This window comes from Trachemys scripta, chromosome 3 (genome assembly GCF_013100865.1).
Source record: "Trachemys scripta elegans isolate TJP31775 chromosome 3, CAS_Tse_1.0, whole genome shotgun sequence".
In the NCBI taxonomy this organism is placed as follows: domain Eukaryota; kingdom Metazoa; phylum Chordata; order Testudines; family Emydidae; genus Trachemys; species Trachemys scripta.
This window is the reverse complement of record NC_048300.1, coordinates 102,575,225-102,646,781: the sequence shown is the minus strand read 5'-3', so window position 1 is coordinate 102,646,781 and position 71,557 is coordinate 102,575,225. Positions and strand designations below refer to the sequence as shown.

The window sequence follows — 71,557 nt, the reverse complement described above, 5'->3', positions numbered from 1 at the left end:
GCAGCGGAGCGAGACCTCCGCACTGCCTCTCTGTGTGCCCGGGGCAGGGGCAGGGCTGCGTTCTGCAGACTCCTGCTGGCCGGGCGGCGGGCCCCGTGGGCTGGCGCCACCGCGCCGGGAGCTCAGCTGTGTGCTGCCCCAGGGCCCAGGGAAGAAAGGTGAGTGGCGCCGGCTTGCCACGGTCCCCCTCATATAGGGTGACCAGACGTCCTGACCAATGTAAGGTCGGGATGCGGGACAAGTCCCCTAAAATCGGGACTGTCCCGATAATATCGGGACGTCTGGTCACCCTACCTGTATCCCACTGCATAGTGAGGCAACGGGAGTTTAGCACCTCCAGAGACACATGGCTTGATGTAAACAGATGTAAGATGCACTTTGCACGTTCATTTGAACTTTGTCATTGATTTGCAAGTATTGTTTATTGGGTTTGGTTTTCTAGCAATCTTGAGTGTTTCTCAGCTTTGGTGAGTGAAAGTATAAAACTCAGGCAGCTAGCTCACTGTTCCAATAAATGAGTCTTTAGAATTTCATATGAATGTCTTTGCTGCATATCCTCATTGAGAATGGTCCCTCCTTTTAACAAAATATTAATCCCTTTTCCCACTCTGCCCTTTCCCAAAGCCCTATTCCATCCAACCTATTTCAGTGGAGTTAAGTTTCCTGTGGTATTTGAAACACATTTTGTGACTTGCACAGCATGCTCAGTAGGGAGCAGAGAATTTAAAGGCAAATTCTAATATGCAGCACACCTCTTACCTGATGGCAGAATTTGACTTTTGGGAATAATTCATAGGTTTGTAATAGGTTAAACCCAGAAGGAACTATTAGATCACCTAGTGTTGCCTCCTGTATATCACAGGCTCTTAAATTTCATCCAATTATGATTGTAGTGAACCCAATAACTTGTGTTTTGGCTAAAGTATATCTCCTAGAAAGGCATCTGGTCTTGGTTTGAGAATATCAAGAGATGGAGGATCCACTCTTTCCTTTGACAGGTTTCAGAGTAGCAGCCGTGTTAGTCTGTATCCACAAAAAGAACAGGAGTACTTGTGCCACCTTAGAGACTAACAAATGTAGTAGAGCATAAGCTTTCGTGGGCTACAGCCCACTTCTTCGGGTGCATAGAATGGAACATATATTGAGGAGATATATATACACACATACAGAGAGCATAAACAGGTGGGAGTTGTCTTACCAACTCTGAGAGGCCAATTAAGTAAGTGGGGAAAAAAAACTTTTGAAGTGATAATCAAGATAGCCCAGTACAGACAGTTTGATAAGAAGTGTGAGAATACTTACAAGGGGAGATAGATTCAATGTTTGTAATGGCTCAGCCATTCCCAGTCCTTATTCAATCCTAAGTTGATTGTATCTAGTTTGCATATCAATTCCAGCTCAGCAGTCTCTTGTTGGAGTCTGTTTTTGAAGTTTTTCTGTTGTCAGATAGCCACCCGCAGGTCTGTCATTGAATGACCAGACAGGTTAAAGTGTCTCCCACTGGTTTTTGAGTATTATGATTCCTGATGTCAGATTTGTGTTCATTAATTCTTTTGCGTAGAGACTGTCCGGTTTGGCCAATGTACATGGCAGAGCACATGATGGCATATATCACATTGGTAGATGTGCAGGTGAACAAGCCCCTGAAGGTATGGCTGATGTGATTAGGTCCTATGATGATGTCACTTGAATAGATATGTGGACAGAGTTGGCATCGGGCTTTGTTACAAGGATAGGTTCCTGGGTCAATGTTTTTGTTCAGTGATGTTTGATTGCTGGTGAGTATTTGCTTTAGGTTGGGGGGTTGTCTGTAAGCGAGGACAGGTCTGTCTCCCAAGATCTGTGAGAGTGAGGGATCCTCTTTCAGGATAGGTTGTAGAGCTTTGATGATGCGCTGGAGAGGTTTTAGTTGGGGGCTGAAGGTGACAGCTAGTGGTGTTCTGTTATTTTCTTTGTTGGGCCTGTCTTGTAGGAGGTTATTTCTGGGTACTCGTCTGGCTCTGTCAATCTGTTTTTTCACTTCAGCGGGTGGGTATTGTAGTTTTAAGAATGCTTGATAGAGATCTTGTAGGTGCTTGTCTCTGTTTGAGGGATTGGAGCAAATGCAGTTATATCTTAGAGCTTGGCTGTAGACAATGGATCGTGTGGTGTGTCCTGGATGAAAGCTGGAGGCATGTAGGTAAGTGTAGCGGTCAGTAGGTTTCCGGTATAGAGTGGTATTTATGTGACCATCGCTTATTAGCACAGTAGTGTCCAGGAAATGGACCGCTTGTGTGGATTGATCTAGGTTGAGGTTGATGGTGGGATGGAAATTATTGAAATCATGGTGGAATTCCTCAAGGGCTTCTTTTCCATGGGTCCAGATGATGAAGATGTCATCAATGTAGCGCAAGTAGAGTAGGGGCGTTAGGGGACGAGAACTAAGGAAGCATTGTTAACATTTTTATGGCTGACTTAGAACAACGCTTCCTTAGCTCTCGTCCCCTAACGCCCCTACTCTTCTTGCGCTACATTGATGACATCTTCATCATCTGTTTTTTTTTTCACTTACTTAATTGGCCTCTCAGAGTTGGTAAGACAACTCCCACCTTTCATGCTCTCTGTATGTGTATATATATCTCCTCAATATATGTTTCATTCTATGCATCTGAAGAAGTGGGCTGTAGCCCACGAAAGCTTATGCTCTAATAAATTTGTTAGTCTCTAAGGTGCCACAAGTACTCCTGTTCCTTTCTTTGATAGTTTGTTCCAATGGTTGACCACCCTCACAATGTGCCTAATTTCTAATTAGAATTTGCTTGGCTTCATCTTCCAGCCATTGCTTCTTGTTTTTCCTTTCTCTGTTCAATTAAAGAGCCCTTTAGTCCCCCGTATTTTCTCCTGGTGAAGGTACTTACGCACTCTAATCAAATTTGCTCTAAATCTTCTTGATAAACTCAACAGCTTGAGTTCTTCAAGGATCTCACTGTAAGCCATTTTATCCAGCCCTGAAATCATTTTTGTGTCTTTTTTCTGCACCCTTGCCAATTTTTCAAAGTCATTTTTAAAACATGGGCACCAAATTGGACACACAATTCTAGTATCAGTCTCACCAATGCCATATATAGAGGTAAAATGTCACCCACACCCCTACTCATTTCTCCCCTGTTTATATATCCAAGGATTGCTTTAGTCCTTTTTGCCACAGCATTGCAGTAGGAGCTCATGTTGAGTTTAGGGGTCTACTATGACTACTACATCAGTCACTGCTTTCCAGGCTACCCCTCACCGCCCCTTTCTATAGAGCTGGCCTGCAGTAGTTGTTCCTAGATATATAACTCCATTTGAATGTATTAAAACACATTTGCTTTGAATGGGCCCAGTTTACCAAGCACTCCAGATCGTTCTATGTGACTGTAATACCCTTGTTGTATGCAGTGTTGTTGTAGCTGGGTTGGTCCCATGATATTCAGGAGATAAGGTGGGTGAGGTGTTGTTTTTTATTGGACCCTGACAGAGACAAGCTTTCGAACAGCAGAGCTGTTCAGGTCTGGGAGTACCTTTCCCCGATTTGAAGAAGAGTTCTGTGTAAGCTCAAAAGCTTCTCTCTTTCACCAACAGAAGTTGGTCCAATAAAAGACATTACCTCACTGACCTTGTCCTATCCTTATCGTTATTTACCATTCTGCCAATCTTTATGTCTTCCACAAATTTTAACAGCAGTGAGAGAGGCTGTAGGTGCAATCTGCATCCTGCATAAACATTCACAAAAGTTGCAGACACCCACTTTCTGCCCTACGGTATCCCACATCGCAGTGCTTTGTACAGCTTAGCTTTAAGCTGTTTGCTGTAATTTTAATTATATTTTAGCCACTAGTTTAGTTGCACAAATGGATTTTTACTGTTCACAAGGGCAATGCATGCAGGAAGAGATGTGATTTTTTTTCCAGGAAAGTCAAATTTGGGACTTTCAGACTTAATCTCGCCCTTTACTTTTATTTTAAAAACAAGTACAAGGAGGAAGAGCATTTGTTACTTTCATCAACGGCATTTAGAGATAAATTGACAGACCTGCTTGGGATACATACACTTTGTATTTCACTAAGTAAACCATAAGGTGCCGTTTAGAGCAGTGGTTTTCAAACTTTTTTTCTGGGGACCCAGTTGAAGAAAATTGTTGATGTCCGTGACCCACCGGAGCTAGGGATGAGGGTTTGGAGTGTGGGAGGGGCTCAGGGCTGGGGCCGGGAATGAGGGGTTGTGGGGGGTCAGCGCTGGAGCAAGGGGTTGGGGTGCAGGAGGGGGTCAGGGCTCTGGGCTGAGGGTGCAGGCTCTGGGGTGGGGCTGGGGATGAGGGGTTGGGGATGCAGGAAGGGGTTTCAGGTTTGGGGGGCTCAGGGCTGGCGCAGGGCATTGTGGCATGGGCACGGACTTACCTCCAGCGGCTCCTGGTCAGTGGCGCAGCCAGGGTGCACTGCAGACCATGCTGCGCCTCGGAAGTGGCCAGCAGTAGGTCTGGCTCCTAGGCAGAAGCGTGCGACTCTCGCCTGCAGGCACCACTCTCCCCTCCCCAGTTCCACTGGCTGGTTGCTAGCAAATGGGAGTGCGGAGCTGGTGCTCGGGGCAGGGGCAGCGTGCGGAGCCCCGTGGCCCCCCTGCCTAGAAGCTGGACTCGCTGCTGGCCGCTTCCGGGGCACAGCATGGTAATAGAACAGGTAGGCACTAGCCTGCCTTAGCTGGGCAGCACCGCTGACGGGACTTTAAACGTCCTGGTAGGTGGTGCTGACCAGAGCAAGGTGACCCAGCACCTGATATGCCACGACCCAGTAGTGGGTCGCGACCCATGGTTTGAAAAACACTGGTTTAGAGGACCCCACCTCAGGACAGTCTGCAGATTCCTGGAGTCGAATTTCACATTTGGAATAGTTATAGACAGCGTCACCACTTCTGATGTACCTGTAAATGTAAAAATAGGTTGAAACTTCCCCCTTTGTCCAGGATTCTTGATGTGTTTCTAGTATATTTTTTTTTTAATTATTCCCTGATATTTGATATAATTTGAAGAGTGTTTAACCTCTGGCAGCTAACTTCATGATATACAATCTCCTACGACTAAGGGTCTGATCCTTCTCCTGTTAAAGTTAGTGGAAAGATCCTGATTGACTTCAATGGGGAATGGATCAGTTGCTAAATAGTAGACTAGATAGACAGTGAGAGAATGATGAAATCTACAAAAGGATGTTTAAAAAACCCAGGATGACATTCTACAAAATAGTGTCTCAACAAAGGGTTAAAACACTATGTACAACTACCAATAGCTACAGTAATATGAGAAGTACTGTGCATTTCTATAATACCTAAGCTCAAGCTCAATGCTGTTTACAAACATAAATGAATTAAATCTCAGAAACCTCTTGGATGAGGAAAGTACATTTGACTTGCATCTGAAGAAGTGAGGTTCTTACCCACAAAAGCTTATGCTCCCAGTACTTCTGTTAGTCTCAAAGGTGCCACAGGACCCTCTGTTGCTTTTGAAAGTACATTTAGTATCCCAATATTACAGATAGGGAAACTGAGGTACAGAGTGGTTAGTTGCTTGCCCAAGCTTACCCAGCAAGCTGGGAGAGTACTGAGAACAGAGTCCTGAACTCCTACTCTCACACTCATGCTTTAACCAGAATGGGCCTGATGCTGTTCTCGTCTACAGATGTAAATTTGGATTAGGACCACTGAAGTCAGTGGTCAGGATCCGGACCATTGTCATCATATAGTATATTTTCTTAAAGTAAAACAAATACAGATTATTTTGTACTAAAGCTCCTTTTCAGTGACCTAGGGATAGATACCTAGGGACAGGACTCTGAAAAAATCAGATTCATATAGTCAAGGTCTAGAGACCTAGGAATAACTATACTAGAATCTAAGCAAACTGTTATTTTTCTTTAGGTATTAAGAGATTAGATCGAAATCCACTTAATTTAATGAGAGTCTTTGCATTGATTTCAGTGGGTTTTCGATGAGGTCCTAAAATGGGATGACTATACCAACTGATAATGCATCATCATGTTAGTATTTCACTTTCCTAGCTCATGCTGCTATTCAACTTGACCAGCAATTTCAGAGACAAAAGAAGTAGTAAAATGATTCCAAGAATGTAATGGATAGAGAAGCCTGCAGAGAAATTATTTTGTAAATCATTTGGGTATATTTAACAATTATAAACAGATCATTTAAGATCACATGCTATATTGGTACAACTCGTAGGACCTGATTCTGATCTCATGCTGATTTTATTGACGTTTTTCTGAATTTACAATGGAGTATGCAAGATCAGATTTGGGTAAATAGTCCCCTGCTTTAGGACTACTGAAGTCAGTAAAGCCACATCAGGTTAAATATGGCCCCGCATATTATGTTGTTTTGGTTTGGTTACTATATATTGATTTCTAGGTTTTTATTTTGTCATCTTCAAGAAAATAATATTTTTTAAAATGACAAAAATTTTAAGGTGAGAGAACCACATTTGCTTATCTCTCAGTTCCAAACTGTGAGCAGTAAAAAACAGGGCATTTTGACTGATGTCCTGGTATCACTGTTTCATAATGAAACTGCCTGATAGTCTGTGAGTGTCCATAGCAGGTTTAAATTGACTTTTTGTTAATGTTTTGATGATTAGAATAGAATTTATTTCAACTTCGCCATTTAGAGCAGGAACTACTATAGACTTCATATTTACCCTGGTGTAATATAAGAAGGATCCTGTTTGGTTAATTTTCTAGTTTCACCTATTGTTAAACTGGTGGATAATCAACATCTGCGTTTAGAAAAAAAATACAGTTGAAAATAGGTATGTGTGTGTGTGTCAGTGTGTACACACATACAATAGATTTTATAAAGTATATTGTTGCTTCTTCTCCTGACACCACTATCACCTGTCCACTGAGCTCATGTGGGGGCCTTACACGTTGGCTTCCCAGTGGAGAAGAAATCTGAGACACAGTGTTTAGGTATCAGGGGGTAGCCGTGTTAGTCTGTATCTACAAAAACAACAAAGAGTCTGGTGGCACCTTAAAGACTAACAGATTTATTTGGGCATAAGCTTTCGTGAGTAAAAACCTCACTTCTTCGGATGCATAGAGTGAAAGCTACAGATGCAGGCATTATATACTGACACATGGAGAGCAGGGAGTTACTTCACAAGTGGAGAACCAGTGTTGACAAGGCCAATTCAATCAGGGTGGATGTAGTCCACTCCCAATAATAGATGAGGAGGTGTCAATTCCAGGAGAGGAAAAGCTGCTTCTGTAGTGAGCCAGCCACTCCCAATCCCTATTCAAGCCCAGATTAATGGTGTTGAATTTGCAAATGAATTTTAGTTCTGCTGTTTCTCTTTGAAGTCTGTTTCTGAAGTTTTTTTGTTCAATGATAGTGACTTTTAAATCTGTAATAGAATGACCAGGGAGATTGAAGTGTTCACTTACTGGCTTATGTATGTTACCATTCCTGATGTCCGATTTGTGTCCATTTATTCTTTTGCGGAGGGACTGTCCGGTTTGGCCAATGTACATGGCAGAGGGGCATTGCTGGCACATGATGGCATATATGACATTAGTGGATGTGCAGGTGAATGAGCCCCTGATGGTGTGGCTGATGTGGTTGGGTCCTCTGATGCTGTTGCCAGAGTAGATATGGGGACAGAGTAGGCAACGAGGTTTGCTACAGGGATAGGTTCCTGGGTTGGTGTTTCTGTGGTGTGGTGTGTAGTTGCTGGTGAGTATTTGCTTCAGGTTGGGGGGTTGTCTGTAAGCGAGGACTGGCCTGCCTCCCAAGGTCTGTGAGAGTGAGGGATCATTTTCCAGGATAGGTTGTAGATCGTGGATAATGCGCTGGAGAGGTTTTAGCTGGGGGCTGTATGTGATGGCCAGTGGTGTTCTGTTATTGTCCTTGTTGGGCCTGTCCTGTAGTAGGTGATTTCTGGGTACCCGTCTTGCTCTGTCAATCTGTTTCCTCACTTCCCCAGGTGGGTATTGTAGTTTTACGAATGCTTGATAAAGATCTTGGATGGAAGCTGGAGGCAATGTAGCGCAAGTAGAGGAGGGGCACTAGGGGACGAGAGCAAGCCTGGTGGCTGAGCTTTGTGACTTTGTCCTCACCCACAACCACTTCAGATTTGGGGACAACTTATACCTTCAAGTCAGTGGCACTGCTATGGGTACCCGCATGGCCCCACAGTATGCCAACATTTTTATGGCTGACTTAGAACAACGCTTCCTCAGCTCTCGTCCCCTAGTGCCCCTCCTCTACTTGCGCTACATTGATGACATCTTCATCATATGGACCCACGGAAAGGAGGCCCTTGAAGAATTCCACCTGGACTTCAACAATTTCCACCCCACCATCAACCTCAGCCTGGACCAGTCCACACAAGAGATCCACTTCCTGGACACTACAGTACAAATAAGTGATGGTCACATAAACACCACCCTATACCGGAAACCTACTGACCGCTATACGTACCTACATGCCTCCAGCTTCCATCCAAGACACATCATACGATCCATTGTCTACAACCAAGCCCTAAGATACAACTGAATTTGCTCCAACCCCTCAGACAGAGACAAACACCTACAAGATCTTTATCAAGCATTCGTAAAACTACAATACCCACCTGGGGAAGTGAGGAAACAGATTGACAGAGCAAGACGGGTACCCAGAAATCACCTACTACAGGACAGGCCCAACAAGGACAATAACAGAACACCACTGGCCATCACATACAGCCCCCAGCTAAAACCTCTCCAGCGCATTATCCACGATCTACAACCTATCCTGGAAAATGATCCCTCACTCTCACAGACCTTGGGAGGCAGGCCAGTCCTCGCTTACAGACAACCCCCCAACCTGAAGCAAATACTCACCAGCAACTACACACCACACCACAGAAACACCAACCCAGGAACCTATCCCTGTAGCAAACCTCGTTGCCTACTCTGTCCCCATATCTACTCTGGCAACAGCATCAGAGGACCCAACCACATCAGCCACACCATCAGGGGCTCATTCACCTGCACATCCACTAATGTCATATATGCCATCATGTGCCAGCAATGCCCCTCTGCCATGTACATTGGCCAAACCGGACAGTCCCTCCGCAAAAGAATAAATGGACACAAATCGGACATCAGGAATGGTAACATACACAAGCCAGTAAGTGAACACTTCAATCTCCCTGGTCATTCTATCACAGATTTAAAAGTCACTGTCATTGAACAAAAAAACTTCAGGAACAGACTTCAAAGAGAAACAACAGAACTGAAATTCATTTGCAAATTCAACACCATTAATCTGGGCTTGAATAGGGATTGGGAGTGGCTGGCTCACTACAGAAGCAGCTTTTCCTCTCCTGGAATTGACACCTCCTCATCTATTATTGGGAGTGGACTACATCCACCCTGATTGAATTGGCCTTGTCAACACTGGTTCTCCACTTGTGAAGTAACTCCCTGCTCTCCATGTGTCAGTATATAATGCCTGCATCTGTAGCTTTCACTCTATGCATCCGAAGAAGTGAGGTTTTTACTCACGAAAGCTTATGCCCAAATAAATCTGTTAGTCTTTAAGGTGCCACCAGACTCTTTAGTGTTTAGGTACATTCTAAGTGTAACTTGCTTTGTTTACACACATACATCAAGTCCTGGAGCAGAAATACCAGCAATCCCTTCTTGCAGAAATCTCAGCCCAACACCAATGCCTAGTTCCCAGGTGCCAGCTCTGCCTCAAGAATGGACTCTAATGAGAGACCAAGTAAGAGAGTACTCTCCTGCTGCACATGCCACCCCCTCTACCCAGATCAATGTATTGTTCTTAGTTTTCGATTAAGTTTCCAGACTAAGAACCTGCTTTTACACTAAGGGTATATCTTCACTACCTGCCAGATCGGCGGGCAGCGATCGATCCAGCGGGGATCGATTATCATGTCTAGACCCCCGAGCGCTCTCCCGTCGACTCCTGTACTCCAGCTCGGCAAGAGGCGCAGGCAGAGTTGACGGGGGAGCGGCAGCAGTCGATTCACCGTGGAGAAGACACCACGGTAAATTGATCTAAATACGTCGACTTCAGCTACGTTATTCACATAGCTGAAGTTGCGTAACTTACATCGATCCCCCCACCCCCTCCGGCCAAGTAGACCAGGGCAAAGAAATGAACTTGGAGGACTGTGTGATAGCACCACCTGGTGATGCCATCATTAGAATACTAAATGTTATATGTGAGAATGTTAAGCTTTCAGGGCTAGGCACAATGTAAGTGCATTTAGGTTAAGGTTTTAGGTCTCTTTCAAAGTGATTCCTGGTGTTGTAGTTCCATCACCTGGGTGAGACAGGGCCCTAACTTGAAGTGAGCTAGCTGAGCCCCATTTTGACCAATTGTAATGCATCCCTGTTAAATTTGAGGCATCTTTTGTTACAAAACTTTCCAGCTGAAGCAGAACTGGTGCAGTTTTACAATGCAGAATTAAAAGGGGGATTTTTGGAGGATTCTCCTTAGTTCTAATTACCTTTTTTGGGTCTCTGGTTATAACAGAGGTGTGGAAGGGCAGATAGTTATTAATACTACTAGACTGAGTGGAGCAAGAGACATCAAAGGGCTGTCCCATTCACACACCCCTTGTGCTGTCAAAGCATCAGTATCATCTTTGGCAATGTGAGATTATCTAATACATTTGTAAACTTTGTAGATTGATGAAAATGGTTGGCATGCTGCAAAAGGCCTCCTGGTGACAGCAGTAAACACGGTTGTCTCTCGTATTCAGAACTGTTCCTCAGTTTGAAAACAAAAATAAATACATATGTGTGAAGCCCATTGTTGTCATGCAATGGATTCCATTAAATCCCCTTCTCCACATTTTCCTTTCCACATTTGCTGCCAACCACAGGTGCCTAAAAAACCCAGAATCAGGTCCCAAAAAGTTATGAGATTTTTTTTTTTAACTCCTAGTTTTTAGCCAATCAGTGTTGGGTTCTCTGTATTTCCCCTCTTGTTTTAGAGCAGTGGTCTTCAACCTTTTTACGCCCAAGATCACTTTTAGAATTTAAGGGCAAACCAAGATCTACCCCACCCCTTCCCCTTCCCCGTGGCCCCATCCCACTCACTCCACATACCCCTGTCACTCGCTCTCTTCCATCCTCACTCACTTTCACCAGGCTGGGGTAGGGGTTGGGGTTCGGGAGGGGGTGGAGGCTCTGGGCTGGGGCCAAAGGGGTTCACAGTGTGGGAGGGGGCTCTGGGCTGAGCCTGGGGCAGGGGTTTGGGGTGCAGGAGGGAGTACAGGGTGCTGGCTCTGGGAGGGGACTCAGGGCTGGGGCTTGGTGTGTGGCCCCCTGCCTGGCCAGCGGCTCCCAGTCGGCGGCGCAGCGTGGCTGCCACTAAGGCAGGCTCCCTGCCTACCTCGGCCCCATGCCACTCCTGGAAAGGGCCAACGCGCCCCTGGTGGGGGGGTGGTTCAGTGCACTGCCTCTCTCTGCAAGCACCGTCCCTGCAGCTCCCATTGGCCACAGCTCCCCATTCCCAGCCAATGGGAGCTGCAGGGGCGGTGCTTACAGGCAGGAGCAGTGTCCGAGGGAGCCCCCGGGGCCGCGGGACTGCGCTGGCCACTTCCAGGAGCGGCGTGGGGCCGGGGCAGGCAGGGAGCTTGTCTTAATGGCAGCCACACTGCACAGCCAGAGATCGCGTTCAACCGGTTGGTGACCACTGTTTTAGAGCATTTATGGGGGTCACCTGTTTGAGCTTTTCTCTGCTATCATGAGGGCTAGAGACTTTTTTTAAATAAAGCAGAGATTCTGACATAATCGTATGTCTCCAGTAGCCGAGCTTTAAGAGAACCACCAAATATGATGAGTCTTACAATAAAATTGCAAGACATTGCAGTTCTATGTAGAATTAAGTTATCACACTGCTTCTGTGGGAAAGCAAATGACAAAAAATCTCTGAACATGAATTCCACCCAATGCTGTAAATTTTCTGAAAGATGAATACAGGTACCACTCCTGTCTCTCGACATCTGTGCACAAACATTATTGGTTTGTATCCTGCTTTCTTTGTGGCAAACTCTCCCTCTCATTTTTTTTAAAGCAATTTTGACAGCTGCATTTCTTTGCTCAAAGCATAGTGTGAGACAACAGTGAGCCCCACTGAAAAACCTCTATTTGCAATGAATAGCCCCGCTATATGGAACTCCTGCTCCATGGAACATCTGCGTGCAACTTTAAGGAACTGATAGCTGTGATGCAAAAAACCATAGTATCACCTCACAACACAAGATGAGACCATAGGAACAGTTACCAGCTGAGATAAAGTTGTGCATGTAAATAAACCCCAAGTCCATGCCTCATAAGAATAGATATATGGGAGGTGTGGACAGGATTGACCAGATGCTAGACCATATGATAAACACTAAGGATCATGGCAGAGTATAAAAACAGAGCATTTATACGGTACAGCTGGCTATGCATAATCTCTTAATTTATAAAGCTGGAGCATCTGGTCTGTTGCTGTCACTCTATCAGAGTTTTCAGAGCCTTATTCTTAAGTCCTCTTTTTAAATAATGCAGCACTGGCTGACAGTGAAAACAAGGAGGAGTTGTTGTCTTATACAATGAGATGAGATGCACTGTTGCTGAACTTTATATGAGTATTAGGGTGACACATAGAAAGGAAATGTCCTTTATTGTTCCTTTCCTGGTTTTGTCCTTAACATTAGAGGAGTGCTTATGAAGATCAATTTGTATAAAATCCTAAGAGTCAAAATATTTATTTCACATCACCAAGATGCTCAGTTGCATTGCTGAGTTAAAGGGGTTTGGACAAATAGTCAGCCAAGATGTTTGAAACAGGACATGCCTAACACTCCGAATATTCCATAAAATTCAAAGAGCTGTGCCAAACAGGCTTGTAGCTTGGGGGTACAATGCTAACCGTTTTTTTGTAATGCTACCTCATCCCATCCACAAACCTCATTTAGATGCCTCGAGACGAGGAGCCATTTCACTGATATTCCCTGAAACAGAGGATGTTTGTAAATTTTCCCAGAATTATTTCGAGGTAGAGATTTTAACAATTTGTAGAAACTGAAGTAATTCATGGTGTAGAAATACCTAAGATTACAAAATCAGAGGGGTCCATGCAGCAAGCAGATCAGGTGCAGATGTAGTGGTGGTAGATGGATCCAAACTAACACTGACATTGCGGGCATTCTCCCTACACCCACATATAGGAAAGGGCGGCCACAGCACACAAGCCAGTAACCCTGCGGTGCATTTGCAGTACTGGCCAAGAAGAAGAAGCAGTTGTACTTCCAGTCCATAGTCTGGGGTAATCATCCTGAAGACAAAAGCAGAAGGACTTGATGCAGGGGCATAAGGCACTAAGGCCTGGCCTACACTAAAAGGTTAGGTGCAAGCCATAACATAACACTGGTCTACAATTTTTGAGAAGTCGTCTGCTTCAGAGATGAAATGTGAGATTTATTATGTATTTTGATGTGCTGAATTCAAATATGACAAAACAACTGATTGGCTACTGTTTCTAAGATATTTAAGTTTTTACATTTTATGTCTATGTATATTGTGTAGATAGTAGAGTTTTAATCATAAATTGTAAACCTAGGTCTTTTCATGTATTTATGGTTGCTTTACATGATAATATTTCACCTGTCCTGTTTATGTAACACTTTAAAAATCAGCAAAAGGGTTATATAAATAAAAGTTTTTTGCCTTTTGTTTCATAATAAATATTATGTACATAGTTTAGTCCTATTCAGTGTCTACTCGGCACTTCTTGGCTTGTCTCTTGTATTCATTAAATGGAGCATGTCTTGTCACTGTCCAGCAATAGTCTGCAAGCATTGATGGGCTCCATTTGCCCTGATAGCGTTTCTCCATTGTTGCAATGTCCTGGTGAAATCACTCGCCGTGCTCGTCGCTCACTGCTCCGCAGTTTGGTGAAAAAAAATCTAGATGAGAGTGCAGAAAATGTATCTTTAGTGACATGTTGCAACCAAGGCTTTTGTATGCCTTGAGGAGGTTTTCCACCAATAACCTGTAGTTGTCTGCCTTCTTGTTTCCGAGAAAATTTATTGCCACTAACTGGAAGGCTTTCCATGCCGTCTTTTCCTTGCCACGCAGTGCATGGTCAAATGCATCATCTCGAAAAAGTTCACGAATCTGAGGACCAACAAAGACACCTTCCTTTATCTTAGCTTCACTTAACCTTGGAAATTTTCCATGGAGGTACTTGAAAGCTGCTTGTGTTTTGTCAATGGCCTTGACCAAGTTCTTCATCAGACCCAGCTTGATGTGTAAGGGTGGTAACAAAATCTTCCTTGATTCAACAAGTGGTGGATGCTGAACACTTTTCCTCCCAGGCTCCAATGACTGTCAGAGTAGCCAATCTTTCTTGATGTAGTGGGAATCTCTTGCACGATTATCCCATTCGCAGAGAAAACAGCAGTACTTTGTGTATCCAGTCTGCAGACCAAGCAAGAGAGCAACAACCTTCAAATCGCCACAAAGCTGCCACTGATGTTGGTCATAGTTTATGCACCTCAAAAGTTGTTTCATGTTGTCATAGGTTTCCTTCATATGGACTGCATGACCAACTGGAATTGATGGCAAAACATTGCCATTAGGCAGTAAAACAGCTTTACTCATCTTCGATGAATCAATGAACAGTCTCCACTCATCTGGATCGTGAACAATGTTGAGGGTTGCCATCACACCATCGATGTTGTTACAGGCTACAAGATCACCTTCCATGAAGAAGAATGGGACAAGATCCTTTTGATGGTCACGGAACATGGAAACCCTAACATCACCTGCCAGGAGATTCCACTGCTGTAGTCTGGAGCCCAACAGCTCTGCCTTATTCTTGGGTAGTTCCAAATCCCTGGCAAGGTCATTCAGTTCATCTTGTGTTGTGAGATGTGGTTCAGAGGAGGAGGATGGGAGAAAATGTGGGTCCTGTGACATTGATGGTTCAGGACCAGAAGTTTCATCCTCTTCCTCTTCCTCATCTGACTCAAGTGAGAATGATTCTGGTGAATCAGGAACCGGCAGTCCTTCTCCGTGGGGTACTGGGCGTATAGCTGATGGAATGTTTGGATAATGCACAATCCCCTTTTTTCTTCTTTGACACATCTTTCCCAACTGGAGGCACCATGCAGAAGTAACAATTGCTGGTATGATCTGTTGGCTCTCTCCAAATCATTGGCACTGCAAAAGGCATAGATTTCCTTTTCCTGTTCAACCACTGGCGAAGATTTGTTGCACAAGTGTTGCAGCATATGTGTGGGTTCCACCTCTTGTCCTGATCTCCAATTTTGCAGCCAAAATAAAGGTGATAGGCTTTCTTAACCATAGTGGTTATACTGTGCTTTTGTGATGCAAAAGTCACTTCACCACAAACATAGCAGAAGTTATCTGCACTGTTCACACAAGTATGAGGCATCTCTGCTCACTTTGGCTAAACAAAAATGTGTCCCTTTGCAAAATCAACCACTGACAAATAAGAGAGCACGACACTGTATGATTTCTAGAGCTGAGGCAATTTGTTCAGCAGAGTGATGTAAGCTTCATTATGATTGCATCATCCATGACTTCTAGGAATAACATGATGCAATTCATATCATGTATGATGCAATACCAGCTTCAGATTGCATCATTCATTATTTTGCCTAAAAAGCAAGTAGTGTCCAAACCCAGTCATAGATTTATTCATAGATCCAGTCAAAGATGTATTTTAGTCATTTCTGGTTTAAATTGAGATCCCTTCCCTTTATAACTCACTTATCCTCCGCCATTCCCAAGTCAAGGGTCGTATATACTGACCCAATAGCATATCTTGAAAACTAGAGCCAATCACCAATTTTAAGCATCATTTTCGTTCTCAGTGACCCAGAATTAGTAGAGTTTGACTACATTTATTTCAGAAGCATTTTGGCTGTAGAGCAGTGAGAATCCGCAACCGTTTTGCTACTCCAGCCATGATGAGCAGGCCCCCCCCCAGCTCATGGGTGACTGCACTTTTAATGAAGTTTATGGCAGGCTCATGTCAGGCTCTAGACTAGACGCGATAAATCGATCCCCGCTGGATTGATTGCTGCCCGCTGATCCGGCGGGCAGTGGAGATATACTCTTAGTGTAAGAGCAAGTTCTTAGTCTGGAAACTTAATAGAAAACTAAGAACAATACATCGATCTGGGTGGAAGGGGCTGCATGTGCAGCAGGAGAGTGCTAGATGTTTCTTACATGCCAAATCTTTCCTTCCCTTATATAAAAATATAGGTATATTTCACATCTGCTGCCAACATGAAGGCCACCAGGATAGCCTTTTCACCAAGTTCCATCAGTCATTTTCACCTCAATGGCAGAGACAAACTCTTGGCCATTTCAGCTTCAAGAGCAACTGACCAGATTGTTGCCAGTGGTTGGGTTCAGTAGAAACACCCTCACAATGGGAATGTACCACTTCAGCTGCTCCATGTTAAGCAGCAGGACAAGATGAGCAATGTAGATATTCATAACCAAACCCACCAGCCACCTCCATCCACAGTGTCATGGCTTTGGCAGCTTTCTTGTTATTGGCACATTATTAGGATGGAAGCCCAAGGAATACAAGTCGGCAATCACGTGGGCGCTAAAAGCTTTGGTGATGCCGCAAGATCACCAATGACAGACAAACTGAATATCCAGCCAGACTGTATTAAGGACCTAGCTAGAGGCAGATCCGAGTGATGCTCTATCTCGAAGGAGGCCCATATCCCTTTGGGATTTGCCTTAATGATGGTATTAATTTGTACTGAACAGATCCCATAGTGGGAACAGATCCCCATAGTGCTAAAGGCCATAGGCCCCTATGCATGCATATTGATAGATAGATAGGATCCTGTGTTTGATATCTTTCTCCAAAGAGCATACAGTCTTAAAAATTACACTAGGACCTAAAGTGTTCAGGCCTGAGTAGAAATCGAGTAAGGATTTTGGATATGGCCCTAATAAGAAGTTGGAAATATCAGGTTCAACAAAATTTAAAGTTTTTCTAACATTAAAATCGCGTTAGCAAACTAGAAATGAAGAGGTTTGGCCAGCAATACTTACACTGTAACCAAGAGTCACTTCCTTAACTATAAGGCAGGTTTACTGAAAGCTGGAACAGTATTATTATTAAAAAAAAATATTATAAAACGGCCTTGCTATGGAAACATTTTATTCCTGAACTATGGCTCCTTTATTTTTTCCCATGACTCACAGCTGGAAATGTGTTCTTTGGCGTGACTTTCGCTGTTTAGAAGGAGGAGAAAGAGAATGCTGGAGGGCAGAGAATGAATGCCTCTGGAACAACTGACACAGAGCTGAAAGCGTGGAGAATTTCACTGTCTGAGAAGTTAGACATGGAGAGCAGGAAAGCTGCCAATGAGTGAGAGTGTGCAGTGCAGGATGAGATGCTTCAGATTATGAGGGACCAATCAGACATGTTGAGGCATCTGGTTGAACTGCAGGAACAGAAGCAGGAAGGTAGAGTCCCTTTGTAGACCATGGTGGACAGCCAGCCATCATCGCCTGGCACAGAATCACCCTTCCCCAAGTGTTCCATGAGGCGTGGGCGAAAAGTCCATTATCCCTTTCACTTAACTCAGGGGGAGGGTACAAGGAACAGAAGGCGCCCATTCACAGACTTTTGATGGTCTGGAATGTGGTGTTATGTTACACAGCTGAAAATGTTTCTCTCCAATTTTACAACCCCTTTTCCCCAAGGTTATTTTTTTTTCTGTTTTCCTTCTTTACTGATGTTTGTTAAATAAAGTAAATGGATTTGAGCAATAAATGTTCTTTATTGAGTAGAAGCAGTGGGCTTGGCGGGGGGTTGGCTTTACAGGGACAATGATACAAGCCAGGTGAAGGTTTGGGAAAGCACAAGACAGACAAGCCACTCACATTACTGTGATTCATTATTGAAATGGTTTTTCAAAGCCTCGCGGATACGCAGCACCTCTTGCTGTGCTCTTCTTATTGCCCTGGTGTCTGGCTGCTCAAAAATGGCTGCCTTGCGATCTGTCTCAACTGCCCACCCTTATGGAAAATTTCCCCCCCTTTTTTTCCACAGATATTATGGAGCACACAGCAGGCAGCTATAACCATCGGGATGTTCTCCTCACTAAAGTCCAACTTGGTTAGTAGACTTCTCCAGAGCCCTTTCAATCGACCAAAGGCACATTCAACCACTATTCTGCACTTGTTGAGCCTATAGTTGAACCGTTCCTTACTGCTGTCCAGCCGGCCAGTGTATGGCTTCATGAGCCATGGGAGCAAGGGGTAGGCTAGGTCCCCCAGGATAATTATAGGCATCTCAGCGTCGTCAATGTTCATTCTGTGGTCTGGAAAGAAAGTCCTGGATTGCAGCTTTTTGAACAGACCTGAGTTCCTAAAGATGTGTACGTCATGAACCTTTCCTGACCATGCTATGTTGATGTCGGTGAAATGTCCCCTGTGATCCACCAGTGCTTGCAGCACCATTGAAAAGTATCCCTTTCGGTTTAAGTACTGTATGGCAAGGTGGTCTGGTGCCAAGATGGGGATATGCATGTCATCTATCACCCCACCTCAATTAGGGAACCCCTTCGTGGCAAAACCATCCACTATGTCCTGCACATTTCCCAGACTCACTACCCTTCGTAGCAGAAGTTGATTAATGGCCCTGCACACTTGGAGCACAGCAGCTCCCACGGTTGATTAACCTGCTGCAAATTGATTCCCCACTGACCGATAACTGTCTGGCATTGCAAGCTTCCAAATAGTGATCGCCACTCGCTTCTCCGCTGTCAGAGCAGCTCTCATTATGGTGTTGCTGAACTGCAGGGCAGGGGAAAGCTCTGCACAAAGTTCCTGGAAGGCAGCCTTCCGCATTTGAAAGTTCTGCAGCCACTGCTCGTCATCCCTGCAAAACGATGCAGTTCCACCAATCAGTGCTTGTTTCATGGGACCAGAAACAGCACTCCCTCTCTCAACAGAGTGCAGCTGCTCTGTGACTGCCAGCAGCAACTGTGAATTGTTTTTTTCAATGGCTTGCAGTAGGGCTGCTTGCAGGACATTGCTATGTTCCATGCAGTGGACCCTACTTCGGCTCTAGAAATACGGCAGGAGAAGGCATGAGGTTTGAGATGCTCACAGCAAGAGTGCACAATTGAGCAGGCTCCATGCTTCTGGGGTTATGGCGTACGCACGGCGGTTTTAAAGCGCGAAAACCACTGGGTTGTTTGCCGTTCATATGAAGGAGGGAGGACAGTGCATTATGGGATGCCAACGCAATGCTCCCATTCTCCCTTGTGGCAATGTTTTGGTCCCATGAGGCTGTGCACAAACTTCCCAAAACACACTGTGGCAAGTTGCACTTTGGGATTGCTACCCACAATGCACTGCTTCGTGCATCAATGCAGGCACTGCTAGTGAAGACGCACTCCATCGAGACAATGAGCACGATGTGGCCATGCGCAATCGACTTAATTAATTCGGCAGCTCGAGGTTGAATTAGATAAAGTTGACTTAATTTTGTAGTGTAGATGAGCCGTAAGTAAAGAGCATTTTACCAAAACTTTTTGGGGGACATCTTAAAGCAGTGTGCAAGATTCACTTAGTTGGTTCCAGGAACTGCATACTGCATGTCCCTGCATGAGCCTGACTCACTGCATCTGCCACATAGTGCGTCATGGGACTGTATCATTATCATTGTTTGGGGGTAGAGGGAATATGCCGCCAGCAATTTTACCAAACACTGTCCCAGTAAAAGTGCTTTTTAGAGTGGAGATGGAAGGAAATGTACATTACAAATGGAAGGCGAACTTTGCCTTTTGCAGGGCATTACAGGGTTGGTGACCATAAATAATGGCATTCTCAGACTGGAAGAAGTCCTTGCAAATATCTGACTTTTCACAGAACTACAAGTCACTTCCCTTCTCCACTCAACCGCACCTAAAGGGCATTGAGTGAGATTTAAGGCTGGAAATCTTTTTCCCTGCTGAGCATGAAGATCAATAGAAACTGATTTATTAGACTGAGAGGAAGCAAGTCTTGTGGATGGTGATTCAGATGTTGGTTTACCATGAGTCTCACCCACCTTTACAAACATCCTCTTCGTCCTACCTAGCTGTCATTGATAGAGTGAGGGGGCGGTTCCTTTATGACTTTTGGATTAGATCACATTTCAGTGGGTTTGGTCACTTAGGGCAGGTCTTCACTACGGGGGGGGGGGGTCAATGTAAGATACGCAAATTCAGCTACGCGAATAGCGTAGCTGAATTCAAAGTATCGGAGCTGAATTACCCCTCTGTGAGGACAGCGGAAAAATCGACCTCCGCAGCTCCCCGTCAACGGTGCTTACTCCCACCTCCGCTGGTGGAGTAAGAGCGTTGATTCGGGGATCGATTGTCGCGTCCCAACGAGGTGCGATAATTCGATTCCCGAGAGATCGATTTCTACCCGCCGATTCACGCGGGTAGTGTAGACCTAGCCTTAGCTCCTACCCAGTCCTAGGTTGGCTTTGCTAACACAAACGCTATGTGGGATCGACCCGCTGAGATCAAGCCATCAGCAGTCGATTTAGCGGGTCTAGTGAAGACCTGCCAAATCGACAGCAGATCGCTCTCCAGTCGACCCTTGTACTCTACCCCCAATGAGAAGAGTAAGGTAAGTTGATGGGAGAGTTTCTCCTGTCGACCCCCTGTGGTGTAGACCCCATGGTAACTCGACCTAAGGTACGTCGACTCCAGCTGTGTTATTCACATGGCTAGAGTTGTGTAGCATAGGTTGACTTACCGTCGTAGTGTAGACATAGCCAAAGTTACACCTGAGCTTTGAAGGCAGAACACTGCCTTGGTGTGGATGAGATAGTGGGGGGCGGGGGGGGTAAGAGAAAGGGAGACTGTGTGGCTATCCCTATGCTGCACACCAGTGTTGGCAGTGTGTAGTGTATGTGGAGGTACATGCTGCCGTGAAAAGCAAGCTGCATCCACACTGCTGTGGGTACCTCCACATGCTGTCAGTGAAAGACTCCAGCAGTGGGAAAAGGCTTCAGCAGCTCCCCACTGCTGGAACCTTTCATTGTGCAGAAGAAAGGCTTGAACGGGGGGATGGGGGAGGAAGTGGGGAAACCACCCCCCTGCCAGAGCCTTTTCCTGTGGAAGGGGAAGCCTCAGGCAGTGGGACACAACATTGCTAAAAATAGTAGTGTAAAGAGGGAGGCACTGCTTGGGTGAGTAAAGAGCCATGAAAGGTACCTACTCGGGTACATACCCACATTCTGCAGGTGTGTCTTTGCTTGCTGGCTATACTGCTATTTATGCCCGTACTGGGGCGGGGGGTAGTATGCTACATGCTGCCAAAAAAAGCATGAAGTGTAGACGTACCCAGTGTGTTTTTAAAACAGCACACATTTTCTCTAGAGGTTGTATTTTGTTCTTTACATTGTTCTGGTAGGATGCAGCTGTTTACTCCTGGGGGAATTCTGCGCCATTGCGCAATGCAGAATTTCATATTTTCCCCCGCAGAACTGGGGCTGCAGAGCTGCTGGCAGCCATTAGGGGCTGCTGGATTTCGCAGAGTCCAGCTCTCCAGCTCACAGTGAGCAGAGCTCCCAGCCCGGCGGGGATGGAGACCGCACATTCTGGCTGCCTGGCTTGATCCTCATCTGCCCAGGGACGGGAGAGGGCCTGGGAGACCCAGCTGTGGCAAAGGGTGAGGAAGGGCCACAGTGCACCGCATCCCTGGTTGGACAGTGAAGAAGCTGGTGGGAGTAAAGCCTCTGAGGGGAGGAAGGTATGGGTGTCTGGGCTGGGGTGTGCCCCATGGCTGGTCTGGGGGGGGGAGGGGATGCGTGGGCTCTGGGGGTCCCCTGCAGCTGGGCTCGGGGGGGGGCATGGGCATGCCCTGTGGCTTAGGCTCTTGGGGGAGGGGGTTGCATGGGCTCTGGGGGTGCCCTGTGGCTGGGCTTTGGAGGGAAGGGGGTGTGTTGGCTCTGGGGGTGGCCCAAGGCTGGGCTCTGGGGATGCCCTGTGGTTGGGTTCTGAGGGGATGGGTGTGCAAGTGTGTGGGCTCTGGGGTGTCCTGTGGCTGTGCTCTGGGGGGAGAAGGTGCATGGGTTCTGGGGGTGCCCCATGGCTGGGCTCTGGGGGGGGTGCCCTGCGGCTGGGGGCAGGGATGCAGGTGTCTGGGCTCTGGAGGGTGCCTTGTGGCTAGGTTCTGGGGGAAATTGGGGTGTGGGTGTCTGGGCTCTGGGGGACCCCATGCAGCCCTCTCCAGCACCTACCAACTGCACTTGGGTTGTCATAGGGGTTTCTTTAACTCCCTGTTCCTGGGGGGAATCTGTTGTTGTTGTTGTCTGTATTGTTGACAAGTAATTTGAAGTAAATTAGCAAAATATTTGAAACTGGTGTGATAGTGTTATTTTAACAAATGAAATATGCACAATTTTTAAGCGTAGCATTCCCCCAGGAGTAGCAACTCCACTGCACCCTTCTTTTGGTGGTGTGTAGTGCACGTGTAATCCCCCTAGCCCCGATAATAAACAACAGTGTAGAAGTTGAGGCATGGCTTAGGCAAGTACAGACCCACCTAAAGGATGCGAGGATACGCCTGGGTAGGTACCCTACCTGGCTCTCTACTCACCCAAGCTGTGTCTCTGTCTACACTGCTATGTTTAGCCGAATAATGTCCTGCTGCCTCCCACCCCTGGAGCCCTTCCCTGCTGCAGGGAAAGACTCCAGCAGTGGGAAATGTCTATGATAGAGGGGAAGGGCTCTGGAAGGGGGGTTGTGATGGGTTCCCCCAGGGTGCCACCTGGAACTGGGATACCACTGAGCCCAACTGACCCACCAACCTGGCTCCCTTTACATGTAGCTACATACAGTCTTTGTTCACCAGGTATTTCCAAGAGTCTCCTTTGGGTGGGGAGTCAGTAAAGAACCATGATGATGTCACTCCCCTGCCTTATATAGCTTTTGCATAGGGCGGGAACCCTTTGTCTCCAAGGTTGGATCCCATGCTCAGTCAGTGGAAAAACACTGGTATTCCAAGATGGAGTCCAGTACCAGGTGATTTGGTCACATGCCCCTGTAGTGTCATAGTAGCCATGACTCAGAAGCTGTTTAGTGTCTTTAGGAAGACCTCCCGGTAGGAGATTAGCCTCTTCTAAGACCTGTTGTTTTCACTAATGGCCCTTCCCAGCCAGCCATCTAGACTGAGTGCATTCTGCCTACTGGGCGCTCTCCAGATGTAAACGTATTTGTAATACAGATACACAGTCAATATTCCTAACTTCAGATACAAAAATGATACATGCATACAAATAGGATAATCAGATTCAGTAAATCATAACCTTTTAAATGATATCTCACGTGACCTATCTTATATAAAATACATCATAGTTATGCTATAATCACATCATAATAATATTACTGTGACGAAGATGGGGTGTAACGTCACAGGGGTTTCCCTGCTGTCTCCCATAATTCAGAGCCTTTCCTCCCTACAGTGAACAGCTCTGGCAGTGGGGAGCTGCTGAAGCCTTTCCCCGCTTCCAGAGCCTGTCACTGCAGCATGTAACTATCTACACGTTGCTGCTTGTGATGTGTAGTGTAGATACAGAAATAAAGAATTTAAACTTTTTTATTATTCCAAGACTCAAAAAGAAAAACAAATTCTAGAAATGATCCTCCTGCATATTTTCAACCATCAGAAGATTTCAAACATATAAAAAAGTCTCCAATGAAATGATTTATGCGGTACATGGCAAGAATGTATAAGTTGTAAACATTTTAAGATGTGATAAGTAAAGATTTTATTTCCCGTGCTACATTAATTTGATTTGGTGAAGCATCAGAGTCCATTAGTTATTTTAAAGGTATTTGAATGTGGACTTGCAAATGTTCAAAAATACAGGAGTCCACTTGACCACTAGAGCCGGTAGAGAAGTCAGCATTGAGTGTATCCTCTTCCACTGTTATCTGTAATGCTGGGAGTAAAAAAAGAATGGAAAAGTCACCAGAGCACTGTTAGCCAAATACACAACAACCCTTATGATACTGAGCTAACCCTTTTTGCAATGTGTTCAGTTATCCCTAGCCTATGTTTGCCAGAAGCTGGGAGTAGATGACACGGGATGGATCACTTGACGATTGCCTGTTCTGTTCGTTCCCTCTGGGGCACCTGGCATTGGCCACTGTTAGAAGACTAGACTGGACTAGATGGACCATTGGTCTGACCCCAGTATGGCCGTTCTTATCCACATAATAATATAACAATTCAAGGGGAAGAGTAAGTTGCTAAAAGATAATAGCAACACGGACCAAGATCCTGCATTCCTTCGTATGCAGAACTTCCCCCCGAACAGGAGTTCTGAGACTGCAAGTGCCGTAAGATGCCAGCCTGGAACAGCTGGAGCTTTTCAGATAGAAGCAGCTACTCCATCACTGAAAGCAAATTCTTCAGTACCATATCTGCCTCTGTAGAAAATGCCACTGACTGAATTTTCTGAGAAGACATCACTCTGCAGTCTAACATGAAAGTGACAAGAAGGATAGTCCTGGGGTTAAGGCACTGCCATGGCACTTAGAGTGTGTGTGTTCAATTCCTGGCACTTTCACACCTTTCCTGTGTGACCTTGAGCAAGTCATGTAAGGCAGGATCCAAAGCCAATTGATAAAAGTGACTTGAGCGCACTTTGGATCAGGCCTTGAATCTCTCTGCCACAGCTCCTGTCAAATGGGATTAATAGGAATTCCCTGTCGCTAACATTTGTGAAGCACTGACATGCTGTGGTGGGAGGCCATATAAATGGATAAAACAGATTTATTGCTGTGGCTTTTCAGATGAAGTAACTGAGTTTGTTCTCCACTTTAGATTGGGCAAAGGAAAATTTGATAGTTGATGCCTATAAAGCACATGGCTTGGAAATATAACAAATGAGAACATAAAGTATGTAGTGTTCCATCAGAGGACCCAGACACTAACTACTGTTAGAAGTTTGGGTGGAGCTTTGTAAATCCCTGAACAACAAACAATTTTTATAGCCCCTCATTGTGCCAGAGCTTTACAATCACTAAGGGCATGTCTACACTTGCCATTTAAAGTGCAAAAAAACCCAGTTACTCACTTCCCATAACTGTTGTTCTTTGAGCTGTGTTGTTCATGTCTATTCCAATCAGGTGTGTGCACGATGGTCGGAAGATTTTTCCCTTAGCAGCATCTGTCAGGTTGGCCTGGGCACCCCCTGGAGTTGTGCTTTCATGGCGCTCAATATAGAGCCCTGCCAACCCGCCACCCTTTCAGTTCCTTCTTGCCGGCTACTCCGACAGAGTGGTAGGAGGGTGGGTATTGGAATGGACATGAACAACACATCTCAAAGAACAGTTACAAGAAGTGAATAACCGTTTTTCCTTCTTCAAGTGCTTGTTCATGTCCAATCAGGTGACTCCCAAGCCAAGTTCAGGAGGTGGGATCGGAGCTGTCCACTGACTGGAGTACTGCTCTTCCGAAGGCTGCATCGTCTCTGGCCTGCTGGGTAATTGCATAAAGTGCAGCAAAAGTGTGTATGGAGACCACTCCGCTCTGCAGATTTCATGGGTGGGAACCTGAGCCATGCTGTCGATGAAGCCTGCGCCCTGGTAGAGAGCACAGTGGTCAGCAGTGCAGGAACACCTGTCAGGTTGTAGAACTCACGGACACAGGACATGATCCATGATGAGATGCGTTGGGATGAAACCGGCTGACTTTTCATCCTGTCCGCCACTGCCACAAATAGCTGAACTTACTTTCTGAACGGTTTCGTTCTCTCAGTGTAAAAGGCCAGAGCCCTGTGGACATCCAGAGAGTGGAGTCTCTGCTCCCTGCCGCTGGAATTGAGGTTTAGGGTAGAAAACCGCGAGGAAGATGTCCTGGTTGATGTGAAACTGCGAGACGACCTTTGGGAGGAAAGCAGCCTGAGCTGAACCTTGTCCTTATAGAACATGGTGTAGGGAGGGTCTGATGTCAAGGCCCTGAGCTCAGACAACCTCCTGGCTGAGGTTATTGCTACCAGGAACGTGACCTTGTAAGAAAGATAGAGCAGGGAGTATGTTGCTAAATGCTCAAAGGGGGGCCCCCCATGAGCCTTGAAAGGACTAAGTTGAGGTCCCAGGCAAGGACCGGCTGACGGACGTGAGGGTATAACCTGTCGAGCCCCTTCAGGAATCAGCTGACCATGGGGTTAGACCAAGGGCCCTGCACGCCCGGGTGGAAGGCCGAGATGGCAGCTAGGTGCACCCGTATAGAAGACAACGAGAGACCCTCCTGCTTCAGATGGAGGAGGTAGTCCAGAATGTGAGGCACTGAAGCCAGCGTTGGGGGCAAATGGCGCTGTGCCGACCAGACTGAGAATCTCTTCCACTTGGCAAGGTACATGGCTCTTGTAGAGGGTTTCCTACTGCCAAGGAGGACCTGTCTGAGCTGGTCTGAACAGGAAAGCTCCAACTGATTTAACCACGGAGCTTCCACGCCATAAGATGGAGCGACTGGAGTTTCGGGTGTTGGTGACATCCGTGATCTTGTGTGAGAAGGTCCGGGGAGAGCGGCAAGATAATCAGGGCTCCCAAGGACAAGTCTAGGAGGGAAGTGTACCAGTGCTGATGGGGCCAGGCCGGTGCTATCAGTATGCCTGTGCTCGATCTGTGCAGATCTTGAGCAGCACCTTGTGAACGAGCGGTATGGGTGGAAAGGCGTATAGGAGAGAACCTTCCCAGTGGAGGAGGAATGCATCCGAGCTGGAGCCTGGGCTGTGTGGAAGGAGCAGAACTGCTGGCACTTACTGTTGCACTACATGGCAAAGAGGTCTATCAGGGGAAATCTCCATCTCTGGAAGATTGAAATTGCGACGTCCGGGTAAAGGGACTACTCGTGGCTGTGGAACAACCTACGGAGGTGTTCCACCAGCTCATTCTGAATCCTGGGGAGGTACGACGCCTGCAGGTGAATTGAATGTTCTACACAGAAGTCCCACAGCATGAGGGCTTCGTGGCACAGGGGAGAGGAGCTTGCACCCCTCCCCCTGTTTGTTGATATAGAACATTGTTGTCGTATTGTCCGTCATGACTGATACACATTGTCCGATTGTTTGACATGGTAGGCGCACTGCTCTCAGCTCTCTGACATTGATGTGGAGACCCAGATCTGCTTGCGACCAGAGGCCTTGAGTTCTGGAGGTAAGAAGGAACTGAAGGGGTGGCAGGTCGCCAGGGCTCTATATTGAGCGCCATGAAGGCGCAACTCCAGTGGGTGTCCAGGCCGGCCCGATGGATGCTGCTAGGGGAAAAAATCTTCTGGCCATCGTGCATGTGCGCACGCACACCTGATTGGAATAGACATGAACAAGCACTCAAAGAGGAATGTCCCTTTTTTGCGCAAAAACCGTGGGAGCGTCTACACTTGTTAATGACTTTTTGCGGCGAAACCCAGAAGTTTCACCGCAAAAAGAAAACCACCTTTATGAGAGGCGTACAGTTCTTTCCACTGTTCTTTTTGCGTTGATGTGAAAGTGAAGACGCGTCCTTCCTGTGTAAACACCTTTTGGTCTCCGGAGGATATCCCCCAGTTCCACAAGTGACCACTCTGGCCAGCGCTTCTGCTGCTCTGACACCAGGTAAACGGACGTCCACCCCGCCCCCGTAAGGCCCCGGGAAGTTTGAAACTCCCTTTCCTGTGGCAAGTACTCATCTGCCCAGGTGACGATGGCTGCTCCACATAGCAAACGATCCTCAGCTTGGAGCACTGCTGAGCTACTGGACCTGATCAGTTTTTGGGGAGAGGAGGCTGTGCAGTGCCAGCTGCGTTCCAGCCGTAGGAATTTCAATACCTGCAAGCAGATTGCACGCAGCTTGCAGGAGAAGGGGCATAACAGGGACACACTGGAGTGGAGAGTGAAGGTGAAGGAGCTGAGGAACGCACACCACAAGGTGAGCGAGGCCAACTGTTGGTCTGGAGCTGTGCCCCAAAGCTGCTATTTTTACAGTGAGTTGGATGCAATCCTAAGTGGTGACCACACTTCCATTGCAAAGAGCCCAGTGGATACTTCTGCATGTCTGGAGTCAGTGGAAAGTGGTCCTAGCCAGGAGAAGGAGGTCATATATGAAGAGGAGGAGGCTGAGGAAGCTATGGAGCCCATTGCTGCGTGCACTCAGGACCCCTTCTCCGCTCTGGAGGTGTCTACCCAGTGTGAGCAACCACCGTCTGCTGAGGCAGAGGCAGAAGAGCAGAGCTCTGGTAAGTTGCTTTGCTTTGACAATGCATAAAGCAGGTTGTGGGCACAGAAAAGTACTAAGCTGGCTGTGTTTGTGTGCTGGGTGCCCTTCCTTCATGCTAGCCCTTTTCCGAATGGGTGTTTGCAATAAACCCTATAACTCTGAGTTCCCTCACCATTGCTGGGTTCTTGTGCACCATGGGTGCTTGATCTTTGTCACCAAGACAGTGATTTCTTACCAGTGGTGTATTGCAACGTACACAGTGATTCCTGTATGTATATTTCACAGCAATGTGTTGTTTTTGTCTCCCCAGAAACGACTGTGGAAGACCCACCCCCCGCTGTAGCAGACCGTCTGCGATGCATAAGAAAGCAGCCAAGGTGCACTAGGGCAGACATGTTTCGTGAGGTGATTCAGCACTCCCAAGCGGAGACATGTGATAAAAATAAATGGAGAGAAACCATGACAAGATGGAAAGAGGGAGAGAACCGAGACCAAAAAGAGAATGATGCTTTCCATAGGGAAGCCATGGAGAGGCAACGTTCTGGAGCATCGGACAGATCTGTTGCATTCTCATTACACTGCAGAGTGACCCGATTCGTGCCCGCCCCCCATTGTAGCAAATGGGAAAGAATTCTGCACGCACTCCCCAAACTGCCACTGCACATTCTTATAGGCTCGCTGCAAATTTTTCCATTCCTCAACAATCCACACCCCCAGACAGCTCGTCAAACGACAGCTGGAGTTATACACAGCTATGAGGTATATGGGCACCCCACCCTGTTCCCCACCATCACTCGGGATTGATATATGTGCATGTGGTGTTTTCTCTGTTTTTAAAATAAAAGCACACGTTTTTCAAAAAGAAGCAAGCTTTATTTGTGCGTTCACATTTCTGTACATGTCATCACAGCTACAAGTCAACTAGCACTTCATCTTCACTGAAATTACACACAGAACCACCACGTAGCACAGCACATGCTGTTAACACTTCCTTTCCCAAGCACAATAGCAAAGTTTAATGATTTTCGTTTGCAAACTTTTCCCTCAAGGCATCCTGGATCCTAACTGCCCCACATTGTGCCCCTCTAATAGCCCTGGTATCTGGCTGCTGAAACTCAGCAGCCAGGCGTTCGGCCTCCAGGCTCCACGTATGAGTAAATCTTTTGCCCTTCCCCTCACAAATGTTATGTAAAGTACAGCACGCCGCAATAACCATGGGAATATTTTCCCCACTCATTTCCAGTCTACTGTTCATACATCTCCAGCGAGCTTTCAAACGGCCAAATGCGCATTCGACAGCCATTCTGCACTACTCAGCCCGTTGCTGAAACGTTCCTTACTATCATCTGGGTTTTCAGTGTATGGCTTTATGAGCCATAGCATCAGTGGGTAAGCTGGGTCTCCCAGGATCACAATGGGCATTTCTACTTCCCCGACGGTGAGCCGCTGGTCTGGAAAGAAAGTCCCCACTTGCAGCTTTCAGTACAGGCCAGTGTTTCTAAAGATACGTGCGTCATGCACCTTTCCGGACCATCCAGCATTAATATCAGTGAAACACCCACGGTGATCCACTAGCGCCTGCAAAACCATGGAGAAGATCCCCTTACGATTTATATACTCAGTGCCAAGGTGGGCCGGGGCAACAGTAGGGATCTGCGTTCCATCTATAGCCCCACCACAGTTAGGGAAGCCCATTTCTGCAAAGCCATCCAAAATGTCACACACATTACCAAGAGTCACGGTCTTGCACAGTAGGATACGATTAATGGCCTTGCACACTTGAGTTACCACGGCACCAACGGTCGATCTCCCCACTCCAAACTGGTTCGCAACCGACTGGTAGCTGTCTGGAGTCGCCAGCTTCCACAATGCGATTACCACAAGCTTCTCTACAGTGAGTGCAACTCTCAGTCTGGTGTCCTTGTGGCGCAGGGCTGGGGAAAGCGCTGCACACAGTTCCATGAAGATGGCTCTCCACATCCGAAAGTTTTGAAGCCACTGGACATCATCCCAGACATGCATAACGATACGATCCCACCACTCTGAGCTAGTTTCCCTAGTCCAAAAATGCCGTTTCACAGTGCTCAGCTCCTCGGTTAATGCCAAAAGCAATCAAATGTTACTTATTTCCATTTCAGGCAGCTCATCAGGCATCTCTGACTGCAGCTCTCTTTGCAAGTTTAAAAACAGCTGCACTGCCACGCGGGATGTGCAAGTGACAGCTATCAAAGTAGTGGACAGCAGTGCAGGATCCATTCCTGCTTGTAGATGTGGCAGGGAAAGAAGCCAGACAGCAGGGGGGGTTAAAAAATGCCACGAAAGAAACAAGGAAGTAATGGGGATGCTGGGACAAGAAGCAATGCATCACGGGCCACTGAGTAGGGACCCAGAATGCATTTTGCTCACCCCCTCTTCCCACAAGACCTATCGAGAGAGCTGCACTGTGGGAGAGCTGCCCTAGAGCGCTGCTCTCATCCGCGATGGAAGTGCTGCTAATGTAAACACTGTTTGATGCCTGAGGAATTCAGTGAGTACACAAACCAGCGCTTTACTTTCACCGGTTCCCTATCACAGCACAAAAACTCTGCAAGTGTAGACATAACTCTGACCAGTAACATAGGGTATTTGTTACTTCCAGGCCATCAAAGCTGATGGAAATAATACTGTGTAGCTATATTTAAACACAGGGAAATAAGGGGCATTCCTGATCTATTTATATGAGGGTTTTTCCTAAAGCAGATACTGTGGTGATCTAAGCACTAATGTCAACAAGCAAATAATTGAACGTACTGTACCTACCATATTTCTTCTGCTTTGGCTTCCTGTACAATTGTGACATCAACACAGATTTGAGAGAAGTGTGTGAAAGCTTTGTGTATATTGCCTGAGTTTCAAATACAGTAGCAGTTTCATGACATTTTGTTCTATCTTGTGTTGGCGAGGGCATGGACTAGGTAGTCTGGTAGGTCTTTACCATCTCTAGCTTCTGGGATCCCATGCAGCTTCTCTTTTGTTTACTTACCATGTCATAGGGGTACCGTGCATTTCTTACTGCTGTACACACTGCTGCGGTCCAGCACTGGCAAGTAGGTTGCAACCACTACGCAGTAGCTGACTTCAGGTTTCAAATCTTCTATTTTAACAACTTTGTCTGTTCCTTCATACGCCAGTATTTTGGTTTTCTACATATGGGGGGAGGGGGAAATCACAATCAGTATGCTCCTGTAATAAGTATTTCCATGGCCCGGCTTTGTTAAGGACAGCAGCATTGTACAGCCATGTTTCGGATGTGCGTGAGCCAACAACAGTACGTAAATAAAATAATTGATTAGCTTGTAGCATCTAAAAAGACCTAGAAAGACAGCGCCCCACCCCAAAGAGCTCATTTAGGAATGATAAAGGAGAGCTGAAACACACTAACAAAGGGATAGGATAACGATTGGTGATATAATGATAAAGTCATGAATTATTTTCTAAAACCTCTAGGTTCATTTAGTTATACACAAGCAAATCTGGAGGGTTAATTCAATTGTAAACAGAGGCTGTGCTAGCCCACTGAGGCCCTAAGCAGAAATATTTTTGCACTCTCGCCCCCGCCCAGATACTAATAAACTTGTTAAATAATTCACGTTAAATGAGAAAGCGAACAGGGGGCCCCCTTGAGCTGCTTGGGGCCTATTGCTTAGTCTGCTTATGTCTAGCGCTGGCTCTGTTAAAGCAGGAAGGGTTTGCACAGGCTTATGTAATTCAATTTTTAGAAGTACAATGTGTACATGAACGTGCACTTACTTCATTTAGCATGTTGTTGATTAGAAACACTCGATATAATAGATCATAATAGTTTGTCATTGGTATCTTGCTGCCTCTTCTCCTTGTATAAGGTGAATTTGGAGCCTGGAGCTTTAATTTTATAGATTTGTTTCCAGGAGTCACATTTACTGATGGAGGTCCTATCTTTGCTAGAGTAGTAAACAAAAATACGAAAATAATTACAACTGATTAATGCTTACCTCCCAGTCCAGAATTGTAAGCCATTGGGAAAAAATAGACCATCAAATAATTTAATTTGTAATGTTACTATCTTTGTATCGTGGCATCATGTGGTACTTATAGCTGATGGGTTGCTTTTGAGGTTTTTTTTTTTAAATAGTCCAAAGTTTTAATTTACAAACATGAAAAATATCAGCTCAAAAGATGAAAACTTGTGAAAGTTTGGTAAAATTCCATGTTGCTGTTCACAAGGTATATTTGTTGTAAGCAAAAGGGAATTTTCATGAGCTAGGACTTTCAGAATTGTCTGTGTGTTTGGATTACTCAAAATGGCTACCTTAAAAACATCTGTCTTGCCATGGACATCGTCCTCAGTGAGGACAGGAGCTTTTGACATATTGGAAAAACATTTGGGTTTTTAAATAGCTATGGGGTAAATCTTGTGCAATTCCCAATGACATGGGAAGGCAGAATCAACCCAATGTTATTTCTTTTTTGGGTGGGTGAGTGGCATAGGAGGGGGAAGGTGAGCAAGGGTGCTGGAGGTGCTGTAGCATCCCGTGGCTTGAAGTGGCTTCCATTATATACAGAGTTTACAGCTTGGTTCAGTGGCTCTGAGCACCCCCCACTGTAAAAATTGTTCCACCACCCTTGAAAGTGAGACAGGTGAACATGTTCCATCACCCAAGCTACTGTCATAAAATACTAGTCTCTGTGACAAAGCTTAGCTTTTCTGTTTCTGCAGAAAAGGACCTAGGGATCACAGTGGACGAGAAGCTGGATATGAGTCAACAGTGTGCTCTTGTTGCCAAGAAGGCTAACGGCATTTTGGGCTGTATAAGTAGGGGCATTGCCAGTAGATCGAGGAACGTGATCGTTCCCCTTTATTCGACATTGGTGAGGCCTCATGTGGAGTACTGTGTCCAGTTTTGGACCCCACACTACAAGAAGGATGTGGAAAAATTGGAAAGAGTCCAGCGGAGGGCAACAAAAATGATTAGGGGTCTGGAGCACATGACTTATGAGGAGAGGTTGAGGGAACTGGGATTGTTTAGTCTCCAGAAGAGAAGAATGAGGGGGGATTTGATAGCAGCCTTCAACTACCTGAAGGTGGGTTCCAAAGAGGATGGAGCTCGGCTGTTCTCAGTGGTGGCAGATGACAGAACAAGGAGCAATGATCTCAAGTTGCAGTGGGGGAGGTCTAGGTTGGATATTAGGAAACACTATTTCACTAGGAAGGTGGTGGAGCACTGGAATGTGTTACCTATGGAGGTGGTGGAGTCTCCTTCCTTGGAGGTTTTTAAGGCCCAGCTTGACAAAGCCCTGGCTGGGATGATTTAGTTGGGAATTGGTCCTGCTTTGAGCAGGGGGTTGCACTATATGACCTCCTGAGGTCCCTTCTAACCCTGAGATTCTATGATTCTATGATCTATGATTCAAGCAAATGGTTAAGGAAAACCTTAGTCCCTTACATTGTAATGAGGATGGTTAAGTCTGACTCTCACAGATCCATGAGATCAACTGTACCAATCAAAAGTGAGCTGGAAAAGCATGCTACCACCTCTTCTGTTGCTGCTTCTCTGTATATATCACTAGGATATATACCATCAAAAGAAAAGTTACACATACACACATTTTACCAACTTCTAAACACAAGCTGTAAACCTACTGTGCCAAAACAAAGGTTCATCTGCTATGAACTTCCCTTCAAACTTGTTCCCCTGGCCCCAGGTAGAAGGAAATGTATTAGTAAGAAACTTCAGCATGCAATTAGGAAACACATACAGAAGACACTGCAGTGCAGTAAAGGATGGTGATCACAGCTATACACCAAGCTTTACAAACTGTTCCTTCATTGAAAGATGTACTGTGTTCTTAAAAGCACTGAACTTCCACGTGACAGGTGCTGGTATAGACTATTGGCAGGATGTTCCCATGCAGCCTATAACTCTTGACTTTCTGCTCCTTTTTTCCATAGCTTAAGGAGGACACATTTCTCCCCTTACTCTCAGCTTTCTCGATCCTTTGTCCAGACCTGGCTGTGGTGTTGAACGCTAATGGAAGTGCTTGTTCCCGCTTCAGGCCATTTAGTTATCTTAGGGGCACCCATTTCTTAAGTTAAAGAGAGTCATCCTGCTCTGGTTTCTCAGTTATGTATAGGCATTCTGACAGACCCAGACCAGTGGGGTACAGGAGTCTGGTAGAGGGCAAATATACTGGTCACTGGATGAGTAGTTTTCTGTTCCCTGAGTGACCAGAGCAGGGGCTGCACTAGAGTAATCAGGAACCTGCTAGAACCAGTTAAGGCAAGCAGGCTAATTAGGACACCTGGAGCCAATTAAGAAGAAGCTGCTAGAATCAATTAAGGCAGGCTAATCAAGGCACTTGGGTTTTAAAAGAAGCTCACTTCAGTTTGTGGTGTGAGTGTGAGGAGCTGGGAGCAAGATGTGCAAGGAGCTGAGAGTGAGAGGGTGTGCTGCTGGAGGACTGAGGAGCACAAGTGTTATCAGACACCAGGAGGAAGGTCCTGTGGTGAGACTAAGGAAGGTGTTTGGAGGAGGCCATGGGGAAGTAGCCCAGGGAGTTGTAGCGGTTATGCAGCTGTTACAGGAGGCACTATAGACAGCTGCAGTCCACAGGGCCCTTGTCTGGAACCCGGAGTAGAGGGCGGGCCCGGGTTCCCCCCAAACCTCCCAATTGACCTGGACTGTGGGTTCTTCTAGAGGGGAAGGTCTCTGGGCTGTTCTCCAACCCACATGGTGAATCTCTGAGGCAAGAAAATCCGCCAAGAAGCGCAGGACCCACCAAGATAGAGGAGGAACTTTGTCACAGCATCTAATTAGTACTTGTGTGTACTCAAGCTAAGTGGAATTTTGTATAAAGTATTTGTTTTGTAATAGCAATTTTCTTGAGAATGGCTGATTCCTGAGACCTAGATGTCTGACTATGATGCTCTGTTTCTGAATAAGGTTCTGACACCTGACGTCTGGATAACACATGCTTCAACCCTGGAACTTGTACATCTTTTTGTTGCTCATCTGCCACACCCTGATTTAGCTAACATATCTTCTGCCTACCACCTGATGCAGATTGCATGTTTGTACTGTACAGCAATACTACACAGCTGTTTTATCCTGCATGGAGATTCTTGCTTGCTAAAGCAACTGAAATTTACTGTCCTTCATAGTTCAGAGCCACCTAGGAATCTTTCCTCCCACCAAGCAGTTTAACATTTTCACTATTCCTCAGCAGCATACTCTAGACAGAAGCATTGAATGTGAGTAGGCGCGGGCTGGTGGTAGTTATATATAGTTCAGTCTCTAGGGAAGTGAGCATCTTCCACAAGCACAAAGTGTACCCACTGCCAGTTAGCTCACAGCACAGTTTTGTTAAATTCAGTCTTTCGGCAGAAAAAGGAACTTCCCCATCCTTCTCATGGAATTAGCATACTCTGAGATCAATAAGCCAGCAACGTGGAGAACCAATTTGACATAATGTGTACTCTCTTACCATAGAAACCTTCACACTTTGCTGTAGAAGGCTAAAGATGACAAGCATTTAGCATTGTAGAGGGCATCTTCAGTGAGGCCTCTAATTTTGCACCAGCACTTTTGTGTTTGCTGTCAACTATGACTACAGTACCGAGGCTGCAAACAATTATAGTCACAAGCAATAGAGCTTAGACTTCTAGCAACCCATTCTGTGGGTACAAATGTGCATTCAGAACAAAAAGGATCATAGCGTGAAACAAAAGGTATACCCTAAGCTTTAAGAACCACAATGTTAACTTGGTCTGCAATGTAATCATAATTTTTCTTTTGTTAAACTTTTAGTTATAAAGCGACTATTCAAAATTACAAGTTGTGGGCGAAAAAACAGACATCCCTTGAAGAGAGAGCCCATATTTCTGTATACAGAATGGCTAAACACTTTCAGACTTACTTTCCCTCCACGGAGTAAATCTGCTGCTGGTGTTCCAATCTGAATGGACTCCAGCTGAAAGAGATTTCACTCTGCCATAATAAGGTTCTCTGATATCAGATGTCTGATGTGTTAGGTCACAAAAAACTTCACGAATACCCCAACATTCTTCTTTATTTTTCCATTGGCTTTGCCCATACCTGTGGAGGGGGAGGGAGAGGGAGAGAAGGTGTAGCCTTGGTAATTTCTGACCATTGGTTTAAGGTTGTGCAGGTTCTGACGTTATAGTTCCACATCCAGTTGCTGAGCTGCACTCAAACACCAGATCCTCAGATCTGCCATGGCAAATAGCTTTTTCATCCAAGTTGATTGCAGGAAAAATTGCTGTCATGGGTGCTTTCCAAAGTGTATTTCTGCATTTTTGTAAAGGAGACGTAAAACTGAAGTGCTGACCGCTTCTTGTCATTAAAAACCTATGGCACTTTCCCCCCTCTAGATAAGGGGTGCTACCCTGTTTCCCCGAAAATAAGACATCCTCCGAAAATAAGGCCTACTTACAGTTTTGCCTCTCGTTGTAATATAAGGCATCCCCCCGATAATAAGACCTCCCCGATAATAAGGCATCCACCGATAATAAGGCATTTTTCATTTCTGAAAAATAAGACATCCCCTGAAAATAAGACCTAGCGCATCTTTGGGAGCAAAAATTAATATAAGACACTGTCTTATTTTCGGGGAAACAGGGTAGCTGTGGCCTACTAGATATTTTTCCATGGAGGCAAAATGTCAAATTGCCCATCTAAGCCTTCCTGCAGTTCCAATCAGCAAATTGAAGTCTTGTTTGTCACTTCCTATTGCTGGGCACTGTGGCTTAAGGTTTCAAAAATGATTAGTGATTTAAGATGCCTCCATGTGGGATGCCCTACATGATATGCCAGAGGGCAGGAGCTCTAATAACCAGCCCCCTTTAAGGTGTCTCAAAAATTGGACAACTAAAGACTGAGCACCCAAGATTACTAGTTGCTTTTAGAAAATGTAGGCCAGTGAGATAGCACATTCCACCCCAGAGACAATGAGTGATGAAGATGCTCAGCACATTGCAGGGAGTTACTTGACATCATCTTTTGTGCTATTTGTAGCAATTGACTAAGTCGCTTCTTTTGAGGTAGCAGAGCCTGGCCATTCCCTGAACATAGGAAGGAAGAGAAGAGTGAAGTTTTTCACTGAAAAACACAGATTCAGCAACAGTGAAACATTTTGCAAATTCTTGTCAATTTCATTGAATGGTCATGGAGGGGAAAAAACACCACATTTTTTTGAAGTCAAAATGTTTCATTTGAACATTTTTGCATTCAAAAAGGCGGCTTCAAAATTGCACACTACTTTACTAATAAATAACAATAAAGCCATTTGAAAAGCTCAAAATTGAAACAAAACACTTTGACCCAAAATGAATTTCTTTTTGACTTTTCAGGTTGCCAAATATTTTGCTAAGCATTTCCTTTGGGTCAACCCAAAACAATTTTTGTTCTTGACTTTTTGGAACTGCCAGTGAACTGAAAAAAATCAGTTCTTGCTCAGTTCTACTTCTCAGCCCAGCTATCACAGACATAAAGACAAGCAGGAGCTGGGAGTTCCTCACTGTACTTACACTTTGTACTGCACAAAATAGATGATGTCACCTGTGGCAGCCCTCCCAGGCTGCCAATGCAAGGTATTGTTGAAGTTTAATGAGTGAAATTCGACCTTTTGTGGTTTAATTAATTCCTGCAATTCTTGATTTCCTGAAACTAAAGGAAAAGAAACTGCAAATAACAAGTACTAAAGGATAGAAATCATTTGTTTTAGACACATACAGAACTAAAGTAGTTAAATTGTAATTTGTGGTATTATTTTCTTTTACAGAGTAGTGAATTTAGTGCCAGTAAAAGGGGCCATATTAACATCCTAGAAAATTGAAGCATTTTAAGTCAATTCACATCAGCAGTTTCTAGTTTCCCCAATGCCACCTCCCCCCCACACACACACACCCGTCTCAACCATAAACAAAGGGATTATTATTGTTACTATTTATTATTTATGCAGTGTCCATAAACATGCTAGGGATGAGAGGCTCTGCATGCCTGCCCGTTCAAAATATTAACATCTTAATGGTCAATGAGGGTTCCATTTGTTGTGGTAGTTTGTGATGTCCACTCCTGTCCAGTAAAAACTGATCTGAAATTTACCAGTTTATGCCACATAAGACTGAAAATTTGTCAGATGGCAACAATTTTCATGCTAATCTGAACCAGTTAACCAGCTTCAGAAGCATCCAATTTCCCTCTTTCAGTGATACAGACAACTACCTATTCTGGCTCTGACACTAGCATTATAACAGAATGAACTAAAACACATTAGTTAAAGTGACAGCTATAAAATGATTTTTAATGGGAAACATTTGTCTTAGCTTCTAATTCAGAACCTTGAAAGACAATAAAACCAACTAACATTTGGAAATGACAAAACTTTATACATTTGTGAAAACACCTAGAGATCCTGTCTGAGACATTTGTCCAGATTCATTAAGAAAACCCAACATTGCCGCCACATCAAAAGAACTAGAAGTGTTTACTTACCAGTTACACCAGTCCAAAGCAAATTTATCAGTAAGTACAGGGGGTAGTGTTTAATCAGCATGGTTAGAAGAGCAGCTGCATGGATGGAGAGCATCTCTGTAGCTCTTGGTCATATATAACCAAAAGTATCACTACTTTAAAAAGGAAGTGTGTGTCGTTCATAAGTATCATAGTTCCATATTTAGTTCCCCTTTTGTTGGAGACCCACACGCCCATTAGCAAGGGTAAGTTTGGGCCCCAGGGTCGGGCACGAGTTGACGAGACCCTGGGAAGCGGAGGGGCCGAGGTGACATGGCCTGAATTGGATCTCCTTGCCACAGGCTCTTTTGGCTTGGAGTGGGGAGAGCGACACCTCTCAAGCCTCTTCTTTTTCTGGGGCACTGGGGACTGAGAAGATAGTCTCTGGGCAGAGCCGTGGCAGTGCTATGACTCCTTGTGGTCCTTCCTTGGCACTGCCTCGCGCACTGTCAGCACCGGAGAAGCGTGCACTGGTGAGGAGGTGCTAGGCATGGGTTCTGCCGACGCTGGGTCGGATTGCGGCCGGAGTGCTGCCTCCACTAGAAGCACCTTGGATGAAAGTAAGTTAAAGGTACTTACCGGGGTCCTGGGCAGGGGCGTGGCCTCAACCAGAAGAGGCGGGGCCTTTACATCAAGATTTAAAGGCCCCGGGGCTCTCGCTGCGGCTGGGAGCCCCGGAGCCTTTAAATCACCCCAGGAGCTACCAGCTGCAGAGGCGGCTAGGAGTTCCGGGGCTCAGGGGCGATTTAAAGGGCCCGGGGCTCTGGCCGCGCTACCGCAGCGGAGCTCTGGGCCCTTTAAATCACCGATGGAGCCCTGCCTCTGCTACCCCAGGGTTCTGGCAGCTGGGCTTGGGCGGCGATTTAAAGGGCACGGGGCTCCGATGGCGGGGCCCGGGCCTTTTAAATCGCTGCCCGAGCCCGACTGCCACAGCCCCGGGATAGCAGCGGCAGGGCTCCCGTGGGGATTTAAAGGGCCAAAGGCTCTGGCTGCTGCGGGGAGCTCTGGGCCCTTTAAATCACCACCAGAGCCTTGCTGCCGGAGCCCCAGGGTAGCAGCGACAGGACTCAGTTGGTGATTTAAAAGGGCCCAGGCTCCCCGCAGCAGGGCTCAGGAGACGATTTAAAGGGCCCTTGGCTCCGTCTGCTGCAGGGAGCCCCGGGCCCTTTAAATCGCCAGCCTGGGGAAGCCGATCAGGTCCGGCACAGCGTACCGGCTTACTTTCATCTCTGCCTAGGGCAGAGCCCGTTGCAAATTCTGCACCTCTCCTTGTGGTGGCTCTCCCTGAGACACCGCAAACAGGAAGAGTGTGGATCACTCTTAGGCACACACTCTTAGGCATAAACTTTCCACAGTCCTTGCAGAGCTCGAACCCTGGGGAGCAGGGCATACCCCAATACCAGGGGAGCGCTGGTTGGGGGAACTCCCGAAAGGAAACGTAAGTACTACTACTACCACCACCACCACCACCACCCACTACTAACTACGACAAACTATAAACTGCTAAGGGAAAAATCTTCCAGCTGTCATGCATGCGGCGCGCGCACACCTGATTGGAATGGACATGAACAACACATCTCGAAGAACAACAGTTACGAGAAGGCGAGTAACCGGTTTTTTGGACCTTACATAAAAGTAACTTTTGATCTAACCAAGTTAATAGCTTCCTTGTTCTGAATTAAACACACAGCCACTTGTTCTTGACTTGGCAGCTGCGTCACTTCTAGGCTTGGAATAAAGCTTTATAATAAGCAGGCCAGGATTTTTGGGCACCGTGCACTATGGAAATTGCCCCCCCCCACCTCCCATCAACTAGACAGCAAAGTGACCCTGCCTCATACCAACCTCAGCATGCCCCTCCCACCTCACATATACCCCAACACAACTCTCTGCCCTCCCCCATTTATCCTGATGCCCCCCCCCCGCAGCAGCTCTGAAATACATGCCGCTCTCTGCAGCCCAACACCTCAGCATCACAAGCCACAGCCCCCAACTCATCCCATAGTCCACCAGTAACTCATCCCCAGCCTCTCATACAGTGCCCCCAGAACCTTCCTGGCCACTTAGCAGTGCCTCCAAGGCCAGTAATCCTGTCCCAGGCTAGGGCAGGTCCCTGCTGCCCAGCTTCACTCACTCCACATGCTCATGTCCTCACACTATTCAGGTTTGGCACAGCTGTCCTTCTGTCATAATGGAGGGCGGCCAAGCCCAGCTTCAGTGAGTGGCGTAGGGACCCAACACCCCGGGGCGCAATGCTGCTCAGGTTTGGCCTGGCTGCCCCTCCATCCTAACGAGGCTAAAATGAAAAAAAAAAAAAAAAAAGCTGGGTGCCTAAAGTTAGCATCTTAAGACCATATGTAGGCACCTAAATAAATGAGCTGGTGGTCAAAAGTGCTGAGTACCTAGCAGCTCCCCAAAACAACACAATGTTTTATATTCATTCTTAGACCACCAAAAATGCCACACTTGTCTCTTCTTGGCTATCACTTGCTCTGCTGTGAAGAGGCTTTTGCTTCTTATTCTGCTTCGCTGTTCACCCGTCCAAAGTCAAAGAATATGACAAAACTGCTCTTCATAATGTACCACACTTTGCTATTAAAGGTAATCTGGCTTGAAAGCCTTGGTTTTGGGTCCAGAATGCAAAAAAAAAAAATCAGCAAGGGCAGAACATGATCCCAAATAGTACATGTGCCACTGACTGGGAAATTGTTCTTATCTCTTGATTTCCCCGACACACCTCTCAAACAATGATGACCTTTAAGCAGTTCCCCTCCCTAGAAATAACTGGTATTTATTTCATAATGTTTTATGAGCTCAAATTCAGGAATAAGGAACTTTTACATAGTCCAGTAACAAGACTGATGTCATCACTGAATTTTACAGCCATGCTCCCTTCAACACAGAATGTCTTGTAGACTTTGATCTGTATCAACACAACTTGATGATGTTGTCAGCTTAGCTGTGGGATGATGTGTTTTAAAACCCTGTGGCTTTTCAATGATCATTCTTATTCGTCAGTTCCTTCCCCCCGCCTCGTCCCCCACTAGAAAATAATTCAAAACCAGTATTTCAGAGAGGGTGAAATTCTTGTTCTATCTAGGTCAATGGCAGAACTTCCATTGACTTCACTGCGGCCAGGATTTCACTCAGGTGGCCTACGAAAGCCTTTTGTTCAAATTCTAGTTCTCCTAGAGAGAAGTTCCTATCTGAATGTATGATTCATGGTGTTCTGATTAATGCTGTGGTCCAGGACAAGTTCTAGTTCACACTGAACTTTTTTTGTAAAATGAATAGCAGCTATTATGTTGACCCGTTTAACTATTTCTGTTTATTGAAAAATCTTATTAAAATATGCATATTAAATTCCAGTACCACCCAGACCCCAATTTCCAGGGCTGGTGCCTGACTGTACTCACTGCTCTACAATGAGCTATGTTCCCAAAAGATTACCATCTACCTATAACCTGTATGAAATGTAAGACCTAGATGTTGCATGAAATGTACACACATTTGTCAAAAAAGTAACATGACAGTATTTAAGGAGTATGGCAATACTGTATATTTTAAACAAGACTTTATAAATAGGAGAACCAACCTTTTAAGAAAAAAGTAAGAATTGTGAAGTGGCACTGAAAACTGGAAATATTAATGTTTCCTGCAGGCTTTTACAGAAATTGTTTTAAATATACCCATGTTAAAAGGAAGCATTAGTTAGGCTTAAGATCCTATTCCTCCCATTTTATTTCAAAGCACTTGACAAGTAATGAATTAATCAGCAGTAGTGTGATAAATGTGCAGGAACAGTAAAAAGCCACCCTTATTTACTTAGTATGAGTGCACACATGGATTATTGGTCCTTAGAAATACTCTTATTTGAGGCCAAATATAGACGTCAGTGCTGGCATTACAATATAACCTCTTTGTGAGGCTTGGATAGAAACAAGGTCACACTCATGTAAGCAGCTGATTGGAGTTCCCCTTATGAACTAAGCCTTTGACACTACCAAACCATAGATTTGCTGTAGAATAAAATGCATTTCCCAATTGTAAGAGGAATTATTCACTATTGGTGAAATTCACCCCTGCCGTGGATCTGTACCCACAATCTGCATTATTTAATTCCCACTTAAGCCTTACTTGGAAACCTATGACACACAAGTCTGGAATGAACCCATTGCACATGGTTCAATGTAACTTTTGCTATGCACACACATTTGAAGGAAGTGGTGGCAGGGCAGAGCTGGAAATCAGATAACTTAGTTTACAGTGAACATTTCTCGCAACCAGCACAGCTTCCCTGCAGAGGCCACACAAGTATGAGACCAGCTCCTTACCCAATCAATACAAAGATAAGCAGTTTGATAGTGTGTGGGTTATATGCCTTGGTACAGAACCTATGGAATGCGGTTGAGAGAAGCAGTGGTGTCATCAATTGTTCTGCTCAATACAGAGGAGGATGTTTAAGTTAGTATGTGAATGAATCCACTTTCTTTTCTTATTTTTCAAGCAACAGGGACTTGTTCTTTTGCCACGCCCCAGGGACCAAGATAGGAGAATACACTAGCTGTTTGGGGAAGAGGTAAATCTTGCACAACGAGATTTATTACAGGCAAGTTTCCAGGAAAGCAAGTACTGAGCTACTTTGTAGAGTGAGCAAATCCACAGCTTCCCAGTCAGGGGTGTGGGCCTTAACTTTTGATACAAAAAAAGACTGGGATCAAGCTTGTAAATTACAGCTCTAAATCCCAAATGCCAAAGGTGATAGACTAGAGTGGGGGGTGCTCGAAAAAAGGTGGGGAGGTTGGAGCTGTGAAGGATGGTATGTTAGAGGTTTTATTATATATTTAATAAGTTACTTACTTTCATTTAAAATATTTATTTAGCATCATGTGAAACCTTAAACTATGCCAAAATACTAATAAGTGGTGCTCTGTATGTTGGGACACCTGGACACAGTCAAGCAACAAAAAATCTGAATTATTTCATGAGCGATACCAAATTTATTTCAGCGTGGAATTAACTTTCTTCTGCTTTTTAAAAAAGTGCCAGAGTGATTGTGGTGGAGAAGAGAAACCTCCATTTAGGCCTGGATAGGTACAACACAAGCAGTGGCCACGCAAGCTTCCCATTACTGCTGCACCAAGATATCTCAAACCTAAGGAGAGGGAGACTCCATGCCCATTCTGTCTTTCACACACAGACTGCGATGAAGAATGGCAGATGGGGGTGGGGGTGGATGGATCATATTTCACCATCACTACAAACATGGCAGAGCATCCTTTGGGCATTTAACATGGGCCACTTACACAACCATACGACAGTGACGACTCTTGATCAACTGAGCCATATTCAACAAGAGTTCCATAGCCCTTAGCCACTAACAAGTTGTAAATTTGCTAAATCACCCCTCCTCAATAAAACTCCTGCCCCTTTGTCAGAAGTTTAACAACTTACAGTATTGTCAAACTGAATAACTGTTTAACTGCCCCAAATCTATGAATCATTTGGTTCAAATGAGGATGGCTTTGTAGAAGGAAAATACTATACCTCTGCCTGATAGAAACAGACTTATTTGAAGGCCAGACTCTCCCTAGGTCAGGTATGAGGCCAATACATTTTTCTTCTATGTGACCTGTTTTATCCCCAAAGTTTGTAGGGACAAGAACAAGGAACTGGCTTCATCAATGAACTCCATTCCCTTCCGCCTCAAAAGCCCCTAGCAGCACATTCACAGCTCCTATGTAGTGCTTGGCCCGCTGGTCTTGTCCTCTTTGCTGCCACTCCCTCCCTTTTAAGTTATCCTCGCAGCAGCACCTACCTCCCCTCCCATTGGGAAGAGGCCTTCAGAAGCCTTTGGTCTCCTCCCACATGTCCAAGCCTGGGTAGAGGCTCTTCCTCGTTCTTCCTGTGAGCACAGCTGACAGAAAGCTGGATGGATTCTTCTATCTGGCTCGTCCTGCGGCCCACATCTGGCATTGTGTCTGCTTTTCTGCTGTTGAGCGCTGCTTTTGTACCCTTTCATCAACTGTTAAAAGGCCGCCCTACGGGAGTGCTGAGTCTGCTACACACACAGCACTTTTGGGGTTGGGACTGGCTCCTTATACAACCTGGTACAATTCTGCAGTATCCGACTGGTTACAAACAAAATATTTCACAGAGCCTGCAGCAAAACTTCCACTCAATGAGAGAGCAAACAAACATATACTTGAAGATGAAGCATGTATGAAAGAGCTCGCAAGCTAAGTAAATGCAGCTCTACTTAGATTGTAAGCTCCTGAGGACAGGGATCATCTTTGTGTTCTCCATTTGTACGACTAGCACGATGGGGCTTCTAGGTGCTTAATACAAATCATTAAGTCAACCACCATTTGCAAATCTGAAAATTAAATCACTGTAAGAGATCCTTACAATTGTCCAGGGGAAAGGGGCAGAGGTTGTGACTTGGCTTAAAAGTTCTTGTAGGTTGAAACTTGGGCTCAGCTGGAGTTTGTGTATGTACACTCCTCCCCACCTCTGTATGCTTAGATCCTGGAACAACTCAGTATTACACAGTATGCTGCTTGATTTTTAATCTTTATTTAAAGCAGACTACTGTGCTAATCTGAACAGTATGAACCAGCAAAAACGTTTCCTCAGTCATCCTAAACTGTTTCTAGTTTAACTAGTTACTCAATTTGCTTTACATTTTAATACAACCGTAAAATTGGTTAGTTTTGAGTTGGAGAATGGAAAGGATAAATATTTAACTGCAAACAGCTGCAAGGAAGATCTGTGTTTGTACATACTGGTTTTATGAATTTAAGTTGCCCAACCTCTGAAACTTGCATAAGCACTGCTCTCCTGTAAGAATTCAAAATCTTAAGGCAATTGTATTACTCATCTTACTGGAAGCGTGTCCACAGATAGTTCATTCCATATTACCAGAAGTGGCGGCTTTGAAAGCAGAAGTTTTAAACTAGATGGGTTAATCATGAGTAGACTATATTGTCATGGGAGGTGCAATGTAAGTGCTTTACATTACAGGTTTTGTTTTACACTAGATGTTGGATGGCCCCAATATCAAAATTCTGTTACCAGGTTCCAAGTTCTTCTGCCTAATAACCATCTAAAAGTTGGAGGAGCAAAAATGAAGAGCTTTGTGTAAGGTCAAAAGCTTGTCCTCTTTTACCAACAGAAGTTGGTCTAATAAAAGATATTACCTCACCCACCTTGTCTCATTAAAACAGTAGAACCTCAGAGTTACGAACTGACCAGTCAACCACACCCCTCTTTTGGAACTGGAAGTACACTATCAGGTAGCAGCAGAGACCGAAACAAAAACAATTCCCCCCTCCCCCCCAAATATAATACAGTACTGTGTTAAACATAAACTAATAAAAAAAAAGGGAAAGCAGTATTTTTCTTCTGCATAGTTAAGTTTCAAAGCTGTATTAAGTCAGTGTTCAGATGGAAACTTTTGAAAGAACCGCCAATGTTTTGTTGAGTTACGAACATTTCAGAGTTACGAACAACCTCCATTCCTGAGGTTTCATAACTCTGAGGTTCTACTGTACAGTAATTCTCCAAGCCAACGCAAGTTCCATATTGTAATATATATGTCCCTAGGAAAAAGCATCAATGCTTTAAACTGGTAGTTTATTATTTATGTAATTTCAATCTTCAAACACTCGTCTTTACTGACAACTTAAACTACTTTGTTTAAAGCTCATCCATAATAGGTAACTGGAACAGGTTGGCAGTTTCAAAGCAGCCCAGCATTCTTTGTATGCTGCAACAACTAATCCATTCACTGCAATGGGGCTGCATAAGCATCTTGAACATTTTCAAGAGAGAGGAGTGGTAAGGCACTAGCTTAGAATTTGGGAAACCTGAGTTCAGTTGCTTGCTCTGCCAGATTTTCTTTGTCCTTGGGCAAGTCACTTACTCTTTCTGTACTTCAATTCTCCCACCATAACATGTGGATAATGGTGCTTCCTTACCTCAAAGAGGTTTTGTGATAAGTACATTAAAGATTGTAAGGCACTCAGAAGCTATGGTGCTGTGGCCATAGTACCCAAGACAGAACATAGCAGCTGTTTTCTCTAAGCTGGACTATAGCATACACTACACACACTGGTTTGCACTGTAGAAGCTTGCTTCCACATCGATGGGCCAAAACCGGGATCTCAGACCGGATGCCCTTTCCTTATTATTTGGGGGGGGGGGGGAAGGGCCATGGGCAGGCTGGACCTATGAAGGGTGCATTTCAAATCTGAATCTGCCTTTAATCGTCACCTGCTTATTTAACCTAAATGGTTGTTTCTGGAAGAAATCTTGTGAGAAGCTTTAAAATCCATTAGTAAAAAAAGGTAGCATTGTTACATAGTATCACCTGAAAAGGTTAAAGAAAATCCAATAATCCTTAAACATATGTATTCTGTTTTTAACTCAAACATTGTTTATTTATGATGGAGCTTTTACAAGAGACGCTTTATCCCTATGGCAAGGAAACAAGCCTTTCAACTGAAACATTAGTTTAATACTACTTTTTTAAAGTATTAAAACATATGGCATAGAGAGTACTCTTTAAGTTTGCGGATGATACCAAGCTGGGAGGGGTTGCAAGTGCTTTGGAGGATAGTATTAAAATTCAAAACGATCTGGACAAACTGGAGAAATGGTCTGAAGTAAATAGGATGAAATTCAATAAGGATAAATGCAAAGTACTCCACTTAGGAAGGAACAATTGGTTGCACACATCCAAAATGGGAAATGACTTCCTAGGAAGGAGTACTGCGGAAAGGGAGAGGTTGATCTGACCCAACCCCAGCTGCTCTGGACAGGGAAGGGAGAACTCAGTCTCCATCCTACTGCTCCCCCTTTCCCCCCCCCCCCCGTTCCCCTCAGCTAGGACTAATGTCCCTGGGCAGCCAGGGCATCCCCAGATCCCCACTCCCCCACAGCGACTTGCCTCTCACCTGGCTGCTCCCAGTGCCTGCCAGGGAGGTGTGAATGAGCACTGGTGAAGTGTCTCTGCTTCCCCACAGAAATCATTTTTCTGTGGGGAAGCAAAGAGAATCTGTGGGGATACATGTTTCTGTGCATGCACAGTGGGGCACAATTCCCCCAAGCATAGTAGTTGCAGAGCCTGACTGCTATGAACAGAAATGGCTATGCAACTCATATTCATTTCATTCGAGACAAAGATTTTGTTTTGTAACAAGCTTAACATTTAAAAACATGTTTCTTGTCCATCCAATTGATAAGAAGCCAGGCCCATGCAAAAGGAAAGTGCTAAGTAGTTTAGGAGAAAGTTAAAGTACAGATATTAAAACAATGGTTTGGAATGCAATTGGCATGAGATTTCTTATAAAGAATGAACAATCTTTGGACTTTTATTTCTAAGATACCTTTGGGGGTCAGAGTGAGAGGTATATGAAGCAGCCACTAACTACCTTTTAGAGAGTAAGAATTTCCTGAAGCAAAACTGAACGTGGAAACTCCAATCCATATGGCACCAAGAAGCTTATATTTCCAGTCTTTTTCCTGTATTGTTTCCTAGCTTCGTTTGGATCCATTTTAAAACACTTCTAGCAACACAATAAAATCCTGTCTCCACATTGTGTCTACAGGCCTTTAAATAGTAGTGAAGAATTGAGATATAAAATCCAAACCTATCTTCAGTTTGATAGCTTCATGCTTCAGAGTTCCATCAGGGGATCTAATTAACTACACCAAATTACCAAAAAATATTCCGTTGTCTCAAGAAGATGAAAAAAACCTATTCAATGGGCATTTTCAATTTGATAGGAAAACAGTTATTTCCATAAAGTGCAATGGAATTATTAGCAATCCACATATATCTTAAGAATTAGGATAAAAATGCTTTAGAGGAAAAATGCTAAACATTTTTAATAACTGCTGCTTAACAGTATTGCTTCTTTAGAAACAGTGCAGCTAAGAGTTCAACAGTCTTTTGCAATTAGGGTCAGGTAGCATGCTAACATACAGGTTTCTCAGAGCATAAGATGTGATTGCACAATATGACTTCTGTACACAAAACATGGATAAAGCTATAAGCACACGAAATAGCTGTGTCAATAAGTGTAAATGTATAACGTAGGCATTCTGAAGGGGTGGCATACTGTCTTGCAATTAGTGCAGATGTACAGATTTATGACCCACCATGCAGCACTTCTAGCTCGAGAAACAGGCTCCAATATAATTGGTCCTTGGCCATGGAGTCAGGAATTCCCAAACTGATATGGGTGTATAGACGATTCTTCAATGGACTTTATTTAGAAGATACTGCAGAATCCTTCCTTTCGTATAAAGATAGTTCTTTAACAGCCTAAAGGAAAATGTCAAAGGCAAACCACCTCGTGGCTTAATGTGAGACACACACCTTCATAGCAGAACTGATATATTGCAGTCACTTCCCCCTTTTCTGCACTGTCAGAGACAACACTAGTTGCAGTTTCCATTTGAGTTCCCTTCAATTTTAAGAGTCTGCTCTAAGAAGTCACACTGATAATCCCATTTGGACTAAGATGTTCATAAACTTCTAAATGTCTATGTTGTGCACACAAAAAGGAACTCCCTGTAGTCTTCAAATGATTCTCTTCATGACTCATGCACTTCATCAGGATGCCTATATGCAATCACAGACTCCTCTTCACCAACATCTATGAGGAGATCCATTATTACATGAGGTTTGTCATAACCAGAAAACTTGTTGCAGCTCTTTAGGATAAGGGACTCTTGCACCTCCATGTTGGAAGGCTCTGGGTCTGAAGGAATACTACTTAACTCCGTTTGGCTACTATTAGAATGAAAATAATTCTCTTTCACTCTTGGGCTTTCTTCATCATCAGGGGTCATTTCAGCAATGCTTTCTTGGATAGACATCTCTTCTGTTTTGTTTGATATCTCCTGGGAGCTGACAGTGTCTGTTTCTTCACTGCAGTCTTCAGGATTAGGGGTCCCTATTTCTTTAACTTGGTCTACTTGGTCTATCAAGTTTACCTCGTCACTCACTGAGAGCGTTGGCTTGGATGATGATGAGGTTATGACAGAGATATATTTTGTTTCTGGTTTTGTTTCTAAAACGTTGCGCGAGTTCAGATTTCGTATCACAGTGACCTTGAAAATAAAGAGGAGGTACTTTTAGTTATACATAAATTATATGTTTTAGTGATAATCTAGTTTACTGTCTCTATAAATCAAAGTTTAGAGGCAAGACAAAATAATGCTTTAAAAAGGGATACACGTGATAATTTAACTACATGTTCCTTTCAGGAAATCTGAATTCAAATAGGAGTTGAGTTAAGTGGAAATCAGCAGTTGACATCAGTGTATGGCTTTGACACCAACAGACCTGCTGGACTTTTTAGGTGAGATGTCACAAATTCCATAACCACCTAGCAGGGACCTAAAAAAAGGTTTCATCACCCATTAGACTAGAAGAGGTAGTGGTACGTAAACGAGAAGAAAAGAGGAGGAAAAAGCAGGAAATATTCCTCTTACTCCTGTTATTTAAGCAATCTTACAAGCTTCAGCTACAAGGAAGTCAAATCCTGAAACTAGCCATTTTCTTCACCAACTTCCAGCCCAGCAACTTCACTTGCAGAAAGCTGGGCTCTTTAGGTTATTTAGGCTTTGTCTATACCACCACTTTTATCAGTAAAACTTTTGCTGGTCAGGGTGTGAAACCCGCCCCCCCTCTGGACCAACATAAGTTTCACTGGCAAAAGTGCTGGTGTGGTCAGCGCTACGCCTCTCCTGCCAACAACAACGCTCATTGAGGGTGGTTTAATTATGCCAGCAGGAGAGCTCTCTTCTGCAGGCAAAGAGTGGCTACATGGTAGACCTCACAGTGGCACAGCTGTGCTGCTGAAAGGTCCGTAGTGTAGACATAGTCTTACAACAACATTAGAGCCCTAAAACATTCCTTTTATAATCATTAGGTATGTTAAAAGTGATATTTCTTCTTGAAAATTAATCCACAAGAGCACCTGAAGTGCTTTGGCTGATTTTAACTTGCTGAAAAAAGATGAGTTGAGGGGTGCTTTAGGGCTCTCAATTTCTTGGGACTAGAAACTGAGGAATATGGGATGGAAAACAATGTAATTTTAAACTGTCATGAGCCCTGCCGCCTTTTTTGGCAGCTATGTCTCTCTAAACATTTGTCACTTCTTTTTGTTCTAATGGAGACAAATATTCAGGATCTATTTTTTGCACATGCCACTTTCAGATCATTTTGAGTGTGCCACTGGGTAAAAAGCTGCTGAAGGAGTCACAGAAAATATAGGGGAGTGTTCATGTATCTCCAAGTTGTTATGAAGTGCTGCAGTTAATCCCTAACTTTTTGTACCAGGGTGGGAGGGTGGTGAAGAGAATCTTATTACTACTTCTAGGAGGACACAAAATAGTTAAAAGTCCAACATGTTAAAAGTATCCTGGTCCTGGAATGAACATAAGCTCAAGTCTCAACATTTGGAACCAAATTACAGTTAACTCCCTCCCAGGTACCGGGAAACTGGATGTTAAGATCTAGATATACACTAGATAGAAATAGGAATTGAGATATGTGTAAACACAAAGCTCCTCTCTTCACTCTTAAAATATTTTATGCTCTGACATTCATTTAATTCCTTGGAGCAGCTTACAAATCCAACTCCAATATCTCTTATAATTGGAGGGTAAAGAGAGAATTCCATATTTAAGCCTGAATATGAACCACGGGAATTAAACTGAAATGAAATTCTGTAAAAGCTATTAGCAACAAGAGAACAAATTCTGCATCTGTGATAATGAGTAAAATATCTGCATCCTGGCTATACTGCAGCTTCCAACATTTTAGCACCAGCGTCAAAGATCTCTACAATTTTTTCTAACAGTAGACTATGCCTATGAGTGAGCAAGGGAGCCTTAATCTTGATGTTGTTCTTAACAGATGTTCAGAAGAGACCACTATCATCATCTAATCTTGACTTCCTTTGAGTTTGCAGTGTTATGTTATAATATAGTTCTTTATACTGCCTCTACATTACACAGTCATGTTAGCAATGGATACTATAGTGACAGAGGCTTTCTTTATAAACGCTGAGAGGTTCTTGCAGCTAATAGTGGAATAGTTAGTCTCTGCAGTTAGTTTTTGAACAAAGCAAGCCCTGGTACACACACATGGTATGTCCACACTGCAATTAGATAGCTGGCACAGGCCAGTCCCAGGTGACATGGGCTGCAGACCGAGCTCACTTGACTCTCCCCCACTCGCATGGTGCTAGAGCCCAAACCTGACTATCTACACCGCACTTAAACAGCCCCTTAACCCGAGTCACCTGGCATGGGCCCACCACAGGTGTCTAATTGCAGCGTAGACATACCCACAGACCTACCTATTTCTCTTGCCATAAAACAAGGAAGTACTTAGAAGGGTAAAAAAACTCCCCTACGCAGAGGTTTACGAATATCACCAGATTTACTGAAGATAGGTCTAAAGGTTCCTTATAAAATATGGCTCAGTGACTTCAAAAAGAATTTAGCAATTCAAGGAGTCCAGCTTCCATGACAAACCACTCCTCCCATCACAAAGGCGTTTCCAGTAACATAAGAATAAATGCAATTAAGACACAAGTTAATTATTTTAAGAATGGAAACTAAGTACTTGAACCTCGCCTACTGGAGTAAACTCGTTAGTAAGGAGAAAGTCTAGTATTAAAGGCAATACAAAGTATCTAGTTGGAGTAAAAAGCTTACTGGTTTACAGATTCAGAGCACATATAAGATCATGGTGGAAAGATGAGACAAGTGCAAAGGATTTAACTGAGGAACCCAGACAGATATTGTGACGAAGGCTATTTAGTTAGTTAATATTGTGGCTATACAGTATTCAGTTTTGTTTACTGATGTTTGTTTTCTCCTACATGTTGCCCACTAGGTATTTCAATAAAAATACTAGCTGTAAGACTAAGCTTGTTAGATATTTAAATGTGCCATACAATAACAGACTGACACCAAATGTGCTACTGAACAGTACTATAAACTTACCAAAGACTTGGGTAGTTCAATTTTTCTCTTCTTTAGTTGCTTGCAAAGATAATACATGGCCAAAATCAGTCCAACGCCAATGACAACAGCAACACTGATTATAATATTTTTAAAGTCTAGAAAGTTAGAGAAAAATAGAGTGAGAGGTTTGGAAAACAAAAATCTTAAAACAGAAATGGCTCTTTAGAGCGACTAATTAGGGTTTTCACAATGGAGTGTACATTTTGGAATTAAATGTATGGTTTGGGCCGAGAGAATTCTTTAAAAACAGCTTTAGGGTTTTTTTTATTGATTATGTTTTCTTTAATTATGAAGACAAGAAATGCATGAGCAAATTGTAGCTGTTTCTGCTCTGTAGAGAGATTCAATGTGGATAAATAACTTGATATTTTTAAAAAACAAAGTGCTCCAAAACACAAGAATTGTAGAACTACTGATTACAGACATAAGGGTAACAGTGGAGTTGGTTCCTTAAATAGAATTGGGCCCAGCTCTCCTGTTCCAGTCCAGGTGTGCCCTAGTTTGGTATAATGAGGAGGATGGGGCTGCCCCAGGAGTTATGAATAAGAGAATTCCAAAGGCAGGAGAATTCAGAACCCAGAGTTGAGAGAACACATAGTAAGGAAGATTAGCCATCCTCCCTCATTTAAAAAAAAACAAAAAAAAAAAAAAAAAAAAACCACTTGCTTTAATATTTTTAATCACAAGCTTATGGTTACCTTAAACCCAGGAAAGCCTACACATTTTTACTAGTTATAAATTTCAACTGAATATCACTTGTGCAATTCCAACTAATTTAATGATCCATTTTTTTATTCAGTAAATTACACAACTGTCTAGCTGCAACTGAAACAAATTATGGTACTAATCAAGTAGAAAATGACAGCCATACAACTGCTGGACAATATTAATACAATGCCAGTTAAAAGTCTTCAGAAATATGGTTCAGATTTTTATAAATTATTTTACCTCGTGGCTGTTTTAAAGGAACATGAATGCAACTTTGATTTGATTGGGAAAATCCTCGATCTGAAACAATTGATGAACGTCCTTGAGCTGAAACACAGTAGGTGGAATCTTGAGAAAAAAATGGAATGTATATGCTACATAGATGCTTCTTACATGGCCCTGCTTCAAGCTCTTCGAGCTGAAAGAAAAGTAAAGTTAGATTAATTATTTTGAACTTACAATACTGACTCAATATATACAGAAACACCAACCCAGGAACCTATCCCTGTAGCAAACCTCGTTGCCTACTCTGTCCCCATATCTACTCTGGCAACAGCATCAGAGGACCCAACCACATCAGCCACACCATCAGGGGCTCATTCACCTGCACATCCACTAATGTCATATATGCCATCATGTGCCAGCAATGCCCCTCTGCCATGTACATTGGCCAAACCGGACAGTCCCTCCGCAAAAGAATAAATGGACACAAATCGGACATCAGGAATGGCAACATACACAAGCCAGTAAGTGAACACTTCAATCTTCCTGGTCATTCTATCACAGATTTAAAAGTCACTGTCATTGAACAAAAAAACTTCAGAAACAGACTTCAAAGAGAAACAGCAGAACTAAAATTCATTTGCAAATTCAACACCATTAATCTGGGCTTGAATAGGGATTGGGAGTGGCTGGCTCACTACAGAAGCAGCTTTTCCTCTCCTGGAATTGACACCTCCTCATCTATTATTGGGAGTGGACTACATCCACCCTGATTGAATTGGCCTTGTCAACACTGGTTCGCCACTTGTGAAGTAACTCCCTGCTCTCCATGTGTCTGTATATAATGCCTGCATCTGTAGCTTTCACTCTATGCATCCGAAGAAGTGAGGTTTTTACTCACGAAAGCTTATGCCCAAATAAATCTGTTAGTCTTTAAGGTGCCACCAGACTCTTTGTTGTTTTTGTAGATACAGACTAACACGGCTACCCCCTGATACTTGACAAAGATAGTATTGTCACCTTACAGTGCCAGAACTTTTGAAGTGCTGGGTATCAGACCTGTGGCTCCTGCATCTTTTTGCACTGCAAAAGCCGTACATCTCAGCTAACAGCTATTTGCAAGGCAACAGCTCTAACTTCTAGCATTATTAAGAACTCATATTAGACCATAGTGCCCATGGGTAAAATTTTCAAGAGCATCTAAATAATTTAGGCTCTTAAATCCCATTGATGTTCAAACACCACTTATGCTCCTAAGTCACTTTTGAAAATGGGACTTAGGTGCTTATGAAAATGTTAGCCTATGATGAAACATGCCTGTTTCCTGATCTTCTTCCCAGGGACTCATCCACCATCCTAACTGAGCAAAAGAGAAAACGCAATATCTTGGAAATCACTCCTTCAACATTAAAGCATATTTCAAGGAGTAAAGTGGGCACATATAAAGTTACCAATATTTTGAACACAATTTTTGAAGTCCCCTGAGGACTTGTAAAAATCCAATTTTGAACTGAGCCAGTTTTCAAAATGTGAAGTAATTACAGATGGGATAGAATAGCTAATATTGCTTAAACATTTCCATTTTAATGCTCTTTCAGTTGCTTATAAACTGAGAAAATTTCCCCTGTCAGACTGAACTGGTTTCCACCTAGAGATAAACTTCCCTTAAAAAAAAAAAAAAAAAAAAATCTGAGCATAAATGGCTTAGCATTTTTTCAGAGCAAAACTCTCATTTACTATTTAAAAAAGTGTTGCAAGATTTTTTGTATTGCTTTAGTGCAAGGCTGGGCAAACTTTTTGGCCCAAGGGCCACATCTGGGACAGAAATTGTATGCCGGGCCATGAACGCTCACAAAATTGGGGGTTGGGATGTGGGAGGGTGTGAGGGCTCTAGCTGGGCGGGGAGGGCGCTGGGGATGAGGAGTTGGGGGTGCAGGAGGGTGCTCCGGGCTGGGACAGAGGGGTCCGGAGCGCAGGAGGGGGATCAGGGCTGGGGCATGGGAGGGAGTCAGGGGGGCAGGCTCTGGGCAGCACTTACCTCAGGCAGCTCCCAGAAACAGCAGCATGTCCCCCTCCAGCTCCTACGCAGAGGCGCGGCCAGATGTCTGCATGCTGCGGTTCCCAGCCAATGGGAGCTGCAGGGGGAGCACTTGGGGCGGGGGGAGCATGAGGAGCCCCCTCGCTGCCCCTACGCATAGGAGCTGGAGGGGGGACATGCCGCTGCTTTCGGGAGCCGTGCGGAGTGGGGCAAGACCCCGACTCCGCTCCCTGGCTAGAGCGGGGCAAGTCCCAGACCCCACTTCCCGGCGGGAGCTCGAGGGCCAGATTAAGATTTCTGGAGGACTGGATGTGGCCCCCGGGCCGTAGTTTGCCCACCTCTGCTTTAGTGGCTTAGTTGATAAGGATATACATTTTAAATCTTCCACAGAGGTGGTCCCTAGACTGGATATGTGCCTTTAAACTGTCCGATGAGCATTGATTTTGAAATTAAGGATGTAGATGTTACACAGAGTACAGTAATTTTTAGATTATTTAAAAAACCCCACTCTCCCAATTTTGCACTGGCACAGATTTTTGGATCATACGAAAACATTTCCCCTGAGGACAGCTGCTTCATTCAGCATGCAGAGAAGACTGGAGGGTGTTCAGTGAATGAGGTAGCTCAATGCACAGAACAACATTTGAGTCCTGCCTTATATGGGGTCAAATTCTGTGTATCATTATCATGCAATAAATTCATACAAATTAATGGATGTACTTCGAATCCATAGTGGTGACTGATTATTTGGAAAGGATAAGTGGGATTCAGTGAACAAGTTAGTGGACAAACACATTTAACTACGAGGATAAAAGCCAATACTGAACAGCTCTCTCTATTCAATAAAAGATTCTCAAATCATCATAATGAGGAACATGAAAGAAAAACCTAAATGGATTAAGTGTCCAAAAGGTAGACTTATTAAAGCAGGGGTCCTACAGAAATAATAGCACGTGACCGCAATTAAAGATTACTGCAATGGATACTCAAAGGACAGGGCTATGGTTAAGGTTCCACATTCAACATTTCAGGGATTCAGTTTTGCATCATTAATAGTTTAAAGAAAATTACACACACATCCAAGAGAAATTAAGGTAATAAAAACCTATTGTTTATCAATATATGCTCTTTCTAAAACTAAGTGTTTTTGTAAAAAAGGCCAAAATACAATCTGAAACTTTCAATTTAAAACATACCTGCTCTCCATTGGACCAGAGAAACACCTTGTACGTGAAGTCCTTATATTTTCGAACAGCGCGTGGGGGGCGAATCTCAACCCTGATTTGGTCTCTCTCAATTGAGACATTCAGAGTCGGTGGTCCTATTTTTCCTGAAACAAAGGTGTACCTTCACTATTGGGTTGAAGGATTTTGATACAGAATTCAAAGACAAATGTAGAGCTAACAGATATGGCATTTATCATTCATTTTCAAGAGGAAAAATTAAGACATGCCAGAATAATGAGTGATTACATACCTGATGGGAGGAATGCTGCAGAGGAGTTGAGTCCTGGTTTAGGGAATATATGCTTTTGGATGGGCATAAATCTAGCAAGAATGGGCAGTACCAGTGAGGACACTGGGCAGAAATGTCTGCCAGAGGACTTATAAAACTTTACATTTTTCTATGTTAACATACGGATGAGGTTTGAAAAAAGTGTCAAATGGTCTAAATGGGCAAAAGGTTAAGGCACTGAACAGAAAAAAGGATATGACAACTGGACAGACATGATGCTCGTTTACAAGTGCTTACACATTCTTATTTTGGCTAAAGGGTGGCTTCCCCACCCCCCCCCCCAGTGTAGCTACATCAAGTAGGAACAGATATAAGCTAAACTGGAACTAACCACTTTTAAACCAAAAACAAAAATTCTTCACACCAACAGTTTGCACTGGTTCAAAAATGACCGGAACGGGCAATTTAAATGTAGCCAAGGGCCACAAAATCCACAAACTCTTTGACAAGCCTTTTAATTAAAAAAAAAAGGGAGGCTACAGGATATAGCAGAAGACAAAGCTGTTGTGGTCAAGGAAGAAGCAGTCCTTGCTGTCCTGAGGCAGCTCGCCTGGCTGCTGCTGTGAGAACATGTGCCAGAGCAGCAAGTCCTCCACTGATACCACCGTGCTGGGCTGTGTGAAATACACCTGCCTGCCCACACTCAGCTCCATGATCTCCAGGAAGGCAACAAGCCTACTAAAACTGGAGAGCTGCTGCCTCCACCAGGTGCCAGGAAACAACCTCCTCTAGGCAGTGGAAAGAGCCTCGCCCCTTTGGCCATCCTCTGGCTCCACGCTGGCAGAGCTTCTTGCCCCTTTCCTCACTCTGGACACTGGAAGAGCTGCCTCCTCAGGCTCAGATTTAGGTGGGCCTGGGTATTAACACAGCTGACCCAGGCCCTCCTATGCTTACGCCCCTGGTTAGGAGGCCAAATAAAACAAATCAGAGGGCCAGATGTGGCCCAGGGCTGCCAGTCACCCATCCCTGATTTTAGTTAAACCAGTGTAACTTTCCCCACATATATAAGGCCTTAAAATTCAGCTCCTTGACATCAATTAGAAAAGCAAAACAAATCATGTATACATGATACTAAAGCACAAAGCAAGGTACTATTGACTGATGAGATTTCATTCGAGTATCATGCAGAATCTAAGAACACCATATTAAAACCAAGATTATTAAATTTGAAAAATAATCTCAGGAATTATCAGGACAACAGGCTAGAAAGTTGCTCATAAAAAGGTAGCATCAATTTATGTAAGAGATTAGGCATTGGAAACAGGGCTGCCCAGAGGATTCAGGGGTCCTGGGGTCTTCGGCGGCAGGGGGCCCCTGCCACCAAATTGCCGCCAAAGACCCGGCACTTCGGCGGCAGGTCCCGGGGCGGAAGGACCCCCCTGCCGCGGGTCTTCAGGGCACTTCGGCAGCGGGTCCCGGGGCAGAAGGACCCCCCGCCACCGAACTGCTGCCGAAGACCCGGAGCGGAAGAAGCTCCGGGGGCCCGGGCCCTGCGAGAGTTTTCCGGGGCCCCCCAAGCGAGTGAAAGACCCCGCTCCAGGGGCCCTGAAAAACTCATGGGGGCCCCTGCGGGGCCCGGGGCAAATTGCCCCACTTGCCTCCCCCTCTGGGCGGCCCTGATTGGAAATGGATGCGATGAAACTTCCCTTAAACCTTTAGCCCATTAGAACTCAAGACATCTAAGTTTAAGGCAAGGATTGAGCACTAAAAGAATTTAGGGAAAGGTTTATACAAAGTTTAAAATTTATATAAGCCAAGGGCCCTGCAGATTATCCTTTTTTGTGTAAATCTAAATGAAATGCTATTGATTCTGAATGCGCCCAAAACATTTTATAATTGAAAACTATATATGCAGTACATCCTTAGTTATCCAACTATAAAAAAGTACATTAAATGTATCTGGATAATCCTAAAAGAGATTGTTATATGCATAAGGACTGCAATGCATAACTTTCAACACAGCACATTATGCTCTGCAGTCATACTACAGGGGACTTCCGCTTCAAGGTAACAGTTTTGGTTGATCAGAAGATGGATAATTGAAGCCACATTGAATAGGGATCGCCCAGCATTGTAATACAGCAACTTCTGGAATGTCTAAGAAGGCAGTACTTTCCAAGCACAACAGTGGTCTCCCTACCCCACATTGGGGCGTTGGGATAGTAGCAAAATAAGGAAAGCATGCCACTGAGTGCATCACCAGCACCACTTCTCTTTTTAAAATATTTGGAAAGGTGTTCAGACATTAGTGAGGGGGCCATACAAGTAACTACCTATAAAGAGTGCTCCTAAGCAACTGTTATGCTCATCTTTCATCCTGAACCCCAAGTTATACTAGGATATTCCTAACCAAACATACAATATTGCACCAGAAATATATTTATATTAATCTTTAAATTTAATAGAAATACTATGAATTCATCTAAGTGATCTCAAATCAGTTTACTGGATGTAAAATTTAGGTTTACATTTAAACTTACCATCCCGTCGCAGAACAAATTCTTTGGTCTCAACGTACTCGGACTCTTCTAACCCAATGAAAGCTTTAACTCTAGCCCAGTGAGACTGACTCAGGTCTTCTATTTCATTAGAGAGGTCACAATAATGTTTACTTATCTTCATGCAGGTGCTGACTGGCTTATATTTCCCTAGCCTGTAAAATAGATTAAAGAGTAATTAATGTAATTTTTACAGCCAATGTATTACGCAATACAGATGTCAGAATGGAGACAAATTCTGTCTTCATTTACACTCATACTGAATTCCATAGGGACGGCATGATTTCACTGTGTAGAAATAAAACTTTCCTGGACATATGGCAAAATCAAAGGACTCACTACATGAATGCCTTTTAAAGAAAATAAGGTACAGGTATAATGCAAGACATGGAAACTTACTCATAAGGTTGGATTTCCACAATAAAGTGAGGGGTTGTAGGCATGCGCATGTAATCCCAGCGCAATACAGTCTTGAAGTTCAAGGATTCTATTACAACATTTGTTGGCAGAGGCACTAAAAAAAGCAATCAAACAGAACAATCAGTACCTTGATGGAGTAGATTTTTGTGATGTATGAGAACAGCCATCAATATTCCTGAAGTATTCAGAAGACAATGCATTTACTGGAAGTTACTTCAGAAGTCATTAAGATAAGACTGCTTGCTGCCTATATGAACAGAGAAGAGCCTGGCAGACTGACTTTCTGTTCTTCTTACACAAAAAGGCAGTTAATCCTTTTTGTCCAAGAGTGAGCTGAATGCCTCAGAGTTTCTCTTTCTTCTCTCTCTTTCCCTATATTACGTTCTCCCACCTCCAGTATATATTCTGTCTCTTCTTCCACTGCCTCCACTCAAGAAGCGCTCTCTCTCGCTCTCTCTCCATACTGGATTTCATTATCCAGACACCACACACACACTCTGCTGCCAATCATCCACTCACACAGAGGGTTTGGAAATATCAAGCTCCTGAATCCCAAGAAGAATTAAGCCTAATAACTAAAGGCAAATATGAAAGATGAACCCCCATCTCTCACTAGCTGAGGTAATGCCCCAGGTAATGGCCCTGAGGATAGGCTATCTCCTACCCCTCCAGCTGCTGGTAAGGGGTGATGCTGTTTCTGCACCCACCTTCAAAGGCTGCCTATGGGACGTGAAGAGGAGCATTTACTGTTTCTTTCTCTAAACATAGACGTCAGCTCCTGCGATGGTTGTAGAATCCCCATTATTCTACTCCTTTCAGCTTCTTGGCTGCTGCAAGGGGTTTGTGTCTTCACTAATCTATCTTCTGGACTCCATTTTTGGGTCCCCAGCTAAATGAATGCTTCAGTTTCTAGCTCAGAGCTCATAATTCCTAAAAGCAGTGAAACTAACATGATTCTTTTCAATGTTACTACAGTCTACAGGGTTCTGAACAGCAGCAGTGAAAACTGACAAGACTTTTGTTGTTAGTCTGCTACAGCTTTTAACAGCTTTGAGCAGCAGCAACACTGGAGTTATAAGCAGACTAGGTCTTGTTTACGCACAGAAGTTGCGCCAATTTAACAGAATTTTAAAGCAATTTAGTACAACTGTGTGTACAAAACCCTATATTAGCAAGTTTAAATTGACTTAACTTGTTAGTAAATTTACAGGGGCAAGTTATCAGTAGAAGACAGGTTTAAAATTGATTTAAAAATGTCCACACAAACTGGTTTAACTACATCAGCATTAAAAAAAAAAAAACCTCCACGCTATTAGTTAAAACAGTGCAAGGCCTGCTTAGACCAGGCATAAATGGGTTTAAAAAAAATATATCACACCTTAATTTAAATAGTGCACCTTTCCTCACATAGACAGGCCTACCGAAAGGTTACACTGCATTGTTTTCCATAGGGTTCAGGTGGGTGAGGTTACTTTTTTTTTTAAAAAAGAAAAAACCCCAAACAACTTAAATTCTGCAGAAGTTGATGACACCTGTTTAGGAAAACCTCCTCCTAAGTGGATTTTCAGGCTTTGTCCAGGCTTAGACACTTAAACAATTACAAGACAGAGGATGTAAAGAGTTTCTCTTAGAAGTATCGCTGCTCACCTGAAACAGATAGCCAGAACACCCCAAGTGATCAAAAAATTATATGCTTTTTGATCCCCCTCCCCTACCTCTAAAGAGGGACACCAACTTGGAAAAAAATAATCACATCTGTTTGAAGTGTTTATAGCATCTGTTGGTTGAGAAGTAATACCTATCATTACTACAACTGAAAAATTGATAAAGAGTGCCTCTCCTTCAGTTTATTTACATTAAGCATGAAAATCCACCCAAATTCAGCAGAGTTATAAGCCTTTCAAAAATGCTATTTGCATGTGCTCAGTGGAGCTTGTTAGAGATTGACTTCTAATATCTCCAAAGTTTAATCTCCAGCATAGTCCCACCTGTAGGGATCCCTATATCACAGCAAAAGCACTGGACATGCCCCCTGAATGGGGTGATAAATCCTAAATTAAGGGAGCCTTCCTTTTCACACATTTTATTATTAAAGATAATGAGGATACTGTCATTTCAGGCAGAACTAGGACCAGAATGCGTATCTCATAGCATTTCTACTTAGTCACACTGCTTTTCAGAATATGCAAACTTTATGTAGTTGGCTGTGCTGTCTATAAACACAAGACTATATTTCCCCCCCAGAGTTAAGAGTACAACCCAGGATTTCTCATTTCCAACATATTTCTGCTGTCTGGAAAGTAGTCATGTAAGCTCTGACAAACTGTGTACACTATCACCCTCTAGTTGTAGCTGGTTCATATAAGATAACAGCATACTGCTAATACCAGGTATTGCTTTAGCTCAAGAGGTAGAGGTCAATGCTGGAGACCTAGAAGTCCTGGAAAGTGTTCAGCGAGTGAATCAGGGTTGTGTAGTGAATGCAGCTGTCTGTAGGACATCTGATTCATCCATTGTAGAACTACAAGGTGTGGAGAGAGTGAGGATGAGTTAGGGGACTGCAGAAAGAGAAAGGATTGCCTTCAACAGCAACTGAATGCCACCCAGGAGAAATGGGTTCCATCCACATGTCTGCCATAGATTGCGTATGTTATAGTGGGTAAGTCACTTAAATGAAGATTTTCACATTGTATTCCCCATTTTCTGGGTACCCAACTTGAGACATGGGACCTTGTTTTCAGAGTTGCTGAGCACTCAACTACAAGTAAAGTCAATGGGAACTGCAGCTGCTCTAGGAGCAAGATGTGGAGTTGGGAAGTCCTGGGCTCCAATTCTGGTTATACCATTGACTCACTCTGTGGCTTTGCACAAGTCACTATCTGTTTTAGTCTCCTTGTGTTTAAAAATGGGTATAATATTTACCCGTCTACTTCATAGTGTTGGCAGTGGTTGGTTAGTGTCTGTACATTGCTTTGAACATATACAATTATTAAAAATACAGAATACTCTAAAAATGGATCTCTAGTTCTCAAGTTAGGTATCCAATCGTGGAAGAAACCATAATTAGTGGACACTTCTTCAAATTGTAGCCTAGGTTCCTTATCTGTAAAATGAGGATAACTTATCTCAGAGGAGTTGTGAAGATACATTCATAAGACACTCTTACTACTATCATTAATACCACAGAAAACTAATTAATAATTAGGCATTAGAAATTAATAATTCTGTATCCAGCATAGCATTTGGATGGTGTTCAAAAACACAGCATGAGGCCAAACTCTAAGTTACAAGCCTAAGAGTAACACTGGATAATTTCCTCAAACTAACCACCACCCATCCTGTGCACTGATTAAGGTAAGGGTCGTATGGTAAAAAAAAAAAAATGGTTTGTGATCATGTAGTTAGAGATTATCATAATACATATACACAAGGGGGCCAAATTAAGGTTGAATAGGAAATTTTACTTCTGGCATTTTCTAACTTTTAAATGTTTGACTTTGCAATCTTATTTTAAGGTAGTTTTTTGTATATAAAATTGATGTTATAATAGACCATAACTCAAACCTGACTTCTGCCAGATTATGTTTTTATTTACAAAACATAGCAGATAGACTTGGGGCTATATGTTAGAGAGCCTAGACTTTGCTTCATGTTATACTAATAAGGGAAAGTAAAAAAACATTTCCCTCATCTTAAGAATGAGACCACAAGGATTTAATATGTGCAATGTTTGAAAGTGGTTTTAGTCATTCTCTAACACACACAAGGTGACATTTCAGTTATTGGAAACAGCAGTAGATTCTCAACCACAAGAAAAAAAGTGTCAAAGTATTTATCTATTCTAAAATGCCTAGCAGTAAATACAATACTTGCTGCAATAAACCATGCAGAATACAAATGCAAATTAACATACTATTACAGAAATAAAACTACATTAAAAATATTAAGATTGCAAAATCAAGCACTGAAAAGTTAGGAAATGCCAGAATTATGGCTGCCTATGGGACCTTAATTCATCCCCCTTGCACATGTACAGTCTTTAATTACATGATCATATTCTATTTTTTCCACAATCCCCCTGCCTCATTAAGCGCACAGGAGGGATGGTGCTCCTCATTCTTCACTGTGCTCCCCCGGGCCTTGTTTACATCCATTGTTCAAATTCTGTTCTGAAGGCAGAATTTTTAGTTCCCTCATAGGCTTTCTATTGTGCTTGTCACTATGGTATCTGGTTAATTAATGAATTAATTTAGACACCCCTGTGAAATGAAGGGGTATTATTCCTATTTTACAGATAGGGAATTAAGACACAAAGATTAAGATTAAAAGTATCCATTAATTTTAGGTGTGTAAATTGAGACTCTAGAAACAGATTTTCTGAATGCTTTGGATTCTATAGCATTTTATATGTTCAAAACACTACTCTGATTAGCTACAATTGCAGCTACTGAATGCTCGGCACATCAGACCTCAGGTCAGGCATCCAGAAAATGAGGTACACACAATTATGACCACCTGTGCAAAGTTCAGGTTTAGGTGACTTGCCCAGCATCATACAAGAATTCTGAGGCAGAGGCAGAGATAGAATCCAATTCTTCGGGGTAGCATTCAATTGGCTTAACCATGAGACCATCCTTTCTCTACCTGCAGTTCCCTACGTCATTCACTACACACCACCTTCCAACTTCTGAAACAAATGAAGAAGGGGTCTTACAGTCACCTTCACTAAAGAACACATTCATCTCCAGAGTATGTCTATCTTGTTGTGCTTTGAATGAGGCAGGAATCCTGTGGGAAAAAAATGGTCTTCAAAATGCACAAGGGAGGGTGAATTAAGATTGTGCAGGCAATCTTAATACTGGCATTTCCTCACATTTGAGTGCAGACTTTACACTGACACCTGCATGAGAGACATCAGCATGGGTAGAACATATAGGTCTGTAGTGAGTAGGTGTGGCTCCCCTCCTTCCCAGCAGAGGGAGCGCCCTTACAGACACCCAAGTAGGCGGAGCCACCGCCGCCTGTCCCCGCCCCCTGGAAGTCAAGGGGCGGGGCAGGAAGTATAAAAGCCGGCCGCCAGAGCTCAGTGAGGCCCCAGCTGCTGCGGGGAGCAGACATGTGGCCAGGAGCTCGCGGTCGGGAGACCTCAGAGGCCATTGCCCTAACTGGCCGGAGCTGCCCCGAGCCCACTACGAGGAGGAGCCACCGGAACCCGTCCGCTCCCGTCATTGGGAGGAGCCGTTGGAACTCCCCCACACCAACCCCGAAGGTGAGATGCCACCAGGGCCCCTCCGCCCCTGCTGTTACCCAGAGGAGCTGCCAGGGTCCAATTGGCCGGACTTCCCCGAGGAGCTGCCGGACCTGCCGCCCAGCCCCGGCTGAGAGGAACCCATGCTGGTGGATTGGACTGGGCCCGGTGCCACGGACGAGATAGGCCCTGAGGGGGAACCCGGAAGTAGCCCGGGGGTAGCCGACCCCGGTCAGGCTGTAGCCATGTATGAGCCGATGTTTGTGTGTTTTGGTCAGGACACCGCACTGACCCCAGTGGCAGTGGCCGCTGCTAGGGCCCCGGGCTGGGACGCAGTGGAGTGGGTGGGCCTGCGTCCCGTCCCCCCCCCCCCGTCACCCCCGCTCATGGATGGCAGGCTTCCCCCTGTACTGCTGCTCAGCCCCTGCACCAAAGGGGCCTGAGCCCCTTTAACTGTGTGTCACTCAGTCCTGTGCCAAAGGGTAGGAGCGCTGACCCAGCGAACTATACCGCTGCCCCACCGGTAATGAGTCGGTGTGGCTCCCCTCCTGCCTAGGTGGGTCGAGCCCCGGCACGAACCTTCTACAAGGTCCACTGTAGAGACTTCTGCTGCTTCAACTAATAGTGTACCTGATAGCAGTACTAGGCTGCCCTAGTACTAGGCTCCTACCGGGAGCAGCGCAGGGCCAGGGCAGGCTGCACCGCCGAACTTTTAGTGACCGGAGATTTCAATCGACTGGCAGAGGCTCCGCGATCAACCAGTTGATCGTGATCTACAGGTAGGTGACCACTGTTGTACAGGTATTTGTCATACTGGCTAGTGATAGTCCTGGGGCTAGCAGTCAGGTACATTTTTCAATCCCCATAAAGATACATGTAAGATACAAACAGAATAAAAGGTATAGTATAAAAATTTTATCTGCATTAGTCTGTATGTCACATTAAACATGTCACAAGCTTTTTTCACAGCCTGCTTATTAGAAAGGAGGGACCATTTCCCCCTTCTGCTGGAATAACCACCTGTTTGTAGCCCTGATGAGTTACGTGATTTGAACTTAAATCTGTTACTGCCTTTGAAAAGTATCCATGTACTTAACATCAGATGGGTGTAATTTTGAAAGAGAAATTCCACATTTAGAAAGTTAACATTTCTAACTGATTATTTTTAATGTCTTTTAAGAAGCTCAGAAGTTTGGAATGTTAGAAGCAGTTTAGGAAATAGATTAGTGGGCTGAGGGCAGGTGAAATGTGATAGTTAAATGCAACTGATTAAATACTTCTATCACTTGGAATTATATAAATCCCATCTTGCCCTTCTGAACCAGCCTTGAAAAAGCTGCCATTAAGATATTATAAAATCCTCTTAAATGTTTAATCGAAGTATTAATATTGAAAAGCCTGAAAACACTTGCTTTTACACACTTAAACATTTACAAGCAGAAAGGAACAAAATGAAAATAAGCAGAAATATTTCAGAAGTAAAACCTCGATGCCACTCAAACTATTGCTTCATTATTGTCATTTGTTTTTTGGCCTTAGCTGTATAGGTTGCTACAATGAAGTTTGTGTCTGAACCGAAACCATGTATGAAAGACTGGGAGAAGGAAGAAAAACAACTCTCCGCATTGATTCTGTGGCAACGTAAACAGTGCATCTTTGTTTCAAAGAATTCTTTTCCATGTATGTTAAGGACAAATGCAAATTAGACTTTACTATGGCACATGTTCTCAAATACTACAGAACTTTGTCCTTCAATCTTAAAAGTACATAAAAATATTCCTACTCCAACTGGAGCTGGGTTTTATTGTTTACAGTGTACTTTATATGCACTTAGAATACTGTACAGGCAAGGTTACCTTGACCAAATTTTGAGCGGAAAGGATAATTTCAGTGAAGTGTGTTCTTGGAATACTCAGAAGTAACCTTGTATACCTTAATATTCCATATATATTCCAGCATCCCAACACATGCTGTAACCAACAGCAATGAGTCTAAAACAAACTTACTAAATGATGCTGAAAATCCAATGGAATTTTAAATGTCACCTTTCGCTCTTTCAGCAAAACCATGCAAAAGTACAGTTTTTCTACTCACTACCCTTTCTAAATCCACTGCAAGTATTTAACTAAGTGCAGCTGAGAGTATTTTTTTTTAATTAATGCTCCCTAGATTGAGTGATCAAGAGCTCAACAAAATAAGTGATGCACTGATCCAAAATGAGACATTTAAGAAAGTTAGTGCAGGAACTTTAAAAAGGATGATTAACTTTTTTTAAAATGTGGTTTAATTTTAATATTAAAAATCAGAAATAAAAGGAAATCAAGATAATGTGGTACATTTCCTTTTATATAGGATTACAGTGTATGCTCAATGTTTTCTATAATTTCACCTTCTCAATTAAGCATTTTTATTTTATGTACTGCATAAGTCACATTAAGGGGATTCTAAATTGAGTGATAACCAAGAGACTAATTTGGTGTTGAGGGCACATAAAAAACTAACTAGATTACATCTTAGAATCATTTGTTCTAGAAGGCTATTCTAGTGGATAACCTACTCCAGTCCAGCATCACGGCAAGTTTGATTTATATGTCCCTAAACTTCTTGCAACTGAAGCCCATTACAACTCATTCTGTGCTGACTGGAAATTAGTTTGGTTGTTGGCATTGATGACTTGGGTCTTTGTCATAACTATGCACAGCTGATATGTTACTGCAAAAATATATTTAGATCAGCAGAGTCAGTGTATGTTTTCAGACCTCACTTTGGGGAAGCAGATAAACATCTACACAATGGACTATTATTAGTGTGTCAGGTAGGTGGGCAGAGTCTGGAAGAGTATCACTACCTTTCCCCACTCCAAATCACAACCCTGCATATATGTCTCAGTGTTTTGATCTTTTCATGGGAAGGATAATATACAAGGCCTGATCTAACTGTTCTTTAACATTAGGTGCAACTGCAATGATTTAAACATCATTTAAGCAGTTAAGACTAGACAGGTTTCAAAACCACTTCAGCAAGATTTTCTACCAGCTCTGAACACACTTATATGAACCATTTTTAAAGAAAAGTGTTGTTTGAGCTCTACTTGCATATAACAATCATTCTTAAAACCTGTTAATGTTTATACAATGCTATTAAGACGACAAGCCTCAACCAGGCAGTTTTTTTTTTTTGGCTTCTAACAAGACCCAGTCAGGGCCATCCCTAGGGGAGTGCGGGCAGAGACAACCCTCCAGCCCAGGGGCTGCCCCCACTCCACCCCTTCCCAAGCCTCCACCCTGCCTCTTTCTGGCTTCCATCCCCACCCCGAGCAATGCCAGGAGTGGAGGGGGGGGAGGTTCCTCGTGCCTGCGGGTACGGCCCCCTGCTAACCGTCCAAGTCACCCTGGACCCTGTGTCCTGAAGTGCAGCGCCCCCCAAAGCGGAGGGTACCCCGATCTGTCCTATGGACAGGATGGCTCTGCCCACAGTTGCTGCAGCCAGATGTTCTTCCTAAAACGGAAGTCGTTTGGAGGCAAGTTATTTTTAAAAAAATCCTAAAGCTCAGTGCTATGATGCTATCCAAGACACTCTTCGTAGGCAGGAAATCTGAACAAAACCAGAACAATCACGAGGGAGATTAGGGATAAAGAGTGGAAACAAAAGGAGGAAACAAACATGCTATACCCTCCACATCCTCAAACTCAGATACGCCCGCCACACAAGAACATGCCCTCTGTGACCTAACATACCCACCACGGGCAAAACCTTGTCTTCACTACATCTGCAACACAGAGCCGCTCATCCTGTTCTAAAACCCACCATGACCACTCAGAAGTCTTCTCTCTTACCCCAGATCCTACCTCAACCACAGCCCCGTTGCCAAAACACATCCCTCTCCTGCCCAACCACCCCAGCATAACTGCCTCCCCCTATTCCCTTGCTACTATTTCCCCTTCCACCGCAGCCTCCTCCCACCCCCATGTCAACAACCTCCCTCAGAACACCGCACTACTGTTGTTTAAAGCCCCAGATTCTGGAGTCCACGGATTACATGAGACTCCAATTACCCCTTTACAGAGCAAAATGTGCATTTCTAGCTGTTTGTGGCTAGGGAAGAAGAGATTGAAATCAGAGCCCAGTGCCCCCTTCAGGCTCAGAATCCAGGGGGCAGAGGCAGACCCACTCTCTGATTGTTTTTAAATACCATGGGTTTCTGCCCATCTTATTGGGGGAAGGGAAGAAGAAAAGAGTCCGATGTGAGAGTTGAACTCTTAAGGGCTGGCCAGTTACTGCTCCCAGCTCCCCAATACTGCCCCCCCCCCAATAGCGCTCCGGCCCCTCTAGCGCCCCCCGCCGCCCGTACCTGTTTCCGGGAGTTCCCCGGAGCTGGCCTCGCTCCGGGACAGCAGCACAGGGAGGAGGCAGAGAAGCGCGGCCGCAGGCGGCACAGGCCGCATCCTCGCCCGGGGCGCGCTGGCCGCGCCAGCAGAAGGCGCGAGGGGGAGCCGGGCTCGAGCGCAGCAGCCACGGCCCGGCGACGTCTCCGTCTCCGAGTTCGGAGTGGTGGGGAAGGTGCAGCCCGCCGCGCCCGGTTCTGGCCACGTGACTGCCCGGGTAGGGGAGGGGCAGGGCGGGCTGCGAGTCCAGCCTCGGTCTGGGCGGCGTGTCTGACTCCGCAGTGCAGCCGCGTCTGTGCGCCGCGCTGTCGTATTGCAGGGCAGGCTCTGCGCCGGCTCGGCAGCCCGCCCGGTTAACTCTCCGGTGCCTGCAGCTCAGCACGTGTCACGGGTGCGCTCCTCCAACGCAAACACTCAGGGAATTACCACTGCGGGGGCAGCCCCAAACGTGCAGAATTCACGTGTCTGTCTCACCCACCCATCAACTCAGCCACACAGACGATCAGGGTTGGAAGAGACCTCAGGAGCTCAGCTAGTCCAGGGGTGGGAAAAATATGACCTGCAGGCCGGATGCAGCAAGTCTAACATTTCGGTCAGGCCCACCAGGCTCTTCGGCTGCCCCCTTGCTATCTCTGGGCAGCTAAAGGTCCTGTGGCGCAGGGACACTCAGGCAGGCTGCGTGTCTGCCATAGCCCCTTGCTGCTCCCAGAAGCGGCCAGCTGCTCCTAGCATGTCTCTGCATGCCCCCCCCCCCAGGGGGGTAGCTCCATACACCACCCTTGCCCCCAGCACTGTCACCACAGGTCTCCCTGGCTGGTTTCCAGGGTGGTGCTTGCGGGTACAGGTAGTGCAGAGACCCCACTGTCCCCCCCAAAGGGGCACACAGAGGTGTGTCAGCCACAGCTGCTTCCAGGAGTGGCATGGGGCCACGGCATGCAGGCAGCCTGAGCCCTGCTGCACCGCCAGCTGGAAGCTGCCTGTGGAAAGCGCCTCCCAGCCAGAACCTGCACCTTGCACCCTTTCCTGCACCCCAACCTCCCACCCCAGGTCAGACCCCCCCCTGCCCCCAAACCCCCCCCCCCCGACCCAGCCCCCCCCCACTAATATAGTAGAAATGTGCAGCCTGTGATGACTTACCAAAATTCATGGAGTGCCCCCTCTCCCCCCGCAAAAATTATTGCCCACCCCGATCTAGTCCAACCCCCTATTCAACTCCAACTACATCATCCCAGCCAGGACTTTGTCAATCTGGGCCTTAAAAGCCTCTAAGGATAGAGAGGTGCTGGAATCTCCAGGAACCCATTCCAGCACTTCACCACCCTCCTAGTGAAACAGTTTTTCCTAATATCCAACCTAGACCTCCCCCACTGCAACTTGAGACCATTGCTCCTTGTTCTGTCATCTGCCACCACTTAGAACAGCCTCACTTCATCCTTGTTGGAACCCCCCCTTCAGGTAGTTGAAGGCTGCTATCAAATCCCCCCTCGCTCTTCTTTTCTGCAGACTAAATAAAGTAGGTGTAGTTCCCTCAGCCTCTCCTCATAAATTATGTGCCCCACCCCCCTAATCATTTTAATTGCCCTCTGCTGGACTCCCTCCAATTTGTCCACATCCTTTCTGTAGTGGGGGG

The 71,557-nt window shown here is 44.6% G+C and overlaps 2 protein-coding genes across 5 annotated transcripts; both read right to left on the bottom strand.

Annotated features, from left to right (window-relative positions):
• Positions 1 to 23,851: 23,851 nt before the first annotated feature.
• On the bottom strand, positions 23,852 to 39,287 carry IL22RA2 (interleukin 22 receptor subunit alpha 2). Of its 3 annotated transcripts, none has more exons than XM_034765568.1 (6): positions 38,824 to 39,287; positions 37,857 to 37,995; positions 36,227 to 36,405; positions 32,084 to 32,253; positions 31,317 to 31,476; positions 23,852 to 24,033 (listed from the first exon to the last, which is right to left on the bottom strand). In XM_034765568.1, the coding sequence occupies exons 1-5, from the start codon at positions 38,915 to 38,917 to the stop codon at positions 31,321 to 31,323; spliced, it is 738 nt and encodes a 245-aa protein (XP_034621459.1). In that variant the 5' UTR covers positions 38,918 to 39,287; the 3' UTR covers positions 23,852 to 24,033; positions 31,317 to 31,320. The 3 variants fall into 3 exon arrangements, 2 of the variants coding, with proteins under 2 accessions (XP_034621459.1, XP_034621458.1); XR_004645103.1 differs by lacking the exon at positions 23,852 to 24,033 and adding an exon at positions 29,164 to 30,552 and having other exon boundaries at positions 31,094 to 31,476; XM_034765567.1 differs by lacking the exon at positions 23,852 to 24,033 and having other exon boundaries at positions 29,164 to 31,476.
• A 9,419-nt stretch (positions 39,288 to 48,706) lies between these two features.
• IFNGR1 (interferon gamma receptor 1) lies at positions 48,707 to 70,207 on the bottom strand. Of its 2 annotated transcripts, none has more exons than XM_034765563.1 (7): positions 69,894 to 70,207; positions 60,274 to 60,388; positions 59,857 to 60,029; positions 57,058 to 57,191; positions 53,842 to 54,019; positions 52,873 to 52,988; positions 48,707 to 49,962 (listed from the first exon to the last, which is right to left on the bottom strand). In XM_034765563.1, exons 1-7 carry the CDS (start codon positions 69,985 to 69,987, stop codon positions 49,444 to 49,446), a joined length of 1,329 nt encoding a protein of 442 aa, XP_034621454.1. In that variant the 5' UTR covers positions 69,988 to 70,207; the 3' UTR covers positions 48,707 to 49,443. The 2 variants fall into 2 exon arrangements, with proteins under 2 accessions (XP_034621454.1, XP_034621455.1); XM_034765564.1 differs by lacking the exon at positions 69,894 to 70,207 and adding an exon at positions 62,682 to 63,326.
• Between the last annotated feature and the right edge of the window lie 1,350 nt (positions 70,208 to 71,557).

Bases quoted from the DNA above. Each gene is read 5' to 3' on its own strand.
- IL22RA2 (XM_034765568.1), bottom strand. From the start codon at position 38,917: ATGCTCTCCATCCATGCAGCTGCTCTTCTAACCATGCTGATTAAACAC. The intron at 36,406-37,856 runs GTAAGTACAGTG...CCCCCTCCACAG, and splicing joins TATTTTGTGCAGTACAAAGT to GTATGGGCAAAGCCAATGGA. The intron at 31,477-32,083 runs GTAAGTGCACGT...CCCCATATGTAG, and splicing joins TCAACAACATGCTAAATGAA to AAAACCAAAATACTGGCGTA.
- IFNGR1 (XM_034765563.1), bottom strand. From the start codon at position 69,987: ATGCGGCCTGTGCCGCCTGCGGCCGCGCTTCTCTGCCTCCTCCCTGTG. The intron at 60,389-69,893 runs GTACGGGCGGCG...TGCTTTTTTTAG, and splicing joins CGGGGAACTCCCGGAAACAG to TGCCTCTGCCAACAAATGTT. The intron at 54,020-57,057 runs GTATGTTTTAAA...CTTTTCTTTCAG, and splicing joins TCTGGTCCAATGGAGAGCAG to CTCGAAGAGCTTGAAGCAGG.